Here is a 60,948-nt window from a genome sequence, read left to right as displayed (position 1 = left end):
GGTCCTGACAGAGATGTATTCCCCTCTCCTCATTAAGACCACATGCAGTCAAGTGTACAAGTATATGGGAGTTGAGGAGCAAAGCTGTCGTGTTTGGCCAGCAGCTATCGAAGGTGGGTGGCTACCTTAACAGGAAAGTAGTCTGACGTACTATGGAGAAATATTTTCCACACTCATTTTTATGATTTCTAGGCCAAATCTCACCCACTTCTTACCTTTAATGATAACTGTTGCCATTATCCAGTAACATTACAACTACCTCTGGCTGACAGTCAGTGGAAGATGTACTTATAGGAACTGTGTTTAACCCCTTTAGAAGTCTCTTAAAGGGGTTGTTAACCCTTAGGGACCTTTTTTGCAGACTCCCCAGCATGGCCAGACCTGTGGTGGGAATCATACTTACCTGATTCCCGCCACTGGATTCCAACTCCTTTGCTCCCCCGGCTCCACTGCGTCAACATCTGGTCACGCGGCCGATGCAGCCAATGACTTGCCACAGTGGTGACATGTCACTGAGTCACGTGATGCATGAGTGACACTGTGGGCAGCCAGCGGCCACCCGTGTCAAACCAGATGTTGACGCAGGGTGACCAAGGAGCAGAGGTGGAACCGGGGGAGCGAAGGAGCTGGAACCCTGCAGCGGGGATCATGTAAAGTATGATTCCCACCGGGGGACCGGGTGAACAACCCCTTTGACATAAGGGGTGTTTACAGGTGATGGAGAGTACTATACGCTGCTACTTATCTTCCAGATGATTTTTTTTCTACTGTAGATACTTTTTAAAAGACCAAAAAACATGATTAGTCAGTAGCCTGTATAAACGGTGTCTCCTATTGCTGCCGAACAATGTCTTCTACTTGTAACAAATGCAGCTCCTAAAAACGGCTCGTAGTTAGTTCCCCTTTAAAGCTGAATCAAGGGAAAGTTGTCTGATCCTTATCCTGTGATAAACGCAGTTACCTCTAAAAGAAGGCAATCCTCTGATCGCCCGACCCGACCCTACCATTCTAATAACACTGTAATATGACAGAAATTCTGATGAATGCTTCCCTTAAAAATATACTTAGACAATCTTATGGCTAGTGGCTTCATTAGTCTTAGACGTCCTTCTCTGTCATCTGTGCTTAAGCAATGTACCAGCTAATATATTAAAATATATCATTTCTATTAAACAGAAATTGCATAGGTTGAGTAGTTAAAAAAAAAGCCACAAAACCTAAAATTCTGGAGCAGGAGCTAAAGACACTTGATGATAAGAAGATGACTTTACAGATCCTGGATCATGACGTCAATCTCTGGGGCTTCTTTTTAGCACCTCTCAAAGGATTCCAAACAACTGGATGTCTTCTTCCTCTTTCTTCGTCGGGCTGTCAGTGCTAATTCCTGGGAGCCTTCGGTTTTCCATATTCACGCTGTGTGAATGACGCATGCTATCGTGGGTGCCATCAACTGAAGCAAATCATCCTGGTTGTTTTCTAAGCCATTGTTCGCCTTTTTCTAAATAATACCTTCAGATGTCTGCTCCTTCCCTTTGGGTTTGGTCCAGTTTAAGTGCTTTGTGTTTCCCACCAGCAAGTTATAATTACTTTATGAAAGGAAGGAAAAATGGTGGCTTCCTTTCTAGATCATTTTTTATTTTTTTTGACAGGGAAGGCTGGCCATGTTATAAAAGATTTCCATACAAATTTCGCTTTGTCTCAGTTCCTATAAAATAACAAGTCATTGTAAATCTTCCAAGGTAAAAGGATTTGGTAAAAATCACTGGACCAGAATTAAGGCATACGCCTGAGAAGTCATTCCTGCATACAATACAAAAATAATCCTGGTTCTGCTAGTTAAAATTCTGCTGAAAAAATAGAGTTATTACATACTGTATAGTATGAGCCTTTGATTTGTGTGTCTGCTTTTGCTCAACACTGACTCGAGTGCAAAGGACAATGGCCACTTTCCAACATTTCCTCAGAGGACATTTGATTAGCCAATGTCATGGTGGTTTACAAGGTTAATTCAGCAAGAACATACATAAATCAGAGGTGAAAGAAAAGCAGATTGGAGCTCAATCTAGGGAACCTGACATAGTGAAGAGCTCATAATGAACCTGACTGGAGCATTTTCTTCTCCTTGTGTCCGGCCCTTCAATGTGACTGCTAGGACTTCTGTAAATCAGGAGAGAATGGTCCAGGTGTAGATGGGCTGTCAAAGCTGGATAATGCAAGCGGCATGTGGCTGTTGTAGACTGATGGAAACTAGAATCAAGTAAAACAACAAGGCATTAAAATCAGTATAAAAATTAACCACCAAGATGTCCAAGAAAGCAGGTAGAGACCGCACTCTTTTGAACAGTATGAAGTAGTCAGATTTTTTACTTTTAACTCTTTGTCTATGAGGGTGATCTGGAGGGCTGTATAAGAAAAATCTGATATAAATGAAAAATGAATGACTGGCAGGAAAGCGTGTAAAAATAAAAATAAAAAAACATCATGAACCTTTTGAAAGCCCTGCCATTCTATCACTGCTGCTCCCATCTCTGCCAGACCGAAAGTGATTATGTACCATTCATGATCACGTGACCACAGACAGGGTGTGCAAAGCCTCGGTGGTCAGGTGCCATTCATGCACAAGTCACTATTGAGGCAAGTAATTAGCTGCAGCAGCCAGGTAAGCAAAGATGGACGTCATAACTTTCAGCAGGGACCCGAAACAGTGGGGATGGGAGCCAAGGCGCTGGAATGTTGGGATTTTCCTGCAATGTCGATAATTTTTCATTTATGTCAGGCGACACCTTAAAAAGGGGTTGTCCAACCCTTTAAAAGTGATGGCACGCCCGCTGATCAGCTGTGCTTCAGTAGCTCCAGTCCCGAAATTACACAGCTCTCTCCATTGTGCAGTGTAGTGGATGGAGCTGGTTACTGCAGTGCTGCTCCTATTCACATCAATGGGAGCAGCAGTGCAGTAACCAGCTCCGTCCACTGCACAACAAAGCTGTGTAGTTCTGGCTAGAGTTGTTGCGATACCAAATTTTTGATTCGGTTTCGATACCATGAAAAAGTATTGCGATACTCGATACCATTCGATACCAAGCGAAACAAATAAACTAAAAAAGCCACGTGCATTCCGCATTTTAGAAAATGGCGAATTGCGCAGTTTTTATTTATTTTTTCTGTTTCGGCGTTCACTGCATAGATTTTTTTTATATTTTAATAGCTTGGACTTTTCTGACGTGGCGATATGTAATATGTTTATTTATTGTTTATACATTTTATATGTGAAATTGGGAAAGGGGGTGATCCCTACTTGGGATTTTTTTCATCCCTTGTCCTATTCACTCTGATAGATCTCTATCAGGGTGAATAGGACTTCACACTCCCCCTGCTGCCCTGTGCTCTGTGCACACAGCATCAGGGATGTTACCATGGCAGCCAGGGCTTCAACAGCGTCCTGGCTGCCATGGTAACCGATCGGAGCCCCAGGATTACACTGCTGGGGCATCGATCAGAAGCTGCCACTGCCGCCAATGAGGGGGAGGGGAGGGGACCCTGTGGCCACTGCCACCAATGATTTTAATACTGGGGGGGTTGAGAGGGGCCGGCGCACTGTGCCACCAATGATTTTCGTTGGGCGCCGCTCTGTGGAAAAGTCGTATCATTGGTGGCGCAGTGCACCCGCCCCTCCTCTGCCCCTCTCTCCATTCATTGGTGGCAGCGGCAGCACAGGGGGGAGGGAGACACTGCTTCCTTCTCCCCTGTGCTGCTGAGGGAACATGAGCGCGCTGACAGCAGCACAGGGGGGAGGGAGACACTGCTTCCTTCTCCCCTGTGCTGCTGAGGGAACATGAGCGCGCTGACAGCAGCTCGCTCATGTTCAGAGATACTAGACTGTGCAGCAGCGCAGCCCAGTATCGAAAAAATGGAAATCCCGGTAAAGTATCGATTGGGTATCGAAATTTCGATACCCGCAACAACCCTAGTTCTGGCACTACTGCAGAACAACTGATTAGCGGATGAGGGTGTCAGACCCCCGCCGATCAGATTGTGACGGCCTATCGTAAGCAGCGTTGACTGAAAGACACCATGACTTGGTGGATCCCATTTTATGCCAATGGAGTGCATTGTGCGTTGGTGCTATCCCTTGTACAACTGATCCAGTAGAACAGTGTGGCTTATGCAATCAACAAAAGTGTGAACAGAGTCTAAAAAATATAATGTTAGAGGCCAGCAACTGAGAAAATACATGTACCTGCTTTTACATAGAAGCGATTTTGGCGTCAATTACGAGAGACTGTTATCAGGGCGTACTCCAGACGTGATAGGAACACAGCCATGGGGGCTCATTCAGACGACCGTATGAATGGGCCCACATCGGTTCTGCAATTTTGCTAAACGGGTGCGGACCCATTCATTTCAATGGGGCTGCAAAAGATGCGGACAGCACACCGTGTGCTGTCCGCATGCGTAGTTCTGTTCCGCAGCCCCGCAAGAAAGATAGAGCACGTCCTTTTCTTGTCCACAATCTTGGACAAGAATCGTCATTTCTATCATAGTGCCAGTCATGTGTGGTCCACAAAATGCGGAACGCACACGGCCGATATCCATGTTTTTCGGATCCGCAATTTGCAGACCGCAAAACACTATGGCTGAATGAGCCCTTACTCTTCTGGTAGAATTGATTATTTAGATGACACTACAAACAAGGTGGCATTACAGAACCGCAAGTAACTCACCTGGAACAGGGAGCTGCCATGTAGCCTGGCTGGACTGAGAGGGGCCACCGGACTAAGGGTACTCCAGAAGTGAATGCTTGAGAGCATGGCATTTGGCGTCAGCAATATAGGTGTCTGGAATAGAGGAAGATTACAGTCAGTATTTTATTGTAATGGCAGTCACAGATAGAAGATCACTGGGGTGCAAAATTACCAGGCAGACCCCCACTGCCCTTCATCATGTTAGTGCACATTTCCTGCATTCACTTCACTGAAATCGGTTGTAAGTAGGACAGTGTACTCCGTGTGTGCCAGGGACCGCTCTACGCGGTTGGCATTACCTGAAGGATAAGACGGCTTGCACTGTGTTATACTACAGCGTGAACTGAAAGAGAATCTGCCAGACTGTCATCAGGACCTCTAATATCCTTGTGTTTCAATTCCTAAACATTGTCAATATCTCTGTTTGATGTCAGTGAATGAGAACATTTCTTTTTGGACCCAGCAGCTGAAAGTCTGTGCAGACTTAATATGTCATATCTTTTCGGTCTTATGCTGAAAAAATATGTTAAAAAGCTGTAGGGCCTACATTCATTCAGCCAACAGCTGCCCTTCCCCTCCAATTCCATATGGACACTGGGGCCGAGTGTGCATGTATTGTCAATGGGGAGAGAGGAAAAAGTCACATACCTCTGGTGGCTTTTTATCTCTCCTGAGAACAAAACGATTGCTGAAATTAAACAACCCGATACTTTTCTCTCCTGCCATTGGGGAAGAGTTATCAGATGGCCAAGAGAGGAGAGAAGGCGCTCATAGGTGAGGGTAAATAAATTGATGTCCCTTCCCCCTAACCAGGATGAGTGAAATTACTCACCTGGTTTGGTTTGCACTGAATGTGGTGCAACCTTAGTAGAGGGAGGTTCGAAGGGTGGAGGTTGTCTGGGTTGGTGCTGCCGGATGGTGTCCAAAACGACCCTGGGCGGGGGCCAAACCGCCACTTGGGTTGGTATTTGAATATGTAAAAGAAGGTCTCGTCTGCACTAGATTCGTGCGGCGAGCCGATGGACATAAGGCGCAAATCACAACCCGAGCTTGGATACGAGATTTTTTATTTTGAAAAGACTACGCGTTTCGGGGTACTCAGGACCACACGTGCAGCAAGCACAGCAGCGCCGCTACAGCAGGACACTCTCCAGCAACAATTACCAGCGCTGACTAGTATTCCTTCTGAAAGGGACCCTCCAGGAGAGTGCACCAGCGGGCTCACGGTGCCAAGGATACAGACTTGATAAAGGGGTCCTGAGTACCCCGAAACGCGCCGTCTTTTCAAAATAAAAAATCTCGTATCCAAGCTCGGGTTGTGATTTGCGCCTTATGTCCATTGGGGAAGAGTTGGCAGTCCCCCTGAAATCGACGGGTTTGACCAACGTTCATCTATTATTTATGGGCACAATAAGCTTTCGCCTGTAAACTAAGTCTGGACACCAGGGGGATACGAGAATTGGACTGCTGATACATTTATCTCACAGAGGATTGCCTATAACTTGCCCAGAATACCTGACCATTTTGACATGGGCAACCAATCAGGTCCCAGCTCATATTTTTCAGAATTATTTTTGAAAATAAAATAAGCACACTGATTGGTTACAGTGGGCAACTCCTCCACATTTCCTTTGCCCAGTTTTGATAAATGTCCTCCATAGTATATTAGAAAGCTTCTCTATACAGCCCTGTAAAATCCCTTTCAAGCAAGTTGCAAGACGTGGACATTGTTTTCCAAAAACATGTTTTTATTTAATAGTTGTTTTTCTTTTTTTCTTTTTTTAAGCCACAACCGCCATAGCCAGGGTGTTATTTGTGTTTTTTGTATTAACACCACCCCAAAATATCGTATGGTGTTTCTTTACAACTCAAAGCACTCTGACAATTGTGGAAGCACCCTGAAAAACAAAGCTCTGTTTCCTAAGAGTAGTAGTTTTCTGTGAACTGAAAATACAGAACAAAAGACCAACCAAATATGCCAGACACATGTATTTCCATAACTTGCTTCAAGGGATAAAAGAGAAGCTATAATATTCTAAAATAGGTCAAGACTTCCTGTACTTTGAGAGAAACCACATGGGCCATGGGCAGGAGGGGACCTACGGTAACTAACTTCTACAGTAGAGTTTTCTGGGCGTGCTCTGTGACCTGTGCAGAGGTCAGGAGGGAGTAGATAAGCTGTGATATCAATAATGGATCCTGAGTTATGTATACAGCGGTGATTTCTGTCCCTGTAATTCTGCCTGTGATGATAATTTGATGGCTATTGAGAGATTACTTGTAGAGAAAATTATTATTATTATAAAAAATTAAAACAAACAGACATCACCAATAATGCTAATATATGTGTGAAGGCTTTGGCCTGGATTTGTGGGAGGGGCTGAGGTCCGCCTCCAGCCTATTTAGGGCACCCCCCTACCTGGCTCCTGCACCGTCCGAGGTCTGAACTTGAGAGAGAGAGTCGCGTGTGGAGTTAACTGAAGAAGTTACTTACAAGTTGCTGTTTCTGAAGTTCGTTGTTTTCGGGTCCAGGATTTGGAGCATTCCGGTTCCATCCGTCCGGCTTCACCTGGTTCCTTGCGGGTCACGTTTTGCCCGTTCAAACTGTGAGTTTTTCATACGGTACAGCACTGGGCCTCACGGCTGCCCTGCCTCCAGCTCGGTTCATTTCAACATTTACCTGTAAAACCTTGTCACAGTTTCATTTCAAATCACGGTTCATGCTGGCACCTTTTTCTGATCATGCATGCACGCACACCCCACTGCATCCCCACTCCTAGCACGGACAACACGTGTACCAGGTTCCCATGGCAGCAACCACGCCGTTCCCCTCCCCTCCAATCATCCCACGCACTTTTCTTCCCTCACACCCCTCGCCAGATCAGCGGCACGGCCGCCCTCTCACTTACACCAGATGCTCGCCGCTTCCCGGCCTCTCCACACGCTCCCCCGCCACAAGCCGCACCAGGGCCGCGGTCCCCCTATTCCCCGCCGCCGCGCCGGCCCACGACTCCGTCCTCCTGCCGCGCTGCCAATGGCGGCCGCCGCGTCCCGGCGACCGGTTCGCGCATGCGCGGCGGCGGCGCTACGCATGCGCGGCCGCGGCGGCGCATGCGCGGTAGCCTGGCGGCCGGCCACAGGTGCCGCACGCGTGCGCTGTGTGCATGGGGGTGGGGAGCCAAGGGGTGCCGCTTGCACACCCCTGCACCAGGCCCACAGATCCAGCTACCGCTCCCCTCCATCAGGCAGCGCATGTCATCATCACAAGAGCCGGCATCAGGGAACACACCCGCCAGGCCAACATCCATGTACAATTAAAAATCCATACGCTTCATACAGTCACCAAAGAAACCCGATAAGGAAAAAAAAAAAAAAAAAAACAATAAACCCCCCATATGGAAAAAAAAACAAAAAACCGCCATATAAAGAAAAAAAAAAAAAAAAAAACCGCCATATGAAAAAAAAAAAAAAACCCGCAAAGGAAAAAAAAAAAAAACCGCCATATGATCAAAAACAAAAAAAAAAAAAAACACAAAACCCCGTTTTTCATTAGAACATCAATATCCCAGTAAAACCAAAAAAAAAATAAAAAATAAAAGGTCCGTATTCACACCTTCCGCCACAGCACGGGGCCTCATTTCACATACCTTCCATACCATACCGGGTCACCGTTGCAACTCACGGCGCAATCCTCTCAGGTCATGCTAAACGTTCAGACCACAGTCAACTCTCGTCATAACACTTTCTGTCTACCCCTCTTTTAGGCGGTCAAGCTTAGACTTATTTACGCTGCACGTATCCAGTGACTTTTTCTTGCTACCAGGTACGTACACCTGCTCAATCGTTTTCTGTTTCCTACATTTCAGTCCATCCCGTTAGGGTCAGCGTGCTGGCATCAGGGGCTTCGGAATCCCACTAGATTAACCCCCTCTTGGCTTCGCCATCAGTCAGTGGTCCGCGAGGCCAACACCCCGCCTCACACGCTCGGAGGCAGCCGCCCATCGCGCCACTCGTTAGTAAGCCGCCTCGCTGTTGCATAGAGAGGGCCTCACCTGTCACTCCCTTTCCCTAGTCCTGTCGTACAAGTCACCGAGAGGCCTCACACTCCTGCCACCACGTCAGTGGCCTCATCAACCCCTCGCGCCAACTCATAGATAGAGCCTCTCAAGCCGCTCGGCAATTAGCAGGGCCTCATCTGTCACCATCCTAGGCTTAATTATTTCGCCATCCGGCATAGCTAGCTTGCCAGCACGGTCCTGTGTTTTCCCCACACTAACAAACTATTCTGTTTTAGCATGTCTCTGGAAGGAATTGAGAACTTTTCCCTTCCGGGCACTCCGGCTAGATCCATCACCTTAGCCCAAGGAGACGATCTTGCCAGCCCAGCATCCATCAGAGCCTGGACAATTCCGCGTATCACGACGGAATTGAAGAGACGGCAGATCCCCTCCCCCGCCACGGCAAGGAAAGCGGAGCTTTTCCGACTACTACGCACGTCAACCAGTAATGCGGAGGCAGGGGAAGGACCCAGCCAGTCCAGCACGGGGGATATACACGCCATGCTGGCCTCTTTGATGACGTCCATGTCCAGGGTCAACGACAGGTTAGAGAGGCTGGAGTCGGTCACCACATCCCTCTCCTTGGCAGGGCCACCACCGGCAGCGTCGCCGGCACCATCCGGTGTGCCAGTGGGCGTGCCATCCATCAACCCAGATGACCAAGAAGTCAGCCCGGCGCACATGATACCGGAGCACTTGAAAAGGGACATTCTGGAAGGTAAGGATGTGAACCTGGCCTCCCTCCTGATTGCCTCTCAAGATACTGTGGAGAACAAAACTTATGCTTACGACGATGTCTCAGTCGTGGTTAAATCTAGGGATGCCCGCCTCAATAGAAAACTGTCTATTCCAGAATTTGTGTTGGCTTTCGGCATCTACAGGGAGGTCATCTGCACGGTCTACCCTAACAGAAGGGAGGAGTTTGACCTCTACATGCACAAGCTGGTGGACCTGGGCAACAAATATGGGGGGTCGGCATTCTATGACTACCATAGATCTTTTTCGGCAAAGGTGGCAGGGGCTTTCTCCCAGTACGGAGTCCGCTCCAACTGGGCAAGAATCGACACTGTCATTTTTTGCCGACACTTCGCAGGCCTAAGGACGCCAGCTTGTGTGCACTGCTCCTCCACTGCCCACACCACCAATTTCTGCCCAAACGCAGCGGACAGTCAAGCCCCCTCTCAAGCGGCCGGCCCCTCCGGGGTCACGGAGAAATCAAGCCGGGACAAGCTGGGGCGGCCAATCAAGTTTCTGGGCAAATCCCAGATTTGCAACAATTTCAATGTGGGATCCTGCAATTTTAGCGGGTGCAGGTTGTTGCACATTTGTACCAATTGTTTCCGGGCACATGCTAGATCAATGTGTCCAAATAAAATGTTTTCTAAACCGTATCTATCGACCATAAATATGCCGGTTTTTTCAGCATTTATGTCTCAGCACCCATCCAGACATCTCACGGATTTCCTCGTGGCAGGGCTGACAGAAGGCTTCCACACGGGCATCCTGCACATGCCGACAGGCACCCTGGAATGTCCAAATCTCCTATCCGCCCAAGGCAACCCCACCGCAATTGACGCCCTCATAGCCCAGGAAGTTGCAGAGGGTTTCGTGCTAGGACCATTCAAGACACCCCCATTCACCACATGGCGCACCAATCCCATTGGCATCGTCACCGGGAAATCTTCCCAGAAACAGAGGCTAATCATCGATCTATCGGCACCACACGGCTCAGCCGACCCCAGTCTCAACTCCCTCATTCCGTCTGAGGAATTCTCACTCCAATACACCACTATAGATCACGCCATCACCGCCATCAGGCAAGCAGGGGTCGGAGCATGGCTCAGCAAAACCGACATCGCCAATGCGTTCAAATTGCTACCAATTCACCCATCGCTGTGGCACCTTCATGGCATCAAGTGGTCCGAAAACTATTATTTTTTCTCCCGGTTGACCTTCGGATCCAAAAGTAGCCCAGCCATTTTTGACACATTCGCGGAGGCACTTTGCTGGTTGCTCTTGAACGTAGCAAGATGCCCGATGGTCTTGCATTACCTGGATGACTTTCTACTCGTGGAGGAAAACATCTCCCCTCCCGCCAGCCTCAGGGCCACCATCAAGCTGTTCGGGGAACTTGGGGTACCCATCTCCACAAAGAAAACAGAGGGGCCGGACACAGTCATCACCTTCTTGGGCATTCAGTTGGATTCGGCCTCTATGCAAGCCAGTTTGCCACTCGGGAAGATCCAGGTTATTCTCAACCACATAGACAATTACCTTCAACTCGGCGACTGCAATCGCAAGGAACTACAGTCCCTATTGGGGTCCCTGAACTTTGCCATGCGCATCATCCCCCAGGGTCGCGCGTTCATTTCACGGCTTCTGCGCCTTTTCCCCCTTTTCCTTCACGACTCTCACAGGCTGCCCCTGGATGCCCACGCCACTGCAGATCTGGGTATGTGGAGGAGATTTCTGTCCGCCTGGAACGGCAGGAGCATGTTCCTCCCTCAGCTGTCGGACTCTTCCCCATCAATCTGGTCGGATGCGGCATCCACCACAGGTTTCGCGGCCATTTTTGGGAACGATTGGCTGTGGGGTAGCTGGCCTCCTGCGGTCCAGGGTTTGGAAGGATTCTCCACTACCTCGGCTCTGTTCGAGATCTACCCCATCGTGGCGGCCGCCGTGGCGTGGGGTCATTCATGGGCTAACAGGTCAGTCCGATGCTACTCAGACAACCAGGCAACCTGCCAGATCATTAACAGGGGTCGGTCCAAATCCCTCACTATCATGAGGTTCCTGCGCAGGCTTACTTGGTTGGCAGCTTGCAACAATTTCTTCATACACTGCTTCCACGTCCCGGGAAGGTGCAATACGGCAGCTGACAATCTGTCTCGTTTCCAATTTCAGGCGTTTCATCAGGCTCTCCCGTCAGCGTCACCCACGGCCTCCATCACCCCGTCATTTCACCAGCTCATTCTGGATTAGATGTCATCATGCGCCATAGCCAGTTATTATCCCATTCTGCACTATCAGACAACACACGCAGGTCATACAACAGAGCATTCACACTGTTTAACAAGTTCCTGTTGGAACACAACATCACGCACCCATTTGTCATGACTTCCCTGCTGGGGTTTGCTTCCTTTTGCCACCTCAAGCTCAAACTGTCATACAACACCATCAAACTCTATCTCACCGGCATTCAACATCACATGCTGATCATACACCCTAACAACATCAGTTTCATGGCCTCACACCAGATCAAAACCATACTCAAAGGCATTCAGAGGACAGAACCCGCACGGCCGACACAGAGACTGCCCATTAACAGTCACATTTTCAAGGCATTATCCGACTTATTAGACACCAGACCTTTTGAAGCTGTTACCAACTCCATCATCAAAACAGCGATGTACCTGGCCTTCTACGGATTCCTGAGGCCCGGGGAATTCACCACGACCTCGGCGACCCAAACCACACATTGTCTACTAGCCTCCCACTTGACGAAACACGGGGATCATTATATCCTAACCTTACCTCGCTCCAAAAGCAGTCAGCTCTCACCCGTGGACATTCCATACTACCCTACGCAGAACAGATGGTGCCCAGTCGGGGTTCTGGACGCATACAAACAGCATCACAAGCTCCTACCCTGTCAGCCACTACTTCAACTGCGTGGGTCTGCACTCACCACCACCACCTTTATGATCTATGTCAGGTCATCCCTCACTCAACTAGGCCTCAACGCATCCAACTACTCTGGGCACTCCTTTCGGATCGGGGCCGCATCCACGGCCTCCAGTGCCAACATCCCGGCTCATGTCATTAAGAAGTTGGGGCGCTGGAAGTCATCCGCTTTCACACGTTACATTCCCAATCCAACACGGGAGTTAAGAAACGCTTTCCAAGACATGTCGGGTTGAGCTTTCATGTATATCGAATACAATAAAGTGTTTATTTCATTTTGCCCTCTTCTTTCTCAGGCCTACCTCATCCTCGGTTTCGGCACACCACAACCGACTACGCTTATTCCCTGATTTCCTAGGTTCTTCACTGTACTACCGTAAGTGCCTCACACAAGTGTGAAGGCTTTGGCCTGGATTTGTGGGAGGGGCTGAGGTCCGCCTCCAGCCTATTTAGGGCACCCCCCTACCTGGCTCCTGCACCGTCCGAGGTCTGAACTTGACCCTCCCACCACTCCACTCATTTATAACTCATTTCTTCCACATCTCTTTCCTTGGGTGGGCCCTCTTCTTTCTCAGGCCTACCTCATCCTCGGTTTCGGCACACCACAACCGACTACGCTTATTCCCTGATTTCCTAGGTTCTTCACTGTACTACCGTAAGTGCCTCACACAAATATATACATACACATAATAAAAATACGAATACCGCGGCACTTCCATAAAGTGCTTTATTCACCAATAAGGCGCGACGTTTCGGTTCACTCCATGGAACCTTTTTCAAGCAGTGATAACAAACAATAGTTCCAGTACAGGTATATAAGGAGGTGCAATAATCAATTATTCAACTCATCCAATTAGTGCAGAACAATCCATAAGTTACAAAAATGAACATAAAAGACATGATCGTGAACATGATTGGTGAATAAAGCACATGTCACTTTATCGTGAACATGATTGGTGAATAAAGCACATGTCACTTTATCGAAGTGCCGCGGTAATCGTATTTTTATTGGATGTATAGGACCACCTCAACTGCTGGCACTCTGTCCTGCACTTTTTGTTATATATATTTATTTATTTAACAAAAAAATGAAATTGAAGCAATGAGTCATTTTCTTCTTAAGGTCCCTCCCATTTTTTTTACTCTTCCCTTCTTCTCCAATCTTAGGAGCAGACTACCCCCCCCCCCCCCCCCTTCCCCATTAGTCAGTAGACACAGCTCTCCATAACTTTCTTTGGCTAGATTCACACTAGCGTTAGTCATCTAGCACTGGATTCAGCACTGCCAGACACTACCTGACACCCGCTGGCCCCATTCACTATAACATGGATCAGCTAAAATCTAGCTGCAACCCAGCAAAGATGGCGAGAATTGGCCAAACGAAAACCACTGCCCGCAGCAGTATTTGTCTGGCCGATTCTGGGGATATTTGCCAGGTTGCAGCCGGATCTCTGCCGGACCCCATTATAGTGGATGGGGCTGGACGGTGATGTGGTTGTTTCCGGCAATGCCGGAATGCAGAGAATTGCGTCAGGCTGTTCTCTGCGGGACCTCAAAACACTAGTATGAGACTAGCCTTAACAGACATGGCAGTCCCAGCTCCATTGTAGCCACAGCAGCCCCCTTCCACAGTAATGATCAAATTAGGAAGCAAAGGTAATTCGGGTCTGTCTAACCACTAAGATGTGGCTATTGACTGTGGCATCTAAAGGATTTAATGGCTGGCATTGGAGTCATCTCCAATCCTGGTCACTGCAGGCAGGTGTATAAAGGGGGCTCAGCTCCTCAGTCTGCTCCATACATTTCCCTGCGGCATATGACACACATGTACATCACGGTTCAGATGTTAAATAGTAGTCAGCGTCTTCTCTCCACAGGGCAGGAGCGGTGTTTGACAGGTGTCAGTGCCAGCTCCAACAGGGCTGATTTGCCAGACAACACAAGCAGAAGTCAAATCAACCTCAAAATCTTAAAAGGATATATGGTTGGAGACACTTTGAGATCTCAAATCTATGCTCTAACCAGAATGGCGGGCACATTTTCTTTAAAGATTCAGAGGGACTTCTATGACCAAGTCATATGAGTGGGAAGCTTTGTTTCTACAAATCTAACATGACATCTTATTGAAGACTTACGTAATCAGAAGTCAAGGGGTTAATCCGGCAAGGCACTGGAGCTCTGCTCAGCCATGTCAGAACAAGACGAAACAGTCTGTGGGAATGTGGATGTGCAGGGGAGGATCAGCTGACGGTATCAGTTTGTGGGAATCACCTTCTACTCTTGCCAGCCGCCATTATACACAATTTCGGAAACAGAACCCCCCTAAGACTGCCTGGATGTCATCTGTACAAACTTCAATGTCCAGGTCTTTCTTTCTTTTTAACCCCTCAACTGTCACATTAAACTTGGGAAAACCCTCCTTTTTGTAGATTTTGAATTTATATCTGAAGTAAATCTAGCTGGCGCACAACTCCGGGGACACAAGTACGTTTTTAGCCCCTTAGTGACATGACATGTACCATGTAGTCTAAGCATACCTGGTGTATATAATATGAGGCAGTAACCAGGTGTTCATAAAGGGCTAACGACTGGCATGAAGAGAGTCCATAATGGGACTACATGGCGCCTTTGGAAACTGTGACCAAAGACCACTGTGTGGCGCCGCAGCTTTGCAACATAATGCAAATGAATGGGGTCACGTTGTAACCCATGGGTTGCTGAAACCAGACAACTGTGAAGAAATCCAACACTGCTAGATTTTTGCAGTTGTTGGGTCGTAGCATCTTGCTGGTCACAACACGGCCCGTTAACCTTCGTAACTGCAGTGCTACGCCAGAACTCTGGTCACTGCAACCAAAATAGAGGTAAGGGTCTATGTACAGGGGAGTCCTGTCTGATTTCAGATCTCCTGAATTTAGGTGCATTCACACTGTGTTTTCAGTGCAGGTCTGGCATACGTGCTACTTATATGTCAAATGTATTCATAGGCCCCTCTTCAGAGGCCAAAAAAGAGTATCATTTAGGCCTCCTTCATGCCAGTATACATGACACTAACCATGTAAAGAACCACCCCCTCCTGTCAGCTTCTCCAACATACAGTCCCATGTAAATAACATTACTACCCTCCTTCCAGGATAGGGTTAAAAAGCCCCTGGGAGGGGTCTGGAGTGAACGCACAGCAGGATATCATAGGCAAATGATAAAGTACAGGGATTATCCACTATATTGGACTGGACTTTATCACTTGGCTAAAACAGTCTGCTGTGCATTCACTCCAGGCCGGCTGACTTAGAAGTCTGTGGGTGCAGCCCCTTCTTTTGGATTCTGTACGATATAGACCCCTGCTGAACTCTATATCGAGGAGTCTGAAGCACTCAGCCAAGCGCCGCTTTACCTTACTGCTGAGCGCAGTAGTGAAGATGGTCCCATAGACTTTCTATTGAGGCAGTCTTCAGTACCGCGCTCAGCAACGCTCGGCTGAGTACTTCAGACTCCTCATTATAGAGAACAGCGGGGGGCTCAGAGCTGGGACCCCCACTAAAGCCCACCAAGACCGCTTACCCTGCAAGCGCCACCCGGACTCTTCAGGACTCTTCCTCCTAACATCAGAGCGGTGTACCCAATGATCCGGCATCCTGCTCAAACTGACCAATAACAAAGCTCCTTGCTGTAAGGAGCTTTGCTATTGGCTGGTTGCAGGCAGCAGCAGCATCGCTGCACTGCCTGTGCCATTCACAGCGCGCCCGCGGCCCTACACTGACGAATTTCGGGGGCACAGTCTAAGGCGTATTGGTACACCTTAGACTTTTTTTAAGGAGTGAAATGCCCTTAACAAGTGTCTATGATGATACTTGTACAGGCGTTATTGAGACCTCTGCACACAACCATATCTGTATTTTGGTCCACAAACTATGGATCTAATAGAAACGTCTATTCACATGTTCCATAATTTGCGGAACAGCCACACGGATCGGAAAAACAGTGTATACTTATAACTAGCAATGGTAAACTTTACTGGAATACAGGTCACAGGGAGGTAAGAAACCAAGGTCTAGACCAATTTCTCTCTGCAACTAGCACTAATACATGCTTCTACTGGTCAACAGTGGGTTAAAAAGACATCTTGTAAGGACACAGCTGATAACGAAGTTCTCTGGCCCGCATGTAAAGGATCACTGTGACATCAACCCCAGCTCAATCTCCAGAAGTCCAAGAAAAATCAATTCATTGTGTGTGAAGCAATGGCTTAGGGTACTTTCACACTTGCGGCAGAGGATTCCGGCAGGCAGTTCCGTCGCTGGAACTGCCTGCCGGATCCGGCAATCCGGACACAAACTGATGGCATTTATCAGACGGATCTGGATGCGGATCCGTCTGACAAATGCATTGCAATACCGGATCCGTCTCTCCGGTGTCATCCGGAAAAACTGATCCGGTATAATTTTTTTTTGGGCATTTTAAAGGTCTGCGGATCCATTTTTCCGGAACACGATGCGTAAGAGGGGCTGAACTGATGCATCCTGAACGGATTGCTCTCCATTCAGAATGCATTAGGATAAAACTGATCAGTTTTTTTCCGGTATTGAGCCCCTGTGACGGAACTCAATACCGGAAAACAAAAACGCCAGTGTGAAAGCACACTTAACAATAAGGGTATGTTCACACCACAGATTTTTCTGGAATCTGGAGCTGACATTTGGATTTCTGCCATGGATTTGCCTTTGTACATGTCATGAATGCACACACTGGTTCAGCCCCACTTAGTGGACCAAGGAACATGTTCATGGATTTTAACCCTACGATGACCTACGTCAAAGATTCCCATTAATATCAACGGCGGACTGATGCTAAGCTTTTTTTTTTATGAAAATGTTGGCACAGAAATATCAGCAAATTCTTTGTCCAAATGCGAAAGTTTGGGCAACCTTGTTAATCGTCATGATTTTCCTGTATAAATCGTTGGTTGTTACGATAAAAAATGTCAGTTAAATATATCATATAGGAGACACACAGTGATATCTGAGAAGTGAAATGAAGTTTATTGGATTTACAGAAAGTGTGCTATAATTGTTTAAACAAAATTAGGCAGGTGCATAAATTTGGGCACCACAAAAAAGAAATGAAATCAATATTTAGTAGATCCTCCGTTTGCAGAAATTACAGCCTCTAAACGCTTCCTGTAGGTTCCAATGAGAGTCTGGATTCTGGTTGAAGGTATTTTGGACCATTCCTCTTTACAAAACATCTTTAGTTCATTCAGGTTTGATGGCTTCCGAGCAGGGACAGCTCTCTTTAAGTCACACCACAGATTTTCAATTATATTCAGGTCTGGGGACTGAGATGGCCATTCCAGAACGTTGTACTTGTTCCTCTGCATAAATGCCTTAGTGGATTTTGAGCAGTGTTTAGGATCATTGTCTTGTTGAAAGATCCAGCCCTGGCGCAGCTTCAGCTTTGTCACTGATTCCTGGACATTGGTCTCCAGAATCTGCTGATACTGAGTGGAATCCATGAGATTCCCAGTCCCTGCACTGGCCACACAGCCCCACAGCATGATGGAACCACCACCTTTTTTACTGTAGGTAGCAGGTGTTTTTCTTGGAATGCTGGGTTCTTTTTCCTCCATGCATAACGCCCCTTGTTATGGCCAAATAACTCAATTTTTGTTTCATCAGTCCACAGCACCTTATTCCAAAATGAAGCTGGCTTGTCCAAATGTGCTTTAGCCCACCTCAAGCGGCACTTTTTGTGCTGTGGGCGGAGAAAAGGCTTCCTCTGCATCACTCTCGCATACAGCATCTCCTTGTGTAAAGTGCGCCGAATGGTTGAACGATGCACAGTGACTCCATCTGCAGCAAGATGATGTTGTAGGTCTTTGGTGATGGTCTGTGGGTTGACTCTGACTGTTCTCACCATTCGTCGCTTCTGTCTATCCGAGATTTTTCTTGGTCTGCCACTTCGAGCCTTAACTTGAACTGAGCCTGTGGTCTTCCATTTCCTCAATATGTTCCTAACTGTGGAAACAGACAGCTGAAATCTCTGAGACAGGCTTTCTGTATCCTTCCCCTAAACCATGATGGTGAACAATCTTTGTCTTCAGGTCATTTGAGAGTTGTTTTGAGACCCCCATGTTGCTACTCTTCAGAGAAAATTAAAAGAGGAGGTAAACTTACAATTGACCCCCTTAAATACTCTTTCTCATAATTGGATTCACCTGTGTATGTAGGTCAGGGGTCACTGAGCTTACCAAGCCAATTTGAGTTCCAATAATTAGTTCTAAAGGTTTTGGAATCAATAAAATGACAACAGGGCCCAAATTTATGCACCTGCCTAATTTTGTTTAAACAATTATAGCACACTTTCTGTAAATCCAATAAACTTCATTTCCCTTCTCAAATATCACTGTGTGTGTCTCCTATATGATATATTTAACTGACATTTTTTATCGTAACAACCAACGATTTATACAGGAAAATCATGACGATTAACAAGGTTGCCCAAACTTTCGCATCCCACTGTACCCTAAGTAGCAAGAAACTGGTACACCTTATACCAACAACATCCTGGCTCATAATTAAAAATCTAGTGCACAAGATACACACATGAGGCTACTTTCACACAAGCAGTTTTTGCGGATCCGTCATGGATCTGCAAAAAACGCTTCTGTTACAATAATACAACCGCATGCATCCGTCATGAACGGATCCGGTTGTATTATGTCTTCTATAGCCATGACGGATCCGTCTTGAACACCATTGAAAGTCAAAGGGGGACGGATCCGTTTTCTATTGGCTCTGCATACTAGGACGGACAGAAAAACGCTGCAGGCAGCATTTTGGTGTCCGCCTCCAGAGCGGAATGGTGACGGAACGGAGGCAAACTGATGCATTCTGAGCAGATCCTTTTCCATTCAGAATGCATTAGGGCAAAACTGATCCGTTTTGGACCGCTTGGGAGAGCCCTGAACGGATCTCACAAACGGAAAGCCAAAACGCTAGTGTGAAAGTAGCCTTAGTCAAGCAGTTCTTAGGTGGAGAGCCCACCTGGTTGGCATAGTCAGTGGCCTTCTTATGTCAAAGCATTCCTTGATTTTCACCATAAACCAGGCAGATTCTGCTCAACTGTAAGGCCTCTTTCACACGGGCGTTGCGGGAAAAGAGGCGGGTGCATTGCGGGAACATGCACGATTTTTCAGCGCGAGTGCAAAACATTGTAATGCGTTTTGCACTCGCGTGAGAAAAATCGGCATGTTTGGTACCCAAACCCGAACTTCTTCACAGAAGTTCGGGTTTGGGTTAGCGCTGAGTAGATTGTATTATTTTCCCTTATAACATGGTTATAAGGGAAAATAATAGCATTCTTAATACAGAATGCATAGTACAATAGCGCTGGAGGGGTTAAAAAAAATAAAATCAAAATTTAACTCACCTTAATACACTTGCTCGCGCAGCCCGGCTTCTCTTCTGTCTTCTTTTTTGCTGTGTGCAGGAAAAGGACCTGTGGTGAAGTCACTCCGGTCATCACATGGTCCATCACATGATCCATCACCATGGTAAAAGATCATGTGACGGACCATGTGATGACCGGAGTGATGTCACCACAGGTCCTTTTTCCTGCACACAGCAAAAAAGAAGACAGAAGAGAAGCCGAGCTGCGCGAGCAAGTGGATTAAGGTGAGTTAAATTTTTTTAATTTTTTTTTAACCCCTCCAGCGCTATTGTACAGGGTGGGCCATTTATATGGATACACCTTAATAAAATGGGAATGGTTGGTGATATTAACTTCCTGTTTGTGGCACATTAGTATATGTGAGGGGGGAAACTTTTCAAGATGGGTGGTGACCATGGCGGCCATTTTGAAGTCGGCCATTTTGAATCCAACTTTTGTTTTTTCAATAGGAAGAGGGTCATTTGACACATCAAACTTATTGGGAATTTCACAAGAAAAACAACGGTGTGCTTGGTTTTAACGTAACTTTATTCTTTCATGAGTTATTTACAAGTTTCTGACCACTTACAAAATGTGTTCAATGTGCTGCCCATTGTGTTGGAATGTCAATGTAACCCTCTTCTCCCACTCTTCACACACTGATAGCAACACCGCAGGAGAAATGCTAGCACAGGCTTCCAGTATCCGTAGTTTCAGGTGCTGCACATCTCGTTTCATCTGAAGGCAATCGTCTATGCTGTGAAGATACGAGATGTGCAGCACCTGAAACTACGGATACTGGAAGCCTGTGCTAGCATTTCTCCTGCGGTGTTGCTATCAGTGTGTGAAGAGTGGGAGAAGAGGGTTGCATTGACAATCCAACACAATGGGCAGCACATTGAACACATTTTGTAAGTGGTCAGAAACTTGTAAATAACTCATGAAAGAATAAAATTAAGTTAAAACCAAGCACACCATTGTTTTTCTTGTGAAATTCCCAATAAGTTTGATGTGTCAAATGACCCTCTTCCTATTGAAAAAACAAAAGTTGGATTCAAAATGGCCGCCATGGTCACCACCCATCTTGAAAAGTTTCCCCCCTCACATATACTAATGTGCCACAAACAGGAAGTTAATATCACCATCCATTCCCATTTTATTAAGGTGTATCTATATAAATGGCCCACCCTGTACTATGCATTCTGTATTAAGAATGCTATTATTTTCCCTTATAACCATGTTCATCTCCTAGCAACCGTTCGTCTCCTAGCAACCGTGCGTGAAAATCGCACCGCATCCACACTTGCTTGCGGATGCTTGTGATTTTCTTGCAGCCCCATTCACTTCTATGGGGCCTGCGTTGCGTGATAAACGCACAATATAGAGCATGCTGCAATTTTCACGCAACGCATAAGTCATGCGTGAAAATCACCGCTCATCTGCACAACCCCATAGAAATGAATGGGTCGGGATTCAGTGCGGGTGCAATGCGTTCACCTCACCCGTGTGAAAGGGGCCTAAAGGAACGTAAGAATTAGAGCAACCAGTGGCATTACCTGTGAGAAAAACGCTGGCGTGAGAGATGCCGTGGGCAACGAAGGGCTCAGGATACCAAGAGTGCTGGAGTCACTACTTGTGATGACCAGTGTGGGAGTTAACTCCAGCTCTTTGGGCTTTTTAGACTTGGTGCTCTTATTGTCCAGTACATAGACTTCTGGTTCAGACTCGGCTTCGAGCTCCTGATCAGCCTTCGAATCTAATTGTGATTCCTCTATCTCCATCGCCATGTCAGTAGGAAAATCAAGATGCTGTGGGGATCCCAAATCGGATTCGTCAGCTATATCCTGATGAGTCAAATCAGGAGATAAAGCTGGTGAATGTTCTGGAATGGGCGAAATGGAAGTGACTGAGGGAGCGAGAGAAGTACCAGTTATTACACCTGGTGGAGGCTCTGCAGGTTTCTCATGGGGTTCTGGAGGCTGGGGTGGAACTGAAGATATTATGGGTGCAGGCTCATGGTTTTTAGCTGGTGTGGTCACAAACCTAATGACTGATGGGGAAACCTCCTGGGTCATTTTCTTCTCAGCTGTACATTCCACATTTGTAGTTTTGAAGAGCTTTACTCCGGATGAATTTAAGGAATTGAGGGTGAAGGATGTGTACAGCCCAGAGTGAATGTAATCATTACGTCCTGAGCATTTGGCAGGAGGACACATTAGTCGCTCCTTGCTACAGTTCTCCTTGTCACGCATGAAGAGGGTGCTGACAGGATTGGCAGAGTTGCCATCTATATCTCCTTCAGCTTTACTCAGCGTTGCCGGATCCATGGTCAGGATATCAGGGTATGAGACAAACTTGTAAACAAACTTTTGCCCATTCACTTTTTTGATGATGTTCTGGAGAAGAGAATAGTCTAATCAATTTCACGGAGAAGTACAAAACATGCTAAAACATGACATGCAGGCAGACCGTTGCTAATGCATCCGTCACCATATTTACCTTGATGACAAAGTGACGCCTGGTCGTCTCTTCTACCTTCACATTCACTGAAAACCGACCTATGACTCTGCTTCAAAACCGGATCTTTTCCTATTCAACAATATTTGTCTCACAGCCGAAGGAAACAGTTTGCAATTATTTGCATGTATATTTTTGAGGGTATGATGTCAAGACTCTTTCGCCCCTAGCAGCTGTTACGTTTTCCTGTTTCAGGAAGAAATCAGACAGCACATACGATCCGCCTGCGGTAAAGAATAGATTATTACTTACCCAACAGATCCCTCAGCGTCACTCCAGTTAGGCGATGCAACGTTAACATGTGACCACTGAATCCCTGGCCTCTTTGGTGTGCTGCTGAGGTCAGTTATTGGCTGCAGCGGTCACATGTTGCCCATGTGATGTCACTTCTGCAGCCAGATAAACAGAGCCCTACTGGGAACTATCAGGTAAGTAATGATCTATTCTTTATTGCAGTGGATCACATGTGTTGTTCTGTTTCCGCCTGAAACCGGATAACTCCTTTAAGGGTATGTTCATGTGTTCAGGATTTACCATCCATGACAAAAATCTGAGGGGGACACTTCTGAATTCTGTTACCGATGTGCCAGAGGATCCGCTTGAGTATTATCCCCACTGACCTTCATTATAGCTAAATTTCAGACTTTACATTGCAGCTATTCACATTTTAACATCCAGTCTGTAGTTTTTTTCCCCACTGCCTCTAAATTGCATATGAAATATTCCATTCACACTGGATGAGGAATGTCTGCAGCTTTGATGAAGATTTAAGTGCAGAACTGACTCCAAAAACGTCATGAAAATATTGAAAGTGTGAACACAGCTTAACCCCTTAAGGACCCACGCATGTACGGCGCAACAGGACAGGACTTAAGGACCAGCGGCGTACATGTACGGCGCAAGGTCCGCCGGGCTCTGGGTAACGATCGCGGGGGAATCGGGGCACCATGGCCGCTCTTACCGGCAGGCAGGCATGACGGGTAAGGGCAGCATGGTGCTGCACCGCCCCCCTGCAGCTCCAAGTGCTGCGATTGGCCGGTCAATGAAGACCGGCACATCGCAGCACCGGAAGCTGAAAAAAGTTGCGGGGTGGGTCGGGTGGAGGTGACCGGTGCTGAACTGGTCAGCACCGGTCTCCTCCAAGGTGAGGTAGGGGACACCGGTGTTTGGGGTCCCCTGCCAGCGCTGCGATTGGCTGGAACAACGCTCCAACCAATGGCAGCGCTATAGCTGCACAGGAATATCCAGAACCTCCCTGCATGCAGCCATTTTAGAATGCACTGCATGCAGAGAGGTTCTGTGCTTTTCTGTGCTGCTGTTGGCTTGCTGGGACTTGTGGTGCACCACCACTGCGCTTTTAACCCTTTCCTGCTGAAAGAAGAAAAAAAGAAGAAAGTAGAAAAGAAGAACATCTGGAATTGCTGCACTGATTTTTTTTTTTCATTTGCAGAGCTCTATTAGGGTGAATAGGACTTCACTCTCCCTGCTGCCCTGTGCATAGTGCACACAACAGCAGGGAGCTGACTATGGCAGCCAGGGCTTGAGTAGTGTCCTGGCTGCCATGGTAACCGATCGGAGCCCCGCGATTACACTGCTGGGGCTCCGATCAGAAGCTGCCACCCTAGGGCCACTGCCACCAATGATTTGATCGTATGGAGGGGGGGCCTGCATATAATATAATACTTAGAAGAGGGGGAGTAGAAGGGAGGGGCTGTGGCCTCTGCGCCACCAATGAATATAGTTAAAATGCCTGAATACAAACATAGCCTGCATGTGCTGGCCATATCCCATACCTGGCCTCTATTACTGCGCGCCGTGATCCGCCACAATTAACCCCTCAGGACCTGAGGGGTTAATTGCGGCGGATCACGGCGCCCCAGTAATAGAGGCTAGGTATGGGATATGGCCGGCACATGCAGGCTACGTTTGTATTCAGGCATTTTAACTATATTCATTGGTGGCGCAGTGGCCACAGTCCCTCCCCTCCTCCTCCTCTCTGTTCTCATTGGTGGCGCAGTGGCCACAGTCCCTCCTCCTACCTGTTCTCATTGGTGGCGCAGTGGCCACAGTCCCTCCTCCTCCTACTCTGTTCTCATTGGTGGCGGAGTGGCCACAGTCCCTCCCCTCCTCCTCCTAGTCTGTTCTCACTGGCGGTCAGCGGCAGCCGCACACAGTGGGGAGGGAGGGACTCTGTGTGCGGCTGCCGCTGACCGCCAGTGAGAACAGACTAGGAGGAGGAGGGGAGGGACTGTGGCCACTCCGCCACCAATGAGAACAGAGTAGGAGGAGGAGGGACTGTGGCCACTGCGCCACCAATGAGAACAGGTAGGAGGAGGGACTGTGGCCACTGCGCCACCAATGAGAACTGTGCCGGCTGAGGAGAACAGGGTGCATGCCGAGAGCGGCGCATGCCATGTTCTACTGTGATATGGCGATATAAACGAAATCTCTATTGTTGGCCATCAGTTAGTGTCAGTTTAGAATTTTGCACGAACGCATAATCTGCAAACGTGCATTTTGCAACCACTGAGCACCGATCAGTAGTGTCCATTACGGATCACGTCTGCTCAGTTTGCACTAGGGTTGTTGTGGGTATCGAAATATCGCTACCCAATCGATACTCTTGTCCCGGTATCGATACGATACCGGGATTTGATTTTTTATCGATACTAGGCTGTCCTACTGCGCAGCCTAGCATCAGAGAACAAGAGCGAGCTGCTGTCAGCGTGCTCATGTTCCCTCAGCAGCACTGGGGAGAAGGAGTCACTCTCTCCCTCCCCCCTGTGCTGCCGCTGCTGCCAATAAGAAGAGAGACAGTGGGCGCACTGCGCCACCAATGATAGTAGAGGACCTTTCATGAGTCCAAACATTGCAAACTAACTATCAGGATATGTAGAGCGGCGCCCAGTGATCTCACTGAACTTACTATTATTCCTGGGCACCGCTCCGTTCGCCTGCTGTGGCCCCAGGTATATGTATGCTAATTGCTAGCATCGGAGCAATGGGGAGGAGACTGCCCTTTTTCTCAATGGAAGTTTCTTCTCCCTGGCTGTCTCCCAGGGGGGAAAAAAAACTCACCTTCTCCCTGGCTGTGACGCTCTGCGCTTTGATTGGACAGCGCTACAGGGAGAAGGAACGCCCATTGAGAAAAAGGGCCATCTCCTCCCCATTGCTCGGATGCTAGCAATTAGCATACAGAGCGGGAGAATATACCCGGGGCCACAGCGGGCAAACGGAGCGCCACCCAGGAATAATAGTAAGTTTAGTGAGTTCCCTGGGCGCCGCTCTACATATCCTGATAGTTAGTTTACAATGTTTGGACCCATGAAAGGTCCTCTTTATCCTCTTTAACCTTTAATGACAGAGAGCTGCGATCAGCGGCAGTAAACCCCTCAGGTTTGCCGTTTGCCTGCTGTGCGCCCATACAGCAGGCTACAAGCACACATAGAGTGTTTCCTGAATGGGGAAAAAGTGGGGAACACATAGTGGGGTGCATTATCTCCTTTAACCACTTGTGACAAAAAATTGGGGTCTGCTAGTAATTTTTTTTTTTCACTCTTTCTACCACTTAAAATGTTCGTACGGGGGTGCTCTTTTGAAAATGGGGTCACTTCTTGGGGTTTTTAATTTCTGTGGACCTCAGGAATCTTTTAAATGCGACATGGCACCTAAAATCCATGTCTGTTTATTCAGGCCTGCAAAAACCATATTTTGCACTTTGCCTCTAGAGCCCTGCTGTGCGCCCATATATCATTTTATGAGCACATATGGGGTGTTGATGTATTCGGGGGGAAAAGGGGGAATAAAATGTGGGGTGCATTTTGTCCTATTACCCCTTGTGAAAGTGAAAAATGTGGGTGTAAAGCAACTTTCTCTGGAAAAAATTTTAATTTTTCCTTTTCACAGCCAAGTGTTTCCTAATTCTGTGGAACGCCTGATGGGTCAAAGTGCTCACTACACACCTTGAAAGATTCCTTGAGGGGTGTAATTTCCGGATTAGGGTCACTTTCTGGGGGTTTCCACTGTAGGGCCACCTCAGGGTGTCTTCATATACGATATGCTCCCAATTACCATTCCAGCTAAATCCGCTCTCCAAAATCCATATGATGCTCCTTCCACTCTGAAGCCTGCTGTGCGCCCATACATCAGTTTTTGATCACATATGGGGTATTTCTGTAAACTCCAGATTCAAGGTAATAGATTTTGAGTTTTGTTTGGCTGTTAACCTTTGATGTGTTGCAGAAAAATAGATTAAAATTTAAAATCTGCTAAAAAAAGTGAAGTTTTATTCCCATTTTCCTTTAAATCTTGCTGGGCACCTAAAGGGTTAATAAAGTTGGTAAAATCAGTTTTGAATAGCTTGAGGGGTGTTGTTTCTAAAATGGGGTGATTAATGGGTGGTTTCTAATATGTAAGCCCCAGAAAGTGACTTCATAACTGAACTGGTCATGAAAAAACTGGGTTTTGGAAATTTTCTTAAAAATTTTAAGATTTGCTTCTAAACGTCTAAGCCTTCTAAAATAAAATGTCATTTTCAAAATGATCCAAACATGAAGTAGACATATGGGGAATGTAAAGTAATAACTATATTTGGAGGAATTACTATCTATTATAAAAGTAGAGAAATAGAAATTTGTAAACTTGCTAATTTTTCAAAATTTTTGACTAAATTTTACCACGGTCATGAAGTACAATATGTGACGAGAAAACAGTCTCAGAATGGCTTGGATAAGTAGAAGCGTTTTAAAGTTATTACCACATAAGGTGACACATGTCAGATTTGCTAAAAATGGCCTGGTCCGGGTTCAGAGCTGAACCCGGACATACCCTTAATTTCACCCAGGCAGCCCCCCTGATGTTAGTATCGGAGCATTTCATGCTCCGATGCGCTCCCTTGCCCTGCACTGGATCGCGCAGGGCAAGCGATCTTTTATTTACAATAACACACTGCCGGGCGGAGGCTTCCGCCCATCAGTGCCGGTGACGTCCCCGGGCTTCCTGGCAGCCCTATGGAGAGCCCCGGTTCGTCACCAGAACATTCCTTTGCCCTGCGCAATTTAGCGCAGGGCCAAGGAGAGCATCGAAGCATGAACTGCTCCGATGCTCAAGTCAGGGGGCTGCCGGGGTGAAAATGGAGGTATGTCCGGGTTCAACTCTGAACTGGGAAAACCCCTTTAAGGTGAAAAATGGCTGGATCCTGAAGGGGTTAAAGGAGTTATCCAGGTAAATATAATGATGACCTATTGTATAGTGGCTGTACTTGGTATTGCAGCTCAGCTCCATTCACTTCAAAGGGGTTGAGCTGCAACCAGCCCATCTGAGAGATGTACCAAGCTCCAGAAGCTAGGTCACCAGATAACCCCTTTAAAGGGGTTCTACACATTTTTATTGCCAATGATCGGCGGGGGTCCAACACCCAGGACCACCGCTGAACAGCTGTTTGAGAAGGAAGCGCCGCTCACAGTAGTGCTACGGCTTTTCAAGCTGTTTCCCGCAGGATAGTGACTTTACGACTGTTTCACTGACCTGGGCGTAGCTCAGCCCCACTCACTTCAACGAGTTTGAGCCGCGTCCAGGTCAGTGAAATAGTCGTGACTGCCTGTCTCACTGGTCTGCGGGAAACAGCGAGAAGGCAGCAGCGGTGCTATGGCGAGCTCCGCTGTCTTCTCAAACAGCTGAGATGCTGGTGATCTGTCTAAAGGATAGATCATCTGTAAAATAAAGGTAGAGAACCCCTTTAAGTCAGCTGGTAACTGAAATCAACCTCAGTATAACCTAAACAAATATAGCCAGCATCAGAGGTAAGTCAACACCTGTGGCAGGCATTCCAGTATTCTGTACTGGCAGAGGAACACAGTACTGGAATTGCTGTGTCGCCCCTTTGGATGATGCATGCAGAATGGGGTATTCATGCTGGAAAACCATTATAGTAAAGGGGATGCAGCGAGCTACGCCAGATACAGCAATTCCAGTATTCTGTCCCTATGCTGGAACGGAATACCCGAATGCCTGCCGCAGGTGTGGACGTACCTTATGGTTCTTGTATTAGTTAGCACAGAGAATGTGTGCCGGATCTAAGTACATAACATGTCTGATTTACGTGTTCATCTATATGGACGGCTCTTTACCTTCACATAGTAATAGCGGAGCGCCCTGCTTAGCTTGTCATAGTTCATGCTCGGCTTGTTCTTGCGCTCCCCCCATAACCTGGCCACTTCTTCAGCCTTCAGAAGTTTGAACTCCCCATCATCTGACGTCCAGCATATCAAATCATTATTTCCCGGTTCCTGTAGAAGCTGGAGCAGGAACTGCCACAAAGTAATGGCGCTGTCCATAGCAAATCACTGGAAAGAAAATACCGCCAAGTTAACTTACATTTTATTACAAAAATGCACTTGTAAAAAATCATTTGATCACTTGTATTCAGTTTTCTTAAGGGATAAGAAAAAATATTCATTCTGGGGCTATCTTTTATAGCGTTCTCCATGCAGGTCAAATAATGAGAAAATGTAATCATTTGGGTCATTATGAACGATGCCAGCTATGTGCACTTTTCTTTTTTTTTATACATAATAATGCATTTTTAATCGGGCAAAAGTTTAGCTTTTTTTATGCTTTATATTTTTAAACTTTTTTTTTATTTTTTTTACATTTCTTAACCTCTTAACACTCCATGATGTGATATTACGTCATAGTAGCCAAGATGTTCAGGATGTGTAATAGTACATCATGGCAATGGCACCATCGCTTGCGGGAGCCGGCTATATTATACAGCAAGCAACCAGCTCTCACTGATGAGATGGGAGATAAGGCTAGTTTCAGATGAGCGGGCCCTATGCGGAAATCACGCTCCATGTGTGAGTGTGATTCCCCGTTATGGACACTGCTCGTTTCTCAGGAAAGCACGGCATTATACTGATTTATAATGCAGTGTGTCTCTGTGACCCACATAATGCTGTCAGTATAATTTAGTAGATACAGGTAAGGCAGAGACACACAGCATTATAAATCTGTATAAGGCCTCTTTCACACGACTGTGTCCCCTGTGACCATATTGCCGCCCGCATACGGCGGGTCCGCAATACACAGGACACCGACCGTGTGCATTCTGCATCACAGATGCGGATCCATTCACTTGAATGGGTCCGCAAATCCTGAGATGAGATGCGGAACGGAAGCATTACGGAGTGCTTTCGTGGGGTTCCGTTCCGTGCTTCCGTTCCGCAAAGGGATAGAACTTTTCCTATCTTTTTGCGGAAAGGACGGATCGCGGACCCCATTCAAGTAAATGGGGTCGCGATCAGCATGAGGCTGCCCCACGGTCAGTGCCCGTGCGGTTCGCAGCATGGCCACGGGGGACACACGTTCGTGTGAAAGAGGCCTAATACTGTGCTTTCCTGAGAAACGAGCAGTGTACATAACGGGGAATCCCGCTCACACACGGAGCATGATTTCCTCACAAGACACGTTCGTCTGAAAGAGGCCTAAGTCTAATCCCAGCAATAGTCAATAGCCACTACAGTATCTGAGCAGTTAGGCCCTAGGTCTGCCATGTCCTGGTCATCAATATTGGCTGTATTAGCATGCCTGTCAGAAATAACAATAACAATCAAATCATTCCCCAATTTTTTTTTTTGCAATAATTGGTATCGCCATGTCCACAACAAACCATTATATTAAAATATCTCATTATTTAACCTGCACTGTAAACACCATAAAAATAAATATGTATCTGAAAACTGTATCAATAAAATCTATGGCATGCCTCACAAAAAATGAACTCTGTCGAATATGGCGACACCATTTTTTTTTATTAGAAAAGGCTTTTTTGGGGGCAGCACGGAGACTCATGGTTAGCAGTGATGCCTTGCAGCGCTGGGGTTCTAGGTTTGAATCCGACCAAGGAGAACATCTGCATGGAGTTTAATGTTCTACCCATGTGGGACTCCCACGTTCCAAAGACACACTGATAGGGAACTTAAATGATGAGCTCCATTGGGGACAGCGATTGATGATAATGTCTGTAAACCGCTGCGGTATATGTTGGTGCTATATAAGTGAGTAAAATAAATATATATTTTTTCAAAATAGTAAAACAGTTATACAATTCCCCACCAAAAAACAATCGCCCATATAGCTATGTTGACAGAAAAACTAAAAAAGTTATGGCTATTCAAAATATAGAAATAAAATACAAATAAAAAAATTCGTCGAGCTGAGTACCAGACTAGGCTGCGTCCTTATAAGAAACTAGCAGAAGGACCCGGCTTCGCACGGGTATATTTCATCTAATGTTTGTGTGTGTCGTTAAAAGATATCGACAGTATCCACCATAACAGTGACGGGTTTTTTTTCCATTCTGCGGGCCGTTGTTTGCGTTCCGTATACGGTCCATATACGGAACCATTCATTTCAATGGTTCCGCAAAAAAGTCTTTCATTAATTCATATACAGGAGGCGGGAGCTGGCTGCAGAATCACATAGCCGGCTCATGACCTCTATGAGCGGTAGCTGCGATCTGCGGTAGTTAACCCCTTAGGTGCCACGGATCGCAGCTACCGCTCATAGAGGTCGGGAGCCAGCTATATGATTCTGCAGCCAGCTCCCGCCTCCTGTATATGAATAAATGAGAGACTTATCTTCATTGGTGGCGCAGTGCGCCCCCCCAAGCCCCCCAGTATTAATCATTGGTGGCGCAGTGCGCCCCCCACCCCCATCCCAGTATTAAAAACGTTGGTGGCGCCCCCCCACCCAAGCCTCCCCCCCAGTATTAATCATTGGTGGCAGTGGCCACAGGATCCCCTCTCCCCTCCTCCTCCGATCGGAGCCCCAGCAGTGTAATCCTGGGGCTTCGATCGGTTACCATGGCAGCCAGGACGCTACTGAAGCCCTGGCTGCCATGTTAAGCTCCATGCTGCTGTGTGCACAGAGCACAAAGCAGCAGGGACAGTGTGAAGTCCTATTCACCCTGATAGAGATCTATCAGGGTGAATAGGACAAGGGTTCTAGTCCCTAAGGGGGCTAAGAGTTAGTAAAAAATAAATTTAAAAAAATTAAAAAATATTAAGTATAAATGAAAAAGAAAGATTTTAAAAAAAAAAATACACGTTAACAATAAAAATATTAATTTTCAGCAGATTTGTGTAGGAAATTTTTTTTTTTCAAAAATTAAAATTCCCAGAATATCGGTATAAATTATCGGCTATCGGCCTGAAAGTTCACAAATTATCGGTATCGGCCCTAAAAAATCAATATCGGTCGATCCCTAGTCCCTACGGACCCCAAAAGTCCTGCATGCACAACTTTTGTCTCCGCTCCAAAATCATCTTCTGAGCGGAAACCTAACGGACCCCATTATAGTCTATGGGGTCCGTAGGCTCCGTTCGGCTCAGTTATTTGCCGAATCCGTCCTTTCCGTTCTCCTGCTCCTAAACGGCAGGAGAACGGAAAGGCTGAACGGTGATGTGAACTCAGCCTAAGGGCCTGCGAGCTTCTATTGGCTGATAAGGGACATGTGACCGTGTGTATGGCAGTTGGGATATTAATGAGAGTTGCAGGCTTCTACTGGCTAAGGCTACTTTCACACTAGCGTTTTTGCTGAATCTGGTAGGGTTCAGCAAAAAACGCTTCCATTACTGATGATACAACCATCTTCATCTGTTATGAACGGATCCGGTTGTATTATCTTTAACATAGCCAAGACAGAACCGTCATGAACTCCATTGAAAGTCAATGGAGGACGGATCCGTTTTCTATTGTGGCAGATAAAATGGATCCGTCCCTATTGACTTGCATTGGGGTTAATGCCGGATCCGTCTTGCTCCGCATCCCAGGACGGAAAGCAAACTACATGTCCCGGAGAGGTCTGGGAACGCAACTAAACAGAACAGAATGCATTGTATTGGCTAATGCAGGTAATTTTGGGGGAATATCTCAGGAACGGTACGTCCTAGAGAGCTGAGACCCGGTCTAAAACCTACCTGGAAGATCGGTCCAGTAGTTTGGTCGCGCATAAAGAACAGACAGACAGAAACTCATTGTGTACCGGCATGTTACCTCCACATTTTTCTTTCCCAGATAGTAAGTGATTTGTGTACCAAGTTTAGTAGAAATTGATCGATGAGTTTTTGAGTTACAGAGCAATGTGTGTAGCAAAAATAGTTGGAGCATACAAACTCCATGCTCTGTAGGGGCATATGACCCCCACAAGATTTCTTTCCAGGTAGCAAGGGGTGTGTATACCAAGTTTTGTTGAAATCGATGGTTGCGTTTTTGAGTGATCGCGGAACATACCGTACATACATATATACACACATACACACATATATAAGTCCTTTATATATATATATATATACTAGCAGGAGGACCCGGCTTCACACGGGTATATTTCATCTATTTCATTTAATGTTTGTGTGTGTCGTTAAAAGATATCGACAGTATCCCCCATAAACAGTGACCTCTACAGCACCCCGCCCCTTTAACAGTGAATTCCGCAGCCCCTCACCCCTTAACACTGACCCCCCCACAGTGCCCCGCCTCCTTGAAATGGGACCTCCACAGCAGCCCATCCCTTTAACTTTGACCCTCACAGTAGCCCGCCCCTTTAACAGCGAGTTTCACAGTATCTTACTCCCTTGACATTGACCTCCTCAGGGGCCCGTCCCTTTAACAGTGACCTATACAGCACGCTGCCCCTTAAAACTGACCATCCCCTTATCTGTGACCTCCACTGTTCCCTGCCCCCTTAACAGAGACCTCCACAGCACCCGTCCCTTTAACAGTGACTGCCACAGTACCCCGTTCCCTTAACAGTGACCTCACAGTACCCTGCTGACTTAACAGAGACCTCCACAGCAGTCGCCCCTTTAATAGTGGCCCCTGCCCCCTTAATAGTGACCTCCACAGTGTCCTGATGTACCTATGTGCCAAATTTGGTGAAGATGGGTCCAGTCGTTTGGTCGCGCATAAAGAACAGACAGACAGAAACCAGGGTGGATATGATTTTTTTTTAAAAATCAAAAAAATCTGATTTTTTTTATTTAAATCGGATTTTTTTTTATATAAAATGCTTTTTGAGGAAAATATATTACCATCCAAAGGTTATTCCATCATGAAATAAAGATTAGTTTTTTAATTATGTAGAATAAGGCTGGACGTAGACTCCCATATTGTTGAATGGATTAGGCAGTGGCTGAGGGACAGACAACAGAGGGTTGTAGTCAATGGAGTATATTCAGACCATGGTCTTGTTACCAGTGGGGTACCTCAGGGATCTATTCTGGGACCCATATTGTTTAATATATATTGCAGAAGGCCTCGATGGTAAGGTGTGTCTTTTTTCTGATGACACAAAGATTTGTAACAGGGTTGATGTTCCTGGAGGGATACACCAAATGGAAAAGGATTTAGGAAAATGGTCAAAAATCTGGCAACTAAAATTTAATGTGGATAAGTGCAAGATAATGCACCTGGGGCGTAAGCAAGAGTGAAACAACTGAAAATATGTCATATTCTAGGTTCTTCAAAGTAGCCACCTTTTGCTTTGATTACTGCTTTGCACACTCTTGGCATTCTCTTGATGAGCTTCAAGAGGTAGTCCCCTGAAATGGTCTTCCAACGGTCTTGAAGGAGTTCCCAGAGATGCTTAGCACTTGTTGGCCCTTTTGCCTTCACTCTGCGGTCCAGCTCACCCCAAACCATCTCGATTGGGTTCAGGTCCGGTGACTGTGGAGGCCAGGTCATCTGGCGCAGCATCCCATCACTCTCCTTCATGGTCAAATAGCCCTTACTTTCAAAGTTTTCCCAATTTTTTAGCTGACTGACTGACCTTCATTTCTTAAAGTAATGATGGCCACTCGTTTTTCTTTACTTAGCTGCTTTTTTCTTGCCATAATACAAATTCTAACAGTCTATTCAGTAGGACTATCAGCTGTGTATCCACCTGAATTCTCCTCAACGCCACTGATGGTCCCAACCCTATTTATAAGGCAAGAAATCCCACTTATTAAACCTGACAGGGCACACCTGTGAAGTGAAAACCATTTCAGGGGACTACCTCTTGAACCCTTATCAAGAGAATGCCAAGAGTGTGCAAAGCAGTAATCAAAGCAAAAGGTGGCTACTTTGAAGAACCTAGAATATGACATATTTTCAGTTGTTTCACACTTCTTTGTTATGTATATAATTCCACATGTGTTAATTCATAGTTTTGATGCCTTCATAGTCATGAAAATAAAGAAAACTCTTTGAATGAGGTGTGTCCAAACTTTTGGTCTGTACTGTATATATATATATATATATATATATATATATGAGATGTATCACCAAAATGTTGTCTGCCAGTTAAAACCAGATAGTAACACACATCCTTTTTATCTAATTCTGATTGCAGATTTATTCAATTTCCTGAACATGATTATGGGGCGGCCATCTTGCCTAAGCAGTTCCTAACAGCATTAAAAAAAAAATATTTACGGCAACCCCATGGGCCATATAGACACAAAGGTTATATGCTATAAGTGGTCAAACAATGGCATGTTCAAGTTCCCCAGGGTGACTAAAAAAAGAAAAAGAAAAAAATTATAAAAAAAAAGAAAAAGCACTTTCGAACACCCCCTTTCACAATTTTATATATAAAAACAAAAAAAAGAGTTCAATAATGTCCAAACTATTAAAATATTAAAATATTTCCACTGCCCAGTGAATGCCATAATGGGAAAAAAAAATCAAAAAAGGTAGCCTCACCCCATTAAAAAAACTGTAATAAAAAGTTATTAAAACGCTAAACAAACCCCAAAATACTACCATTAAAAACGAGTTTTTAGCACGCAAAAAACAAGCCCTCATGCAGCTCTGTACACAAATATTTCTAAAAACAAATGTCATGGGTATCAGAATATGACGATGCAAAAAAAATTAAAAAAACTTTTCATTTTTTAAAAGCTAGTAAAACATATCAAAATTCTACATCACCATATTTTTACTGACCCTCAAAATAAGGTTGTCATGTCATATATAACGCAGAGTGAATGCATAACCCCATCCCCCGCAAAATTAAAAAAAATCCGGAAATGCGTATATTTTTCAACTTCACCCCACAAAGATTTTTCCACATGTAGTAAATTAAATGGTGCAATTAAAAAATTCCTGTTATACTGCAAAAAGCAAGCTCTCATACAGCTTTGTAACTGGAATAGTAAAAAAAAGTTATGGCTTTTGGAAGGATGTAAAGCCTCTTTCACGTCAGTGTTTCACGGACGTGTGCTGTACGTGTTCTCCACGGACAGCACACGTCCCCATTCATTTTAATGTGTTTATTCACACATCAGTGTTTTAGCACGTTCCGTGGATCAGTGTTTTTAGCACAGATGCATGCGCTATTTTGTCCGTGTTCATGGATCTATCACGCCAATTATAGTCTACGGGTCTGTGAAAACCACGGATGCCATATGTGCTGCATCCATGTTTCACGGATCATTAACAAGAGATTCTTTGAAAATCATTTTTCAGCTGTTCAATGTCAGTTAAACACGGATGCAACACGGACAGAAAAAAACGGACACACGGACCCAACACGGATCCTTTACGGACAGCTTCACGGATGCATCACTGACCACCTGCTCACGGATTTGAGCACGGACGTGTATGAATGAGGCTTAACTATGTAAACAGGGATGAAAAGTTAGGTTTCACCCTATATTTACAGTGAATTTGGAAAATTTTCCGACCCTTTCATTTTTTTCTTGTTTTACAAATGTTTGCAAATTTATTAAAAAGTAAAAACCAAGCCATGAGGAGGAAAGAACTGCCCGTAGAGCTCAGAGACAGTTGTGTGGAGGCACGGATCTGGAGGAGGGTACAAAAACATTTCTGCTGCACTGAAAGTTCCCAAGAGCAAAGTGACCTCGATTATTTGTAGATGGAAGACGTTTTAAACAACTAGGACACTTCCTACAGCTGGCCACCCCACCAAACTAAGTAGTCAGAGGCCCAATGGTCACCACTCCAAAGATCCTGTGTGCAGATGGGAGAAACTTCCAGTAGATCACCCATCACTGCAGCACACCAGTCTAAAAGACACATAAAAGCCCACCTGGAGTTTGGAAAGAAGCGCCTAAAGGCCCCGCTGACTGCGAGAAACAAGATTGACATTTTTGGCCTCAATACTAAGCGTCATATCTTGCAGAAACCAGGTACTAACCTACAGTCGTGGCCAAAAGTTTTGAGAATTACATAAATATTGGAAATTGGAAAAGTTGCTGCTTAAAGGGTTTCTGTCACCCTGCAAAACTCATTTTTTTTTTTTGGGATAGTTAATTCAAAAATCGCGCGCCTCGCGTCATTCGGCGCAGGCGCTCTGAGATGAGGAGGCTCGTATCCTCAGCACTCCCTCAGTGCGCCTGCGCCGATGACGTCTTCTCTTTCGGTGATGTCATCGGCGCAGGCGCACTGAGGGAGTGCTGAGGATACGAGCCTCCTCATCTCAGAGCGCCTGCGCCGAATGACGCGAGGCGCGCGATTTTTGAATTACTGACAGGGCCGGCCGGAGGAGGAGATCACGGCTGGCCCTGTCAATCAACACGGCGAGGGGGCGGATTTCTGCAGCAGCTACCAGCAAGTAGACGCCCTACTTGCTGGTAGAGCCCTCATTAACATATTATAAAAGTTCGTTTTATAAAGAATCGGCCGCATGAAAGTAAGTAAGAGCATTATATTCTCCTATATCGCACTATGAGCAATCTAACTATCCAAAAAAAAAAAAATGAGTTTTGCAGGGTGACAGAAACCCTTTAAGTTTTTATAATAGCAATTTGCATATACTCCAGAATGTTATGAAGAGTGATCAGATGAATTGCATAGTCCTTCTTTGCCATGAAAATTAACTTAATCCCAAAAAAACCTTTCCACTGCATTTCATTGCTGTCATTAAAGGACCTGCTGAGATCATTTCAGTAATCGTCTTGTTAACTCAGGTGAGAATGTTGACGAGCACAAGGCTGGAGATCATTATGTCAGGCTGATTGGGTTAAAATGGCAGACTTGACATGTTAAAAGGAGGGTGATGCTTGAAAGGGTGATGCCATCTTCCAAAAGGCGAAGACTTTTGGAAGATTGCCTGGTGTCAAGAAGGGCAGCAAAGAAGCCACTTCTCTCCAAAAAAAAACATCAGGGACAGATTGATCTTCTGCAGAAAGTATGGTGAATGGACTGCTGAGGACTGGGGCAAAGTCATATTCTCCGATGAAGCCTCTTTCCGATTGTTTGGGGCATCTGGAAAAAGGCTTGTCCGGAGAAGAAAAGGTGAGGGCTACCATCAGTCCTGTGTCATGCCAACAGTAAAGCATCCTGAGACCATTCATGTGTGGGGTTGCTTCTCATCCAAGGGAGTGGGCTCACTCACAATTTTGCCCAAAAACACAGCCATGAATAAAGATTGGTACCAAAACACCTTCCAACAGCAACTTCTTTCAACAATCCAACAACAGTTTGGTGAAGAACAATGCATTTTCCAGCACGATGGAGCACCGTGCCATAAGGCAAAAGTGATAACTAAGTGGCTCAGGGACCAAAACGTTGACATTTTGGGTCCATGGCCTAGAAACAGATCTTAATCTCATTGAGAACTTGTGGTCAATCCTCAAGAGGCGGGTGGACAAACAAAAACCCACTAATTCTGACAAACTCCAAGAAGTGATTATGAAAGAATGGGTTGCTATCAGTCAGGAATTGGCCCAGAAGTTGATTGAGAGCATGCCCAGTTGAATTGCAGAGGTCCTGAAAAAGAAGGGCCAACACTGCAAATACTGACTCTTTGCATAAATGTCATGTAATTGTCGATAAAAGCCTTTGAAACGTATGAAGTGCGTGTAATTATATTTCACTACATCACAGAAACAACTGAAACAAAGATCTAAAAGCAGTTTAACAGCAAACTTTGTGAAAACTAATATTTGTGTCATTCTCAAAACTTTTGGCCACGGCTGTACACCATCCCTACAGTGAAGCATAGTGGTCGCCGCATCATGATGTGAGAGTCTTTTTCAGTGGCTGGGACAGCGAGACTGGTCAGGGAATGGAGCAAAGTACAGAGATCTTCTTAATGAAGCTCTGGCCCTCAGACTGGGACCTTCCAACAAGACAATGACCAGTAGACAACACTGGGACTGTCCAGCCAGAGCCCTGACTTGTACCCATCTTGAACATCTCTGGAAGGACATAAAAATGGCTTTCCACTGATGGCCCCAATCCATCCCGACAAAGCTGGAGAGCATCTGCAGAGAAGAATGCCCCCCAAATCCAGGTGTGCAAAGCTTGTGGCATCTTACCCAAAAAGACTGGAGGCTGTAATCACTGCCAAAGGTGTTTTAGGACACAAAATGTCAGAAAGTGAAAGGGTGTGAAGACTTTGAGTGCACTGTACACATAATGGACTAGAACCAGGGGCGGATTGGCCATATAATGGAGATATTTTGAAACATATTTTGAAACCCCCTTTCTGGGTGGGTGACGTCACGATGGGTGGTATTATCTCTCTATATACCTGCTTATTTGAGTATACCTTTACCTGTTGATAAAGGCATGTATGCCGAAACGCGTCCTGACTATAGGACATTTTTGATTTGATGTAAAAAACATCACGATTATACAAGACACGACTGCTGGGATTTCTTTTGGCCATAGACCCTGACCGATGCCCAGGGGCCGCTCAAGCCCTCTTGAGGTACCAAATGATCTGATGCTCAACGGCCGCAGGTGCCTCCTGAACTTACTGTCCTCCTGACGATGATACGGTTGAATACTGTGATGAGGGTGGCAGTTTTTTGTGCTGTCCTGTGGTATTTGGTTCCGCTGGGGCGGTATTTTGCACTGCACTACAGTATTGCAGGCCCCGCCTACTCCAGTTATCCCCGCCTACTTGTTTTGGCCCATCTTCTGTCAGTTTGAACCCACCTACAACATGGGGCCACTTTTAGTTTTTTTTTTCCAGTTCCCAATCCGCCCCTGCCCAGAACCATTCCCAGCCATGGCGACTCTGACAGGGGGAATAACTTACCTTATAGACTTCCAGGTGGAATAACAGACAAAATGACTGCTCCCCAGAAAACCCCTGTGAAAAGTTCTCCAATCTTCTAAACTCTAGTGGGGCAGGATTACTGATACACAAGTACAGCACAGACAGATTGTGAAATGCAGGGCGGCTTCTGACCTGCACCACATACCTAAAAGTCTGCTGAGCGCCATTTAGTTTGCAAACTGTGTATAATCCCACCATCAGATGTTTCCATTGACTGACAACAAGCAGAGATCTTTCACTAAAAGAAGGCAAGCACAATGGACATGACAAAGACGCAGAACTGTGTACTATCCGGTACTCGATGAGGGGAGGGGGGGTTGTTTACATGCCCCATGTGTCTGATCATCACCAGGATGCCAAGTACCCACACATAGTACACAGTCACGCGACCAACAGGTGCCAGTCAGGTAAGTGCACCCTCTGCACTGTACACTCCGGACACATGCACACGTGACGTCACAGCAACACCCGGACATCACAGGGCGCGGTCCGCTTCTAGCCTCCCTTGTACCAGTCATACCCGCTGTCCGGTCACCACGGTCCGGCGCGCCCCATGTCCCCTCCTCCTGTCACTTTCGAGCTCAGCTTCGGCCCACCACTACTGAACGGGCCACCATCCGCCGTTACGTCACTTCCGGGGCGGGACAAAGATGAAGGTAGGGGAGTGGGTGGGGCAGAGGAAGTGCAGCGGCTCAGTGCGGGGCCGTGGGAGGTCGGGTAGCTGTGAGGACAGCACGGCTGTAGTAGTGTTCCCACTTGGGTCAGTGAAATCATATCAGGCCCAAACTCTCCCAGTGCCCCACACCCAGTAATTATAGGACTGTCCCTTTAGTGCTCCCCAGACAGTAATGAATTATGCCCCTAAGTGCACCCACAGAATGCCCCTTTCACAGTAGAAAGTAACTGCCCCACACACAGTCATGTCCCTTTCAGTGTCCAAGAGGACTCTGATGTCAAGCAGCCCTGTTAGGTGATGAAAGCAGGTTCTACTGCCGCCTACTGCCATCATGCATAGTGTGGGGCGCTATTAGCTACCATAGCCGTTCCCTTCAGGTATTTGTGGAGGAAATATTGACCCGCCTTCAGTATGTCCAGGACATTGTAGAACCAGTCCTAACATTAGCGTTTTCAATTTCGCTATTGAGATCCTATGACGGATCTCAATAGCGGAAGAAAACGCTTCAGTTTTGTCCCCATTCATTGTCAATAGGGACAAAACTGAACGAAACAGAGTGCTGCAGAATGCATTCCGTTTGGTTGCGCTCCCACCGTGGACAGAAGAATGCTGCAAGCAGCGTTTTTCTGTCCGCATTGTAGTGCAGAGCAAGATGGATCCGTCCTGGCACACAATGTAAGCCAATGGGGACGGACACAATCTCTGACACAATAGAAAACGGATCCGTCCCCATTGACTTTCATTGGTGTTCATGACAACAAAAAACGCTAATGTGAAAGTAGCCTTACTTTTTTGACTCAGGAGATGGTGTTCCAACAACATAACATCCATCCACACACTGTCCGCGCTACACAATGTGCCCTTCAGGGTATCCAGTAGCTCCCTGGCCAGCTCGATCGCCAGATCTTTTTCCCATTGAAAATGTCTGAACCTAGATGGGGTGACGGATCCTCCATGTACATCAGCCAACAGCCATCTTGGCTGAACTATAGGTCCACTTCGAAAAGCTTGGAATGACAGACCCCAGGAGGATATCCAGAATCTGTAGGACCGTTACCAGGCCAGGCTGGCAGCCTGCATCGCATCAAGGGGAGATGCCACCCAGTGTTAATGTGACCCTGCCCCAACATATACCCTGCTGCAGAACCCAAACCCTTATGTGATCATTGACCAAGCACCACTACCAGTTTATACTTTGTCAGTCTCAGCTCAATCGCATTGAATTTTTCAGGACTTTTTGATATTCCCCTAGTGTGTGTGTGTATATATATATAATCTGGCAGTAATACATGAGTAGTACTGCAGATACGAAGTCCAGATCCCTATTTTTTATGTTTTTACTGCCCCCCATTTCCCTGATGTCAGCTTTAGAAGCTGCGCTGAAATACATTGTTAGGACTGCTGTGCACAGGAGTCCTCTCTGCTATGTTAGCAAGGCAATCCTGACCAGGGGCAGGGGAGCACATTGCCTTCGTGCTGCCTGAGGCAAAAATTTAAACGGCAGCCTCCCTCGTGCCAAATTCTTGACCTAACCCCTTCCCTCCAGCCAGAGGTGTAACTTGACCTGCATACACTTTCTATAATACTGGGGTCTTCTTATGCGGCACAAGGGTCTTTGGGCCCCCTTAGGCTTCTAGGCCTGATAGTGACTGCTACCTCTGCACCCCCTATAGCTACGTCCCTGGTTCTGACAATTTATTTTGTCGCAGCGTTGAACACTGACAGCCGGGAAAGGGGTCCAGTAGGAAAATAAAAAGTAGTGACCTGGACTCCTCATGTACAATACTACTATGTATTACTGCAGAGGATGAGAAGTCCAAGATAATGGTGACAAATCCCCTTTAAACTGCTCTGATGAAATGAAAGCTGAGCTCTGATTGGTTGTTGTATAAGCATTCCTGTACAAACCACAGATGCAACCCTGAGTCTCCATATTCTGAGGGCCATAACTTATATTTTTTTTCTGTCGAGCTGTTTTTTTGTCTGTTTTTTGTGAGATGAGTTTTTTTTTTTTGGTCCATTTTGTGGTACATATGATTTTGATGGGGTGACAGGGTGCCCCCTCCCTCTGTGTAACTACTTTGATGTCAGAGTTATTATTGAGTGTGTCATTAATCTTAAATGGCCATGATCAGAGATATCTGCAGCAGCATGTCAGTTGTAATATACAGATTGCACAAACCTCTTGGCAATGCCACGTACGTATACTACTCACAAAAAGTTAGGGATATTTGGCTTTCCGATGAAATGTATAGAAAATGTTAAAAGTTCACGCTACAGTGATATTATATCATGAAAGTAGGGCATTTAAGTAGAAGCATTCAATGGTGATTTCCTCATCTCAAACAATTTATTGAAACAAAAGCCACCACCAGTGGTGGGTATACCGCCACAAAATGTCAGTGTCTCAATAACTTGTCTTGTGAGCATCAATTACAGCTTGACAGCAACATCTCATGATGTTCACAAGTCGACTACTTATTGTCTGCTCTGGCACGGCATCCCACTCTTCTTGAAGGGCGGCCCTCAAGTCATTGAGGTTCTGGGGTACAGAGTACCGAGCCTCTACACAGCTGATCCTAAAGGTTTTCAATGGGATTCAGGTCTTAAGAAAGTGCAGGCCACTCCATTTGAGCTACCCCAGTCTCCAGCAGCCATTCCCTTTTTTTTTATATATATATATATATATATATACAGTACAGACCAAAAGTTTGGACACACCTTCTCATTCAAAGAGTTTTCTTTATTTTCATGACTATGAAAATTGTAGATTCACACTGAAGGCATCAAAACTATGAATTAACACATGTGGAATTATATACATAACAAACAAGTGTGAAACAACTGAAAATATGTCATATTCTAGGTTCTTCAAAGTAGCCACCTTTTGCTTTGATTACTGCTTTGCACACTCTTGGCATTCTCTTGATGAGCTTCAAGAGGTAGTCCCCTGAAATGGTTTTCACTTCACAGGTGTGCCCTGTCAGGTTTAATAAGTGGGATTTCTTGCCTTATAAATGGTGTTGGGACCATCGGTTGCGTTGAGGAGAAGTCAGGTGGATACACAGCTGATAGTCCTACTGAATAAACTGTTAGAATTTGTATTATGGCAAGAACAAAGCAGCTAAGTAAAGAAAAACGAGTGGCCATCATTACTTTAAGAAATGAAGGTCAGTCAGTCAGCCGAAAAATTGGGAAAACTTTAAAAGTAAGGGCTATTTGACCATGAAGGAGAGTGATGGGGTGCTGCGCCAGGTGACCTGGCCTCCACAGTCACCGGACCTGAACCCAATCGAGATGGTTTGGGGTGAGCTGGACCGCAGAGTGAAGGCAAAAGGGCCAACAAGTGCTAAGCATCTCTGGGAACTCCTTCAAGACTGTTGGAAGACCATTTCAGGGGACTACCTCTTGAAGCACATCAAGAGAATGCCAAGAGTGTGCAAAGCAGTAATCAAAGCAAAAGGTGGCTACTTTGAAGAACCTAGAATATGACATATTTTCAGTTGTTTCACACTTGTTTGTTATGTATATAATTCCACATGTGTTAATTCATAGTTTTGATGCCTTCATAGTCATGAAAATAAAGAAAACTCTTTGAATGAGAAGGTGTGTCCAAACTTTTGGTCTGTACTGTATATATATATCTATTTTTTTTTTCAATTTTAAATAAAGAGATAAACAATATTAAAGTAAACAATCAATAAAAGGAACATACATACATAAGACTCTCGTTCTAAACTTTATAAAAATTTACCCATTCGGCACATAAACAACCGGAACCTTAGAAGCAACCACCCACTTCCACGGCCCCCCTACCACATCGTCTCAGGGACCCAAGGAACTCCCTCAACAGAGAGAAAATCCTTCCACAAGAAGGCATACTGCAACTGGTATGTACTACATATCATAACCGCATATAGATCTGCCACTAATGCCAAGAATTCCAGTTTTTCTCCCACTTGATTTCTTGTCTTTTTTCTTGAATAGCAAATCTCTTAGAATTCTTTACCTTGCAGACTAACTGGGACCACTCTGCTACATCTGGAGACCTACTTGAGCCCCAATACCTAACAATAATTACTCTGGCAAGTAGCAGAGCCTTCGTCCCAAAGATATTTTCTCGACCCCTAGTGTCATAAAGGGGGGGGGGGGGGGGGGGTAGTACCGCTGATGAAATATCCCTAGAGTATTTCTCATGGGAGCGGCAATCAAGCTCCTTAAATATTTTCCCCCAGTAGATCTGAATTTTAGGACAAGACCAAGTTAAATGAAGAAAATCCGCACACTCACCATTACACTTCCGACATCTATCAAGACATTTTTATCAAACTTAGCCAAATTCAGCGGCGTGTAGTATAATCGATGCAGAATTAGTCTATGATTACTTGACATAGATGATTTCTTAATATTTTTGTAGATAATCTTCCAATCAAGTGCTCTATTATTCCCTATATCTTGGCCCCATTTAAATTCACTTTTAAAATTAGTTATTTCACCTAGTCCTTTCCTAATATTACTGTATATTTGTGAGATAGACACCCTGCTTTGTTTAAAATTATAACACCAATCCATAAAATGATGTGCTTTTATCAACATATGTGTGATTTAGCTGCGCATATTTATATTTAACCAAAGTGTTAATAGTTTTATCCCCAAAGATATCCTCTAAACTTCTAATGTGACCTATATGAGCAATTTGCTCCACTCCAATCTTTTCCCAAAACTTGGGATCCTCTATCATCATAAATTCTCTGAAATTCTGATTATGCCATAAAGGCGTGAAATTAAGTGTGTGAGAAATTCCTAGAACAAATTTTTATTTATTCCATACTAATTGCATTGTGTGACTAATCAAACGTTTTTTACCGCGTGATCCCAAATATCCCGTTTCTAAAACGCTAAATACATCTCGCTGAATTCCTTTGTACTCTCTGATAAGCTGAGGGAATATTCCATCCAAGCCTTTTAGATACCATTGGACCTGAGCTGCTAGATAATAACCTTGAATATAGGGGAGAGATAAAAAGCCGTCCTCCTCTGAAAGCCAGAGATAGTTCTGCTTAATTCGGACATTAAAGGGATTCTGTCACCAGGTTTCACCCCCTCCAGATAAAAATATGGTTATGTTCAGGGAGCTTTAACCATTCCTAATGTGGTCTTATAAATGTAATCTGTAGGCTCATTTTGCTAAAAATATGCTATTACTAACCTGTCAATCATAAAAATAAGGTGCCCAAGGGGATGTAAATGGCTCCAAGCTGCCGCCCGCACCTACTGCCGTTCGTGCCCAGCGCCGCCTCATAATCTTCTGTGACGCCTCCTGCTCTCCCTCCCCCTCCTCCTGCTGTAAGATTGCTGTGACGTCTCCTGCTCTCCCTCCCCCTCCTCCTGCTGTGACGTCTCCTGCTCTCCCTCCCCCCTCCTCCTGCTGTGACGTCTACTGCTCTCCCTCCCCCCTCCTCCTGCTGTGACGTCTCCTGCTCTCCCTCCCTCCCTCCCCCCTCCTCCTGCTGTAACATTGCGATGTTACAGCAGCAGGAGGGGGGAGGGAGGGAGAGCAGGAGACGTCACAGCAGGAGGAGGGGGGAGGGAGGGAGAGCAGGAGACGTCACAGCAGGAGGAGGGGGGGAGGGAGAGCAGAAGACGTCACAGCAATCTTACAGCAGGAGGAGGGGGAGGGAGAGCAGGAGGCGTCACAGAAGATTATGAGGCGGCGCTGGCAGGTGGGGGCGGCAGCTTGGAGCCATTTACATCCCCTTGGGCACCTTATTTTTATGATTGACAGGTCAGTAATAGCGTATTTTTAGCAAAATGAGCCTACAGATTACATTTATAAGACCACATTAGGAATGGTTAAAGCTCCCTGAACATAACCATATTTTTATCTGGAGGGGGTGAAACCTGGTGACAGAATCCCTTTAAAAAGTCTCTCCAAGAGTTTAAAAAGAGAGTCATCAATCCAAATGGGACATGAGGTTATTTTATGAAGTATCTGAGAGAGCAGGATCATTTTAATCAGGGCTATCCTGTCTGCTTGACTCAGCATACGTTTTTGCCAGACACGCACTTTATTTCTTACTTTATCGATCACTGAATTAATATTGAGTTTGATGTAATCCTGTAAGGATGAGCTGATCCTGATCCCCAGATATTCAAAAGAGTCCATTACAGATAAGAACCTAACCTCAGCTACTCTACTAGGAGGTGATCTATTTACAGGAAGCAGTGCGGATTTCAACCAATTAACCTCGTATCTGGAAAATAACCAGAACTAGATAGCCGTCTTTTAAGAAAATAATGACATCGTCTGCGTACAGGCTAATTTTGTCCTGAACATCCCCCCCACCAAATCCTTGTACGCCATCATCCTGTCTAATCCTACATGCAAGAGACTCTAAAAAAATAGCAAGGGAGATAAGGGACAGCCCTGTCTTGTAACCCTCTGTAATTCAAAAGGGGCCGACCATGAACCGTTCACATTAAGTCTTGCCCTGGGCTGATTATATAATAGCTTGACCCATCGGATAAAATTAGATCCTATATTCATTTTGCTCATTACCCCCCACAAAAAGTTCCATTCCACCCTATCGAAGGCTTTGAAGCATCTAAAGATAGGATGGAGCGGTCCTCACATTTTCCCAAATAAATGTTTAATAGTGCTCTATGTATATTAGACTGGGCCATTCGCTTGGGGATAAAGCCCGTTTGATCAGGGTGAATAATTTTAGCGATTACCCTCTTAAGCCTATTAGCCAAGACTTAAGCACATATTTTGTAATCTGTATTAAGTAATGAGATAGGTCTATAAGACCCCACCTCTTGTTCATTCTTTCCCTATTTTAAGACCATAGTAATAATGGCCTGTGAAAGGGAGGGAGGAAGACTACCCTCATCCCAAGATAAGTTCAAGACCGGTAATAAATGAGGGAGCAGGACCCCGCTGTACCTTCGATACAATTCAAACAGAAGACCATCGGATCCTGGAGTGGAATTCCCGCTATTAGATCTCAGAGCATAGTTTATTTCACTTAATTGAACCGGGATATCCAGCGAGGTCCTGTCCTCCTCTGACAATGTGGGAAGAGAGACATTTAAAAAAAACACACAGAATCCAAATTTGCCCCTGCTAGTTCAGAATTCAGATTTATACAAAGAGGAATAATAGTCCAAGAACTCTTGCTTAATATCCTCAGTATCAGAATATAATTTCCCAGTACCTGACTTAATACATTTAATTATATTAGGCTTTTTTTGATTTTGTATAATTGAGGCTAAAAATCTTCCAGGCTCACAAAACAGTTTCTGGCCAGAGAAAAACACTCTTTGCTGGGATTTATCTTGGAGATGTATATTATATTCCTCTCTAGCTTTTATTAACTTCTGCTGGTTTGTCTACACTATGATTAATAGAGATCTCACTCTGGAGCTGGGTCTCCTTTTCTACAAAAGAGGATTTGGCATGTTTTATTTTAGTAAAAAAGATTCCTCGGATATAAGCTTTTAGAGAGTCCCACACATAGTGTAGATAGGCAGAGTTATTATTCATGGCCCAAAATTCCTCTATCTCCTTACTTATTTTTTCTTGATCCTTAATAATATTGAGCCAGTGCGGGTTCAATCTTAAATTTCTAGATCTAGAAAACTTATCAGATTTTTTAATTGACAACAAAATAGGGGAATGGTCAGAAATTGAATGAGCTTCATATTTCATACGATCAATATTATCAATAAAATCATCAGTTGTAAACGCGAGATCTATTCTAGACTGTGCTGTGTACGAGAGGCTATAGCAGGAAAAAGCTTGTGTGTCGCCATATAGATGTCTATTAGTGCTAATTCTTGACACACATTATATAACCGCATGACTCCCCCTGCTTTGGTGTTATATCCCAGGCCAGTGGAAATCCTGTCATTTTCACAATTCATAACATTATTAAAGTCACCAAACACAATGATCAAACACTTCCCTCTCAGATTTATAAACTCAGAGAGGTGGGAGAGTACATGCAATGAGAAGGTAGGAGGGATGTAAACAAAAGCCAGCACACAGACAACGCCGCTCCACCGACAGTAAAGGAAGACATATCTACCCTCCCGATTGATACTTTGCGCAATAGGTTCATACTGTACACCTTTGTGTATATAGACACTGACACCTCGAGAATAAGAAGAAAAGCAAGAATGGTACTCCGTCTGTGCCCACTTCCTTTTCATGTAGGGAATTTTCTCCGGAATTAGATGCGTTTCTACTAACCCCACTATCGCTGGAAGATATTTGCCAATGCGATCTGTGACAATTACCCTTTTAGTTCTATCAGCTAGTCCGCGTACATTCCATACAAATATTCTTTCAGACATACTACCTAGCTGTCACATAATGCTGGACTTTTGGAGCTGCATAGATCTCCGTCGTCCCTGAGACGATGTGGTTCCCGCCTCCCCTCCAACCCTCCCCCTCCCCCATCCTGGTCCCTAGGGAAAAACAACCCTAGTAACCTCTTACTATCTACCTTCTCCCCCATAGCCCCCCCCCCCCACCTGATTAGTACATTAAGTATCATGATATTCAGCTAGCAATACCCTTGCTGTCCATCCAGACGGACAATTTGTCCGGTTTTGGGAAAAAAGAGACCTTCTCCTGGTAAATGACTCTTAGGGTAGCGGGATAAATAATGGAATATTTGATCTTAGCATTTGCAAGTCTCTCCTTTACCTCACAAAATTCCTTAAGTTTAGGCCTCATGCACACGACCGTTGTTTGGGTCCGCATCCGAGCCGCCGTTTTGGCGGCTCGGATGCGGACCCATTCACTTCAATGGGGCCGCAAAAGATGCGGACAGTACTCTGTGTGCTGTCCGCATCCGTGGCTCCGTTCCGCGGCCCCGCTAATAAAATATAACATGTCCTATTCTTGTCCGCAAAAAACGGAACGGTCGTGTGCATGAGCAAAAAATCAGGGTAAATTTCTATCCTATTTCCTTGATACTTCAGTTCTTTAAGCTCTCTTTTCCCTCTCATAATCAGGTCCCTGTCCCCCTGGGATAGAAATTTAACCAACATGGCCACCTGGGGGCGGTTTCCTTCCAGGGATCCGGTGGGCTCGTTTTACCCCAAAAAATTGGAAGAGGGCCTCGCCCCCGAAAGTCTCCAACAACCATTTTTGGGAAAAAACTGATAGATCTTCTCCTTCAACGCCCTCTGCGAAGCCCAGTAAGCGTAGATTTGCTCTTCTAGATCTATCTTCAAGATCAGTGATTTTATCCCTTAACAATTTGTTTTCTAAATCTAAACTATCAACTCTCTTAGTTGTTATATCTAACTCTTGTTTAATTTCTTGTGTGAATGTCTGTAAGCCCTTAATCTTATCCCGAATAAGGGAGATATCTGACTGGACAGATACTATCTTAGATGATAGATCTCCCAACGATTGGTTAGAAAGATGTACTGAGTCTAAAATATCCGCTAATTTCCTATCAATCATATCGATTCTTTCATCTGCTACCGCTTTAATCCCTGGCAAATCAGTACTGAGGTCTGTATCTCCTCTTACCACATCCTCAGAAACCGAGGGCATCCCTGGTTGCAGTGATTTTAAAAACTTGTCCATTTAAGATATAGGACTAATAACTACGCTCCCCTTAGGTGGAACAGGACCAGTAGACTTCCTATTCTGAGACTTGGGAGGCATTTTCCTTTTCTCCCCCCCCCCCCCCCCCCTTTTAATACCTACTATCGCCTACCTTTTCACTTCCAAACTGTACAGCCTCCCAATTCTGCTAACTATTAGCTCCAAAGCGCAAGACTGATAGCGATATAAAAATAAACTAGGGAAAATAAGCGGAAGAAAGATCACAGATGGGATAAGCGACGGATCAAAAAACAGTCATCAAAATAATCATAGCCGCAGGAAAATCATGAACTAACAATTGTCCAGACAACCAAGAAAATGTAACGTCTATTGTGACAGACCAGGAACAGGACATCCGGGCCGAATAGCTGAGTATTCTGCCATGCCAACTTGATGGATTTCAGCGTATAGTATCCTCTCTGTAAGTCCAATAATCCTTATGAAAGGACTTTAATCAGATTAATACAAACAATGGGCAGAATATTCCAGTGACTTCTGAGGACTCCAGATCCAGGATAGTATAAAGAGACCACACAAAAATGCTGCAAAGTTAGTAATAGTATACTGAGGAACAGACCGCACAAACCTCTTCAATCAGTTTGAGTTAGTATGGATAAGACCGCACTATTATGCTGAAAAATTCTGGTTAGTGTACTGAAGGGATAATTACCCACGCCTCCTCAGCTAGGCTTAGGCAGTATTGTTAGGATTACTTTGAGGAGCAGCACAGTTAGTATTAGAAACCAAATCAGATTAGTATGATTAACGTCCCACTGGGATGCTACAAATAAGGATTAGCGTAAGGAGGGGTCAGCTGCTCACACTCTTCCTCCCATACCAGTTAGAGTAGCAAAAATCGTGAAGATATGCTGCAAAATTAAAATTAACATGCAGGGGAGGACAGTTACTCACACCTCTTCAGCCCTTAGGCACCATCGGTAATATCTCCTCAGCCCTCCAGCAAATAACATCGATCTCCCTCAAGGATGGCCACACTTACCGGAGGGAAAGTGAGCGAGACAAAATTACCAAAATTGCTGATCTTCGGAGGGCTTGAAATCCAATAGCCTCCTCTACGCTACTTTGAGCAAACATCTCCAACAACAGGTGAGTGGAGCTCCTCTCCCACGCTCTGGCTCTAACTTTCAACGTCAGGCATCTACCTCCATACGATGGCCCCGACCCTCGCCAAGATTTCCTAAAGGGCCAAACATATGCCGCCGCCCAGTTGAAGCAACAGGAGATGTCGCACCTGCATCACCGCGACCAGAGACACCAACTGATCAGCGAGGGGCATCAGCCATATAGCTGGAAGGAACACAGCCGCCGAGCAGGACCATCCGACCAGAACAGACATCCAGACCCCCAGAAGCAGCGGCGGTGTCTCAGCACGCATGTTTTGGGCACAGAAGGCGAGCAGGTAGAGGGAGGGGAGCTACGGCACGCCTACGTCCTCACGTCATGCCGCATTTGAGGTACCCCAGTCTCCAGCAGCCATTCCCTAATGTAACAGTGGCTGATGCATAGCGCTCTCCTTGACGTCTCCAACATCGTGAGTGAACAGCACTGAGGCCCACTGGTCTCTCGTCCAGGATAGATACTCCCTGGCCCATGCAAGACGATGACGCCTGTGCCTGGTGGTGTGATCAGATACCCGTGCAATTGAGTACTGCTGGTATGCGATCTTATGTGACAATGTAAAGGTATTATATGTCTGATTCGAGCTAGACAATTTTAGTTTATAATGAACATGTGAATATTTTTAAGTGAATTTTAACGATGTTAACCTGTTGAGAGAGAGGGCAGAGTCCCATTGATTTATTAGACAGTCCAGAACTCAGTAGTTTGTTCGCCCCAGACGAAGCGTCAAGCGAAACCCGGGTCGGGTCTGAACACAAGGATATGTTTTAAGGCATTTTAAAACATTCGTGTTTGTGAGTATAATAAATTGTACTTTTATACCTTTTGTGGTGGTACTTCACTATCTGCGCACATCCCTTTTTGAAGGTTATACGATCTACCGGGAGGGTGTGAGCGACTGTGAGGATTCGTATATACCACATTTAGGAAGTGCGGAAAAATCCTGCTACAAAAGTCTATCCCTCTATGAAGCAGCGCGGTCGTTTATATAAAACCCGTGCAGGTTGATGTAAACCACGTTGATGTAAAAGGTTTCAAATGGTCTGACGTGACACTTGGGTGCCTCTCACCTCCCTTAAATGTGCCTGGAGTTTAGTGGCATTCATCATCCAGTTCAGCAGGGCATTGTTCACAATGAAGCGGTCATCAGAGTGGGATGTGGCCAAAGGACTCCCACTTCTATGCCTTTCTGTGACTCTGTATGTCTGTGCAACCTGCTGATGATACTCTGTGACACTCTAAGCTATGTGGCCACTTCTGTCTGGGAACATCCTGCTTGAAACCTCGCAATGGCAAAGTGCTGTTGATCAATTGTTAGGTGTTGTCTTGGTCTCATGATGTCAAAATGTGAACAGCGTGATGAGGAGGACTGTTTAAATACCAATTCTAATTGAACCATGAAATGTATTGGGCGATTCATGGATCAAACACCAGTTGTGAATTTTGTCATTAAAGAGGACCTTTCATCGGTCCAAACATTGTGAACTAAGTATCATGACATATACAGCGGCGCCCAGGGATCTCACTGCACTTACTATTATCCCTGGGTGCCGCTCCGTTCTCCTGTTATGTCCTCCGGTATGTTCGGGGACTTGGTTATAGTAGGAGGAGACTGCCCTTGTTCTGCTGGGCGTCTCCTTCTCCTAGGCTGTAGCGCTGGCCAATCGCAGATAAAAGGTCTTCCTGTTTTTGAGGCTCACCAATGGTTTACATCTTGTGGTGAACCCTCTGTATTCACTCTGGTGAAGTCTTCTCTTGATTGTTGACTTTGACACACATACACCTACCTCCTGGAGAGTGTTCTTGATCTGGTCAACTGTTGTGAAAGGTGTTTTCTTCTCCAGGGAAAGATTTCTTCGATCATCCACGACAGTTGTTTTCCATGGTCTTCTGGGTCTTTTGGTGTTGTTTTGGCCATGCCTAATGTTTTTGCTATCTCTCTGATAGGTTTGTTTAGTTTTTTCAGCCTAATGATGGCTTGCTTTACTGATAGTGACAACTCTTTGGATCTCATCTTGAGAGTTAACAGCAACAGATTCCAAATGCAAATAGCACACTTGAAATAAATTATGGACCTTTTATCTACTCATTGTAATTGGGATATGAGGGAATAACACACACCTGGCCATGGAACAGCTGAGAAGCCAATTGTCCCATTACTTTTGGTCCCTTAACAAGTGGGAGGCACATATGCAAACTGTTGTAATTCCTACACCGTTCACCTGATTTGGATGTATTAAAGCTGACAGTCTGCAGTTAAAGCACATCTTGTTAGTTTCATTTCAAATCCATTGTGGTGGTGTATAGAGCCAAAAATGTTAGAATTGTGTCGATGTCCCAATATTTATGGACTCGACTGTATCTATCATAGAGGCAGACCACACGACTGCTGGGGGGGCATCTTGGCACTAAACTTCTGAATATGTCTATCTGCTACCACTAGGGGTAGCTCAGTGCAAGAAATTGTTTACAGCTTCCACTAATTTCAATAGTTTCTGTATAAATTCCTATGAACTAAGTTCCCCCAAGAAATTTTTATATAATATATTTTTTTAATATGTTATGTGAAAGGAATCAGAATATTTGTAGCTGTATGCGGAACATTTTCCACCACTGCATTTATGCCAGTTTTCTGGTGTAAGTAAATAGAGAAATATACACTCACCTAAAGAATTATTAGGAACACCTGTTCTATTTCTCATTAATGCAATTATCTAGTCAACTAATCACATGGCAGTTGCTTCAATGCATTTAGGGGTGTGGTCCTGGTCAAGACAATCTCCAGAACTCCAAACTGAATGTCAGAATGGTAAAGAAAGGTGATTTAAGCAATTTTGAGCGTGGCATGGTTGTTGGTGCCAGACGGGCCAGTCTGAGTATTTCACAATCTGCTCAGTTACTGGGATTTTCACGCACAACCATTTCTAGGGTTTACAAAGAATGGTGTGAAAAGGGAAAAACATCCAGTATGCGGCAGTCCTGTGGGCAAAAATGCCTTGTGGATGTTAGAGGTCAGAGGAAAATAGGCCGACTGATTCAAGCTGATAGAAGAGCAACGTTGACTGAAATAACCACTCGTTACAACCGAGGTATGCAGCAAAGCATTTGTGAAGCCACAACACGCACAACCTTGAGGCGGATGGGCTACAACAGCAGAAGACCCCACCGGGTACCACTCATCTCCACTACAAATAGGAAAAAGAGGCTACAATTTGCACGAACTCACCAAAATTGGACTGTTGAAGACTGGAAAAATGTTGCCTGGTCTGATGAGTCTCGATTTCTGTTGAGACATTCAAATGGTAGAGTCCGAATTTGGCGTAAACAGAATGAGAACATGTATCCATCCTCTGATGGCTACTTCCAGCAGGATAATGCACCATGTCACAAAGCTCGAATTATTTCAAATTGGTTTCTTGAACATGACAATGAGTTCACTGTACTAAAATGGCCCCCACAGTCACCAGATCTCAACCCAATAGAGCATCTTTGGGATGTGGTGGAACGGGAGCTTCGTGCCCTGGATGTGCATCCCTCAAATCTCCATTAACTGCAAGATGCTATCCTATCAATATGGGCCAACATTTCTAAAGAATGCTATCAGCACCTTGTTGAATCAATGCCACGTAGAATTAAGGCAGTTCTGAAGGCAAACACCGTATTAGTATGGTGTTCCTAATAATTCTTTAGGTGAGTGTATATAATTCAGTGAAGCTAATCTTTGTTTTTCTGGGTTGAATCAGTGGCCATAATGAACATGGATTTTAAAATCTGCAGCTCCTTGATTATTCTGTGCAGATTTTTTCTAGACCCATTACGGTAGTTGTTTGCGCCTTTTTTGGTAAGCTTTTATACAGGTGCTTTTTTCAGGCCTTTTTCAGCTCCTGCTTTACACAGCAGACACCCGGTGGCAGAGTCCATGATCAGAGAAAACTCTGATCGTGGACTTTTAACCCCTCAGATGGCGTCAACCATTTGAGTGGTCACTTACCAGTAGCATATTGCTCCTGGTGACGGAATGCCTCCTGCACTACAAGATCGTGGGAGCTGTGGCAGCCTGGGGCCTTCTGTAGGATCTTAGGCCTGCCACAGCAAAGTTCCAATCAAGCCCTGCCAGAGGCATGGCTTGATAGGAATACAGTGATTATTCCATAGCTTGCGACCCATCCCCGGGACACAAAAAATGTAAAAAAAAAAATTGAAAATATTTTAAAAATTCAAAATAGAAATCACCCCTTTACAAATAAAATTAACAATAAAAAATCATTGGTATTGCCATTGATAAGTCCAGGTCTACATACAGCATTAAAACGAAGTTTAGGAACGATTCGACTTTGGATTTTGTATCCGACACTCGATTCGCTCACCCCTAATTGTGTATAATTGTGTAATTGTATATATATATATAAATATATATATATATATTATTTTTTATTTTTTTGTGTGAAAACACAAGATAAACTATATAAATGTGATATCACTGTCATTGTACTAGCCTAGAGAATGAAGTTAAAGAGGACTTTTCACCAGAATAAAGCATCTAAACTAACTATACAGACGTGTAGAGCGGCGCCCAGGGACCCCCTGCACTTACTGTTATCCCCGGCCGCCGCTCCGTTCTCCCGTTATAGCCTCCGGTATCTTCATAGTTAGGCTCCACCCAGGGGAACCTGCCGGGGTCTCTTTCTCCTATGCTGTAGCGCTGGCCAATCACAGCGCTCAGCTCATAGCCTGGGAGGCTTTTTTTTCTCTCAGGCTATGAGCTGAGCGCAGCGATTGGCCAGCGCTACAGCATGGGAGAAAGAGACCCCGGCAGGTTCCCCTGGGTGGAGCCTAACTATGAAGATACCGGAGCCTATACCGGGAGAACGGAGCGGCGCCCGGGGATAACAGTAAGTGCAGGGGGGTCCCTGGGCACCGCTCTACACGTCTGTATAGTTAGTTTAGATGCTTTATTCTGGTGAAAAGTCCTCTTTAACATGTCAGTTTTACTGCATAAGAAATGGTGTAAAATTAAACCTATAAAACAATTGTGTTTTTATTCAATTCCACCTCATTTAGCATTTTTTCCACCTTCCCATTACATAGTATGCAATAATAAATGTTGCCATTACAAAGTGTAAACTCTGACATGTGAACGGAAAAGTAAAAAAAAAGTTATGGCTCTGGGAAGGCGGGGTGTGAAAATACAAAATAAAAAAAGCAAAGCAAAAAAATTATGAAAAATGTATTTTTTTATTCTAGAAACACTGCAGATTACTCTGAGGGTACTTTCACACTATCGTTATTCTTTTCCGGTATTGAAATCCGGTAAAGGGTCTCAATACCGAAAAAAACCGCTTCCGTTTTGTCCCAATGCATTCTGAATGGAAAGCAATCCGTTCAGTATGCATCAGGATGTCTTCCGTTCCGTCGCTTGTACGGTATTTGACCGGACAAAATACCGCAGCTTGCTGTGGTATTTTTTCTGGCCAAAATTCCGGGACATTACCGCACTTTCCATTGAAATGTATTAATGCCGGATCCGGTACCAAGTGTTCCGGAAATTGCTGCATTGCCGGATCTGGTTTTCTGGTCTGCGCATGCGCAGTTCTTTCTAGCTTTGATAAAATTAAATACTGGATCCGTTATTCTGAATGATACCAAAAAGACGGATCTGGTATTTTCAATGAATAAGTCTACCGGATAAGTCTACCGGATAAGTCTACCGCAAAATATATCCGTTTGCTTACGGATTTCCGGATCCGTCCAGAAATGCCTGCCAGATTCTAACAACGCTAGTGTGAAAGTACCCTGACATAGCTACACACACTGCAGTTCTGGAATTTTTCATATGAATAGAATTGAGGTAACCGTCTTTAACCTTTTGGATATGTTACTTTGTGTTTGGAAATAATCTCCTCAGGCTATGGGACAGATCCTGCACAACCTGTTCTTCTTTTCCTCCCTCACTTCCTGATAGACTGCTTGTGGGAATTTACAATAAATATTCTTTACATAATGGGGTAGATTTACAGACATCCCAACCTGCAAAAACTCATTTCAGGGAGGTGCACTTCTCATTTCAGGGAGGTTTTCTTTTTTTTATTTTCACAAACTTTTTATCACATTTTCCAAACATATATATAACATTATATAATGTATGACCAAAAAGAAACAAGAACAGTAACATCTCAAGGTGTAGATTACACCGCACCAGGTCTGGCCATGTGTTATAACAATCTACAAAATCCAGTTACGACACAGGAAATAGCTTTTCTAATTCTTTTGCAAACTTTCATTGTACTGTCTAGTAGCTTGTTTGGCAGATTTCAGCATTTTGCTGGAAGTCTGAAACTCGTAGCAGTCTGTGTCAATAAATGTGTTAATTTTGCAAGACATCAGATTCACAAAAGTTTTGTGAGACAGCTGACTTCTGAATTCCGTCTTAATGTGACGCACAATGCGTAATGCCCTTTCCACATCACAATTAGAATTTGGCAGCACCAAAAGCAACTTCACCAGCTGGCAGAGCTCTTTAAACCTCAACTGCCCTGTGCTCACAGATTTTACTTTGGACAGCTTCCCCCAGAATTAATCTACTGGTAAACTTTTGTAGTTTGGCACCAGTCCCTCAAGATTTGTTGAGATATAATCCAGGACTTCCAAGTGGAGCTGTTCTCTGGCATCTGCCTTGATCACATTTGTAAATCTCTCTGCCAAAATCAAAATCTGCTCTGGTTTCACCTCTTCTTGGTTTTCCATATTAACCACTGACAGATTCTTCAAGACTTGGTCTCCCATTGGGAACTTCTCCAAGATTTTTTTAATGCTCCTGACATAGAATGCTCTGACATCTTTAAAGAACTGCTTTGTCTTGTAAGGGGGCATCTCTTGTCCTTCCTCACTTAGCAACTGCATCCTGGCCAGGTACCCAACAAATAGCTCTTCATCTGGAAGGTACATTTCAGTGTTGCTTACATCTATTTCCCGAATGTTGTTTTCTCTCAATACCTTCGACTTAATAAATCTACTCGCCATGTCATGCAGGAGCTCTTGTACGCTCTGATTCAACTTGAAGATAGGTGCCTTATTTTGAAATATCAAATTGAATTTGTCAAAGCACTGTGTGACATTATGTAAAAAGCATGCATATAGTTTCATTTGGGGATCTTTCAGCCTTTTCAGAATATTAGATGACTTCAGATTCTCACTTTTTGATTCAAAAAATGATAGAAAAGCTGGCCATTGGTGGAGCAGATGGTCCAAACCTTTTCCTAAAGATAGCCAGCGGGTAGGACAATGCTTTTGTACTCTCTGCTGGGCAACATTGCAGAACTCTTGAAACTGTTTTAGGTCTTCTCTTCTCTTAGAACTTTTCTCAAAGTAGTAATAGATGTCAATGAGCAGTTCTTCAGGTGACATTGAAAGCTCCTTAGCCGCAGTTTTGGCACAAATGTTGACCAGGTGACTTGGACAGCCAACACTGTAAATATGAGGGGCCTGTGCTTTCACTCTTGACAATACAGAGTTGTTCTTGCCAATCATAACATTGCAGTTATCACTGCTAAATCCTACACAATTCGACCATTCAAGGCCTTTGTCATGCATGGATGATGCAATGGAGTTGAATATATTTGCAGCTGTGGCATCATTGCACACTGGCATGTGTACAAATCCAACTGTTACCTTATCCTGTGTTTCATTGTAGTACCTGACTAAAATGGCACATTCCTTCTCACACATGATATCATTGCTTTCGTCAACCATAATACTATATGGTCTTTTTTCTATCCTAATGAACTTGTACAGTTCCTCTGAACATTCAGGTTCCAGCGCCATGTTCATGATAGCTGCTGTCTTTGTTGATGAACAGGCATAGTTTTTTGCTATTTCTGAATCAGGAAACATTTTCCTGAATAGCTTGCCTGTGTGCTTACACACCTGGAATGGCAGGTTATGCTCAACAACGAAAGATGTAAAGTATACCTCAGCTCTAGTGACCTTCTCTGTCAGACTTTGGTTTTCTGCTGAAAAGAACTGTGAAATACTTGAGCAGCCTTCCCTGTGCTTAGCCTTCCTAATATGCAGAAGTCCCTAAAATAAATAAAAGCATAAGGTGTACCCTTTTTATATTGTGTTATGTAATGGACTTTTTGGGGGTATTGTGGCCAGTGGCGAATTTGCCAATATTGGTGTTCTCTGGAAAATGCCAAACGTCCTGCACGGTGTTGGGCTGTAAGCACAACCCCCACCTTTGGCCGTCGGGCCCTCATATCACCCTCATGGAGTCTGTTTCTGACCGTTTGAGCAGACACATGCACATTTGTGGCCTGCTGGAGGTCATTTTGCAGGGCTCTGGCAGTGCTCCTCCTGTTCCTCCTTGCACAAAGGCGGAGGTAGCGGTCCTGCTGCTGGGTTGTTGCCCTGCTACGGCCTCCTCCACGTCTCCTGATGTACTGGCCTATCTCCTGGTAGTGCCTCCATGCTCTGGACACTACGTTCACAGACACAGCAAACCTTCTTGCCACAGCTCGCATTGATGTGCCATCCTGGATAAGCTGCACTACCTGAGCCACTTGTGTGGGTTGTAGACTCCGTCTCATGCTACCACTAGAGTGAAAGCACCGCCAGCATTCAAAAGTGACCAAAACATCAGCCAGGAAGCATAGGAACTGAGAAGTGATCTGTGGTCACCACCTGCAGAACCACTCCTTTATTGGGGGTGTCTTGCTAATTGCCTATAATTTCCACCTGTCGTCTATCCCATTTGCACAACAGCATGTGAAATTGATTGTCACTCAGTGTTGCTTCCTAAGTGGACAGTTTGATTTCACAGAAGTGTGATTGACTTGGAGTTACATTGTGTTGTTTAAGTGTTCCCTTTATTTTTTTGAGCAGTGTATTTACTCATTATAACCTTATCTTTTATATCTTGTAAAAACAATTGGTATTTTATTGTGTGTTGGGCACTACATTTAACTTAAGTGCATTTTTCAAAAATGTTTTGGGTTTGATAATAAGTTGCGCTAATATCGTGCAACATACAAATTTGCAACTGCCACTATTTTATTCTAAAGGGTCTTGGCTTTCAGAAAATATACAATGTTTTGGGGTTTGAACTAATTTTCAGGCCTAAAATGGATTATAACATGGGTGCAAAAAAGGGAAAAGAGTCTGACCGAGGACTCTTTTTCCTTTTTTGCCTAAAGGGTTTAGGGGCTTCTGTCACCCCCCAAAACTCATTTTTGGGCATATTAAAATCCTTATTGGACGACTATTCCATATATAGGGCTCTTACCTTGGTCTGTGGCTTCGTTTCATAAAAAATCGAGCTTTTAAAATATGCAAATGACTTCACTACCAGCAAGTAGGGCGTCTACTTGCTGGTAGGGTTGTTGCGGGTATCGAAATTTCGATACCCAATCGATACTTTTGTCCCGGTATCGATACGATACCGGGATTTCCGTTTTTTCGATACTGGGCTGCGCTTCTGCGCAGTCTAGTATCTCTGAACATGAGCGCGCTGCTATCGGCGCGCTCATGTTCTCTCTCAGCAGCACGGGGAGAAGGAAGCTGTCCTCCCTCCCCCTGTGCTGCTGCCGCTGCCACCAATGAGAAGAGAGGGGCGGCAATGAGAAGAGAGGGGCGGAGGAGGGGCGGCAATGAGAAGAGAGGGGGTGGAGGAGGGGCGGCAATGAGAAGAGAGGGGCGGAGGAGGGGCGGGCGCACTGCGCCCCCAATGATAGGATTACTATCGGAGCGATGGGAGGAGACATCAGCTTCACTAGTGGGCGTTCCTTTTCCCTGCGCTGCGATTGGACAGCGCTACAGCCAGGGAGAAGGAACGCCCACTAGTGAAGCTGATGTCTCCTCCCATCGCTCCGATAGTAATCAGCAGCATGTGGAGCAGGAGAGGAGACAGTAATGGGGCACTGCGGGCGAACGGAGCGGCGCCCAGGACTAAATGGTGAGTGCTGAGACATCGCTGGGCGCCGCTCTGTGTGGCCTAATAGTGAAAG

General features: G+C 45.2%; 1 protein-coding gene across 1 annotated transcript; it reads right to left on the bottom strand.

Annotated features, from left to right (window-relative positions):
* Positions 1–367: 367 nt before the first annotated feature.
* ELK4 (ETS transcription factor ELK4) lies at positions 368–40,135 on the bottom strand. Its single transcript, XM_040423971.1, has 5 exons — positions 40,024–40,135; positions 28,558–28,773; positions 21,469–22,308; positions 4,722–4,835; positions 368–2,247 (listed from the first exon to the last, which is right to left on the bottom strand). The coding sequence occupies exons 2-5, from the start codon at positions 28,762–28,764 to the stop codon at positions 2,149–2,151; spliced, it is 1,260 nt and encodes a 419-aa protein (XP_040279905.1). The 5' UTR covers positions 28,765–28,773; positions 40,024–40,135; the 3' UTR covers positions 368–2,148.
* Positions 40,136–60,948: the final 20,813 nt, after the last annotated feature.

Source organism: Bufo bufo, chromosome 3 (genome assembly GCF_905171765.1).
Source record: "Bufo bufo chromosome 3, aBufBuf1.1, whole genome shotgun sequence".
Classification (NCBI taxonomy): domain Eukaryota; kingdom Metazoa; phylum Chordata; class Amphibia; order Anura; family Bufonidae; genus Bufo; species Bufo bufo.
Note: the sequence above shows the minus strand (reverse complement) of the source record. Positions and strands in the feature narration are given on the sequence as shown.

Excerpts from the sequence above, each read along its gene's own strand:
- ELK4 (XM_040423971.1), bottom strand. The coding sequence starts at position 28,764 with ATGGACAGCGCCATTACTTTGTGGCAGTTCCTGCTCCAGCTTCTACAG. Across the intron at positions 22,309-28,557 it reads TCCGCTATTACTATGTGAAG|AACATCATCAAAAAAGTGAA; the intron begins GTAAAGAGCCGT and ends TCTCTTCTCCAG. Across the intron at positions 4,836-21,468 it reads CGCCAGCGTTTTTCTCACAG|ACACCTATATTGCTGACGCC; the intron begins GTAATGCCACTG and ends CCTCTATTCCAG.